At 42.8% G+C, this 72,089-nt stretch overlaps 3 protein-coding genes and 1 long non-coding RNA gene across 4 annotated transcripts in view; all 4 read right to left on the reverse strand.

Moving 5' to 3' along the window:
- Positions 1-5,126: 5,126 nt before the first annotated feature.
- LOC112069646 (leucine-rich repeat-containing protein 17) lies at positions 5,127-38,085 on the reverse strand. The gene is made up of 8 exons (XM_024136999.2): positions 37,865-38,085; positions 31,829-32,093; positions 31,538-31,674; positions 28,419-28,758; positions 28,010-28,236; positions 9,462-9,617; positions 8,144-8,285; positions 5,127-7,998 (listed from the first exon to the last, which is right to left on the reverse strand). Exons 2-8 carry the CDS (start codon positions 31,954-31,956, stop codon positions 7,722-7,724), a joined length of 1,407 nt encoding a protein of 468 aa, XP_023992767.1. The 5' UTR covers positions 31,957-32,093; positions 37,865-38,085; the 3' UTR covers positions 5,127-7,721.
- A 3,209-nt stretch (positions 38,086-41,294) lies between these two features.
- On the reverse strand, positions 41,295-52,196 carry fam185a (family with sequence similarity 185 member A). The gene is made up of 8 exons (XM_024137000.2): positions 51,515-52,196; positions 51,117-51,226; positions 46,037-46,129; positions 45,764-45,902; positions 42,727-42,768; positions 42,512-42,610; positions 42,187-42,321; positions 41,295-42,036 (listed from the first exon to the last, which is right to left on the reverse strand). Exons 1-8 carry the CDS (start codon positions 51,936-51,938, stop codon positions 41,924-41,926), a joined length of 1,155 nt encoding a protein of 384 aa, XP_023992768.1. The 5' UTR covers positions 51,939-52,196; the 3' UTR covers positions 41,295-41,923.
- Positions 52,197-61,420: 9,224 nt separating this feature from the next.
- LOC112069654 (uncharacterized) lies at positions 61,421-67,604 on the reverse strand. Its single transcript, XR_002893772.2, has 3 exons — positions 67,564-67,604; positions 62,656-62,786; positions 61,421-62,543 (listed from the first exon to the last, which is right to left on the reverse strand). It is a non-coding gene; the product is annotated as an uncharacterized lncRNA (long non-coding RNA).
- A 2,984-nt stretch (positions 67,605-70,588) lies between these two features.
- Positions 70,589-72,089, reverse strand: part of LOC112069648 (mucin-2-like) — a 10,179-nt gene continuing 8,678 nt past the window's right edge. The window contains exon 2 of the mRNA XM_024137001.2: positions 70,589-71,997. Within this exon, the coding sequence (XP_023992769.1) occupies positions 71,288-71,997 (710 nt within the window). The 3' untranslated portion in view covers positions 70,589-71,287. The remainder of the gene's footprint in view (positions 71,998-72,089) is intronic.

The following is a 72,089-nucleotide window of genomic DNA, read 5'->3' on the forward strand; positions in this document are numbered from 1 at the left end:
AAGGATTATTACCACCGCAAGCAAGGTACTTGGAGTCAAACAGACAGGCCTGGATGAGATTTTTAGGTCAGGGCCCTCCGTAAGGCTCAAAAAATCATTTTAGACCCAAGTCACCCCCTGTACCTGGACTTTGAATTACTCCCCTCTGGGCGCAGGTATAGGGCACCCTCAGCAGGAAAAATAGAACGAGACAATCATTTGTGCCAGGTGTGATATCCCTCTTAAATAGCTCGGGCAAATGTTCCCATTGACCCCGTAAGGTCAGCAGGCTAGTCTTTTTTAAATTTTAAATTGTATTTTATTTATTGGTGCGTGACTGTTATTGAAAGTTGTATTGTCAATCTTGTTTTGTATTTAACGCCACTTTAAATGTGTACATGACACTGCAACAAAATTTCCCCATGGGGACAATAAAGTAAGTAAGTAAGTAAGTTATTGCTTAAATAAATAAACCACCATAATTCTCACATAGGTATTCCTCTTGTCCAGATGGGTTAGGGTAGTGTGCAGTGTGGTTGCGATTGCGTCGTCTGTGGACCTATTGGGTCGGTAAGCAAATTGGAGTGGGTCTAGGATGTCCGGTAGGGTGGAGGTGATATGGTCCTTGACTAGTCTCTCAAAGCACTTCATGATGACGGAAGTGAGTGCTACGGGGCGGTAGTCGTTTAGCTCAGTTACCTTAGCTTTCTTGGGAACAGGAACAATGGTGGCCCTCTTGAAGCATGTGGGAACAGCAGACTGGGATAAGGGTTGATTGAATATGTCCTTAAACACACCAGCCAGCTGGTCTGTGCATGCTCTGAGGACGCGGCTGGGAATGCGGTCTGGGCCTACAGCCTTGCGAGGGTTAACACGTTTAAACGTTTTACTCACCTCGGCTGCAGTGAAGGAGAGCCCGCAGGTTGGTAGCGCAATTTGAATGCACAGAGATACCGTGACGAGATCCAGTCATCCTCTGCCATCACCTCATGTTTCAGCATGATAATGCATGGCCCCATGTCGCAAGGATCTGTACACAATTCCTGGAAGCTGAAAATGTCCCAGTTCTCCCATGTCCTGCATACTCACCAGACATGTCACCCATTGAGCATGTTTGGGATGCTCTGTATCGACGTGTATGACAGCGTGTTCCAGTTTCCGACAATATCCAGAAACTTTGCACAGCCTTTTAAGAGGAGTGGGACAACATTCCACGTGTGACAATCAACAGCCTGATCAACACTATCTGAAGGAGATGTGTCTCACTGCATGGGTTGGCTTAAAGTTATTAGCTAATACAATTATTTATCTAGGCTAGTTTCTGCTGTTTAGTATTGCTGATTATGCTGTGACTATTTACTTATTCTCTGTATCATGTTTATTGAGTTAGTGTTTGGCAAAAATACAGTTGCAACATCCATGTTTCTACAAAAACTTTTCCCACAAACATATATTTTTTTCTACAGTATATTTACTTTTTCATGTGTACACGATGGAATTAGACTGCATGGTAAATTAGTGAATGAGAGAACAGACGGGCTGTGGGCATCACGCGCTTCAAATTCGAAATCAAGTCTATTTGTCTTTTGTCTACATCAGGGGTGTCAAACTCAAATACCCAGTGGGCCAAAATGTAAAACCTGAACAAAGTCGCGGGCCAACATTGAACAAATGAACCTTTTAATATGGACCCAAACAAGTTTTGCTTTAACATTGAATATGGAACAAGCATCGCTTATTACCATACAATATATAATTTAATAGTGGAGACATGCAAAATCGAATTTCAAATGAAAAAACACATCAATGGCATTCATTTATTAAATAAATAAAATTTAAATAAAAATCGTATGCCTCTTTTCTATTTGCAGCCTTCTGATTTAAATACCAAAATAAACTTTTTCCAGATGCGTCGCAGCTCTCATCCACAGCGAGGAGAACGCAACGAAATATTTCCCTTTTCCATCAGCTGGTCATACAGATTGGTGGCAAGATCACATGTGCGATCAGCTACTGTGTTCCTGCTCAGGCTCACGTTTGAAAATGCTTGCTTTTCTCTGGGCATACGAGTCACAAACTTTCATCATGCACTTTTTCACGAACTCTCCCTCATTAAAGGGCCGGGCTGATTTTGCGATCTCTGCTGCCACTATATAACTAGCCTTTACAGCAGCCTCACTTTGTGATGTGGCTTTTTTGAACATAATCTGTGTTGAAACCAAACTTCTTTTCATCTCCTCTACTTTCTGGCTCCTTTGAGTCATGTCCATGTCCTTGTATTTGTCATGGTGTTTCGTTTCATAGTGTCGTCTAATGTTGTACCTCCTTACTTACAGCCACGTTGACTCTACAAACAAGACAAACAGGTTTGTCTTTTACATATGTAAACAGATATTCTGCCTCCCACTTGTCCAGAAAGCTCCTGTTTTCTGCCTTTCTTTTCGCCATTTTTGGGAAGGGATAGCGCGCTGACAGTTGTAGCGTCTATGTTGCTATGACTACTGTCACAGAGGAGAGGGCGTTTCTGAGTCCTGTCCTGATTGGCGCGCGAAAACAACAGCAGAGCATTATGGGATTCGTAGTATTAGCGGTGAATGCGCTGTATAATACCGGCGGGCCAGCTCTAGTAGTAATTTGGTATTGTCTCGCGGGCCAAATATAATTACCCCACGGGCCAAATTTGGCCCGCGGGCCAGAGTTTGACACCCATGGCTTAGATCATCGATGAGTCAAACAAGGCTAAATAATGTGGCCATGTGTCACATGCACCTGGAGAAACTGGACAGACTGGACCTTGAAGGAATATGCCAGTCTTTTATCGGTGTCAACGATAAGCGCAAAAAGGCCTTTGGATCCTTTGCTTGAAGAATGGCAAGTCAAAACACATGTCATTGCCTGGAGAGGAGATGAGAGGAAAGGAGAGCAGAGGAAAGGAGATGACTGGAGAGAGCAGGGGAGAGGATAGGAGAAGAGATGACTGGAGAGCAGGGGAGAGGATAGGAGAAGAGATGACTGGAGAGGAGAATATAGGAGAGGGCTCAAGAGCAGAGCAGAGCAAATGCCCCTGCTGCCCACCCAAGTTTACTTGTAAGTAAAAACAACAGATTGCTTAACCTTGGCCACAATATCTGAACTTGTCTTCATATAACAATGCATAGATTTCTGTTTATATGATTACGGTTATGGTTGTACTTTATTAATCCCTAATCTCTGCCATTACATACAAGAAAAGGTAAAAAAGAAAAAACAGAGCAATGTAATACAATACACTATTAGAAATTATTGTAAAAAAATATATAAAAAAAATAAATGTTCATCCCATGTGTTAGTGAATTTCTAAATATTTTAGAATGGCAGGAAATTAGTTTTCAAATGTTGAGTTATTTCCTGGGGGGCCAGAGCCCCCCGTATAAGGTGAGTCAAAAGGAACACATAACAATAATTCACAAGGGCTATATAGAGAACATAACAAATACAACTGTTTATTATGGATTCTCATAAATATTAAGTTGACATACACTGCGTAGCGTATGTGAATTGACACTACTCTCGCACGCAATTTTGACCCCGTTGATGATGTGGTTTCGGCTTAATTCCCATTGTACAAATGACCCAAGCAATGTATCTGTTTATTTTACCAGCATTGCTCCGTGTAGACTGGAGAAAAATAGACTACTAATTTTACGTGCGATTACACCGTTGACGCTAGCGGACAGATTTGTTATAAGAGATATTATACTTTAGTAATCCACAATTACCTGGTGATGTAAAAATCTAATAATGACATTATCTTCCATATTCCTACAGATACCTTGTAACTGGAGATTCTTTCAAAACAATGACCTACAGTTACCGTGTAGGGCACTGCAAGGTTGGGTGACCAGGGCCATCTGGGACTGCCTCCTGGAGGAATTCAGGCGTGTGAAGGCTACCTATGTCCATAACTTCTTGAGGATGGACACGAGGTCCAGAAGAGGATCTGTAGCTCACCGCCATGTGCCAGAGGAGAAGTCTGCTGCTCTGCAGGATGTTTCAAGGATGGTGTCCAACAACTCAGCAAGAGAGGCAATCCGTGTGCGGGAGATCTTCACCTCCTACTTCTTCGAGGAGGGTGCTGTTCCCTGGCAACACCATAGAATACACTATGCACAACCAAAGGCTCTTTTAAGAGCCATCCACATTGCAATAAGAGTACTTAGCTATGTCAACTGCAGTTTCAATTCCCATTTTCTCTCCCTTTGATTTCTACTTCTCAGGTGAGGGTGCTGTGTAGGTAAGGGTGTGATGTATGTACAAAAACAAAACAGGGTATTTTAAGTCACCCATATTGATTTTTTTTTAGAACAATTAGACACCCTATAACCCACACCTACACACTCATGTATCAATCTGATTGTGTTGTGCAGGCTCAGGTGTATAACTGTGACTCCTTCCACCTTCAAAGAATAGGCAAGAGGGCCAACCATGGAGAAAAGTAAGACACTTCATTATTTACATGTTATATTGTTTGTCCTCGTGTCTGCATGTTTTTCAGTATAAAGTACTCTGCAGCCACTTAGTGTAGACACCAGGTGAGGCCACAAGCACATATTCCTGTTGAACACTGTCTCTTTAACTACCTTATTTTCTCAAAAACAGTCTCTCTCCTTCACTTCATCCCTCTCTCCCCTTCTCCCTAGATCCTCTAGGTTATATCAGCTGTGTCGGTGAACCCCTCCCACATCTGAACTGGCTACATAGAGGGCACAGCATGATCAGAGGTGAGAGGTCACTTGGTCAGGTCAACAGGAAGTATTATTAAAGAGATGCTTTACATTGAAATACAGATAGAGATGTAGTAGTCCCAGAGTTAATGATCCAAGGTCAGTTTTGCATTTCACCTCCTGATGATTGATGACTGACAGTGTTAGAATAAAAAAAATAGGCTTAAACATGATATCTCTCTCATCTGTCTCTCGTCTGCAGGTATGTTTTGATGTGAGAGAGGATGCCAAACCCCAGTCCCATCATCGCCACCTCACCCGCTCTTAAGATAACCTTCGGGTCGACTGGGAGCCCAAGGTTCATAGCTAGGTTCTGAACTAATATGTATACTAAACGTTTTAGGGTCCATACACAGATCAGCTACATAGCTAGCTACACATCCATAGGCATACAGGTTTTTTTATTCTCCACTGCACAATAAGCAAGAAAATAGTTAGCTAGCTACGTTATTTAATCTATCTGCATTGCATGGCAAATATCAGCAAGGCAAGCTTACACAATTGTACATTAAATGTGCAGAAAATGCTTTAGCTAGCTAGATTCTTTACATTCACTGTTTCACAAGACAACAGCCTGGTTTGCTGGTTGTTTCAGGAGTCCATACAATATTAAACAACCAGAATTACAATGTCATACTCATGTCACAACATCCATAAAGCTAGCCAGCTAGCTGGCTAATGTTAGCCAGTCAGGTGGTCTTGTTAAATCGCGATTTTCGTAAATAAACTTTGACAAAAAAATATGCATAATCGTTTGTCTCTACATTAACTGACATATTCCTGTCAACTGTAAATTTTTTGCATGATTCGTTATGCCGTTATAATCACTTACATTTGCTTCCATCCTAGTATTTTTGTCAGCCATATTTGCTAAAGAAAGTCTCCAGCCTTCGGTCGCATATTGCCAGCAGCATACCACCCTGCATACCACTGCTGGCTTGCTTCTGAAGCTAAGCAGGGTTGGTCCTGGTCAGTCCCTGGATGGGAGACCAGGTGCTGCTGGAAGTGGTATTGGAGGGCCAGTAGGAGGCACTCTTTCCTCTGGTCTAAACAAAGATCCCAATGCCCCAGGGCAGTGATTGGGGACACTGCTCTGTGTAGGGTGCCGTCTTTCGGATGGGACGTTAAAAACGGGTGTCCTGACTCTCTGAGGTCATTAAAGATCCCATGGCACTTATCGTAAGAGTAGGGGTGTTAACCCCGGTGTCCTGGCTAAATTCCCAATCTGGCCCTCAACCATCACGGTCACCTAATAATCCCCAGTTTACAATTGGCTCATTCATCCCCCTCCTCTCCCCTGTAACTATTCCCCAGGTCGTTGCTGCAAATGAGAACGTGTTCTCAGTCAACTTACCTGGTAAAATAACGGTAAAATAAAAAAATAAAAAAAATACAAATTAAAAAAAATTGTGTCAAATTCATCATGGGAACCACTCGATATGATTGGTCATCGCCCAGCGGTCGCCGCTGGTGATTTTCCATAAAGTTGGGAAAAGTTTATCTTTTTCACAGCCTCCCACGCCACCTTCGCACCGCCCAAAGGACCCACGCCCTCTCCGGTTCTCACCGCTTTCCTCCCATTGAAATGAATGGGAAGTGGTGTTTCACCGCGCAGCATCTTGTGCTAATTGTACATGGGCTGTCATCACACACTATATGCATTCTATTTCCAGCGTTCGCGCACTTAAAAAAAAACTTTTAGTTTGAATTGGGTTTATGTGGATGGAATGGCTCTCTTTCTCTGGATGATAGTGTCATTGGACCCTTTTCTTAAAGCAGTTACCCCATAATAACAAGTTCCCCTGTGTGTTTTATGTCTGCTAGCAAAGCACATTTTTAGTGACTTGTTTTTGATTTCTAGGGCCAGGGGTGTTGTAACCGCAGGGAAACTAATCAGCAGTGGTTCATGTTTAGTGTGGGGATATGCTAGGAAATGGGTCACATAAAATAAATGTTTACCTATAGTAATATTATACAGGACTGTTTTGTCTGGGACCATTCTGTAGGAATCTAGCAGTTACAGAGTAGCTATGGTACCAAGGCTTATTTCTTGGCAGAGATTACTATGCTTTTAAAAAAAATCTAACATCTTGCCAAATAAATATTCCTGGGCCATGACTATGTTTGGGAAAGGAGCAGGGCTCCTAAATGCTTTGTTGACAGTTTAGACAGTATTTTTAGTATTTGTGTTATGGCAAAATCTTAATATAATTGTGGGAAAATAGCATGAGGAATGGAGGCAGAGCGATTGTTCTGCTGTGTGCTCTCTAAATGAAATGGATTCAGATTGACTCACAATGGGAGTGCAAATGGCATAAACAGTATGGGTGAAAATTTTGAGTAGAACTGCAGTAAATCAAGGCCTACAGACTAATGCCCCATTTATGTAGAGCCATTTTTATTTATTTATTTTTATTTAACTAGGCAAGTCAGTTAAGAACAAATTCTTATTTACAATGACGGCCTACCGAGGAACAGTGGGTTAACTGCCTTGTTCAGGGGCAGAACGACAGATTTTTACCTTGTCAATTCGATCCAGCAACCTTTCGGTTACTGGCCCAACGCTCTAACCACTAGGCTACCTGCCGCCCCAAAAAAATCTATTGAATGCTGGTCACCTCATATTCTGTTTATATACTGTTGTTTACTCACTGTGTATGTATATATTGTATTCTAGATATAGCTCATCCTAATATACCTAATACTGTACATACCATTTTCTCTTCCAAATTATATACTGTCTATACACACCACATGTATATTCTGGATTCTCACACATGCTCAATCCAATATATCTACTTGGATTGTTATTTCTTGATTTCTTGTTTTTTGATTTTTTTGGGACAAAGCAGGAACAACAATATTGAACAAAGTTCAAGTTTACCATCTGATACATAATTCATTTGAATGCTCTATAAAAGGAAGACAAAGTATTTAAAGGTGTTCAAGATGTCAGTCATTCCATCCTGGGCTAGTTTGTTAATTCAACCTGGTGACGTGGTATTTCTGCGGTCCTCTCAGATGTGCCGGTTCCATCTCCTCTAGCTCCTCCTGCAGTTCCATAGATGTGACCCACAATTCCGGATCTGTCTGGCCGTATTCTGTCTGACTGTGCTCTGTCTGGCTGCAGGCTCTGTTGTAGGAGTGAACATAGTCCTCCACACTCTTTCCTCTGAGCTCAGGAGGGGAGTGGCACAGCAGGCCAGAGTGGGTCACCCCTGGGTGCAGACGTAGCCAGTACACCAGGTAGTGGATGCTGGAATATTAATTTATCTATTTATTTCATGGTTTATTTATGAGGGACAGGCCCATTTGAAACATTGACACATTGAATGATTCATGGTCAAATGCATTGTACCTGTAATTAGTTGTTAGGTAACTCTAAAAGTAGTGCTACCCACCTGTAGTCACAGACCCAGGGGTTTCCCCCCAACCTTAGCAGGGACAGGAAATAGAGGTCTTCTAGAACACCATAGTGGAAGAAGTGCAGGTTGTTGTTGGAAAGGTCCAACTCATGGAGGTGGAGAAGGCCAGACAGGGAGGCTGAGAAGCAGAGAAGTGTGATTATCATCATTAGTACGGTCAAACTACACTTAAGAAAAATATAAACGCAACATGTAAAGTGTTGGTCTGATGTTTCATGAGCTGAAATAAAAAGATCCCAGAAATGTTCCATACACACAAAAAGCTTATTTCTCTAATTTTCTGCACAAATGTGTTACATCCCTGTTAGTTAGCATTTCTCTTTTGCCAAGATAATCCATCCACCTGACAGGTGTGGCATATCAAGAAGCTGATTAAACAGCATGATCATTACACAGGAGCACCTTGTGCTTTGGACAATAAAAGGCCACTCTAAAATGTGCAGTTTTGTCACACCACCCAATTCTACAGATATCTCCCAATGCTACAGATTTGAGGGAGCGTGCAATTGGCATGCTGACAGCAGGAATGTCCACCAGAGCTGTTGCCAGAGAATTGAATGTTCATTCGTTTTAGAGAAGTTGGCAGTACGTCAAACTGGCCTCAACGCTACACACGTGGTCTGCGGTTGTGTGTTTGCGAGCGGATTGCTGATGTCAACTTTGTGAACCGAGTGCCCAATGGTGGCGGTGGGGTTATGGTATGGGCCGGCATGTGCTACGGACAATGAACAAAATTGCATTTTATCGATGGCAATTTGCACAGAAATACTGTGACGAGATCATGAGGCCTATTTTTTTAAGGTATCTGTGACCAACCGATGCACATCTGTATTCCCAGTCATGTGAAATTTGTAAATTAAGGCCTAATCAATTTATTTAAATTGACTGATTTCCTTATATGAACTGTAACTCAGTAAAATCTTAAAAATTGTTATATGTTGCGATTTATATTTTAGTTCAATATAATATTTTCTTCCCTTTTTTTAAGTACTTCCAAGACTGTCCTGTGAATTCAAAACAGAATTAGTTCTCTGGCAATGCAAATGCTTCAAACCTCCCATATGTTAGGCATCTGCTGATGGGATACACAACTGTGTTTATAGGTTTCTCCTGGATATCACAGTGAATAGTAAACATATGGTTTTCATTTATCCATGATCTGGTTATGGAATATTCTACCTGTCTGACTCCCACTCATAACAGGTTGATATGATAATCAGGCTTTCTGTCTCTCCGCCTCGTTCTCACTATCTCTCTCTCTCTCTCTCACTTACACACTCACTTACACACACACCTGTGTCCATGTCCTCCAAGTTGTTGTCGCTGAGATTGAGTGACCTTAGGCTTCTGGCCTCCACAAAGTCTCTGGCCTTCAGGCGCCGGAGGGAATTTTGGGACAGGTCCATGTGAACCATGTCCCCTGGGATGTCTGCAGGAACCTCCGCCAGATCTAGAGACCGAGAGGGGAATGGGGGAGATAACGGAGAGAGTTGATGGGTGATAGTCATTCTCTGTCACAATTGTTTTTCCAAAGTTTCCTCTCTAACAGATCGGCATGGAACAAGATGGCTGTAGTTAAAGGGGCAATCTGCAATTGCTACATACATTTTTGGACTTGTGAATTAATGATATGTATCCATTGATTCTTGAAGAATATAACTTCTAAATGCCTCATGAGCTTAGTTCAACTGTCGAACCCCATCAGAACCCCAAATATAGGCTTGTTTTATTCCAATGTTTGTAAATAAAGTAAATGTAAATCAGACACGATATAACCTAAAACATGTTAGAAACTATCATTTTTATATCATGGATAGTCAGTCTTTTCATCCATAGCTCAGTCTGAATTTGAGAGTAGTTCAATTTCTCCAGCCCCATCCCTCAGTTTTTTACCAAAACAGGGGCAGGGAGTTTGCTTTGTTATTGTTTCAACTTCTGATTGCCACTTTAGGGCAATCAGAACTTTTGGCCACTTTTGGGGAAAACTCGAATTTTACAGCTTAGTATCGATAATATTCAAGGAATTCCTGAAGGAATGGTTTTCCAGTTATCGTGGGTTAATTACTATACAGGCAGGACTGGGACTCGCAAAGGTAAACCCTGGAGGAGGGACAGATGGAAAACTGGTAGGGGGACAGTTTGAAACTCTCCTCTGATTGCCCTGTGCAAAGCATCCCCTGGTGCCCTGACAATGGCTCAGTCCTGGATTTATAGTGGTTTACTTTATTCCCAAATAAAATTAAGATGTTATTGTTTCAGAGGGAATGTAGTCTGTTAGATATGGCTTGTTAGATATTACTGCACTGTTGGAGCTAGAAACACAAGTATTTCGCTACACCCGCAACAACATCTGCTAAACATGTGTATGTTACCAATAACATGTGATTTGATTTTAATCTGATTTGGCAAATAGATCGCTGATCCCTTATAAAGAGAGAGAGGAAAATATGCAGAGCGAGATAGGGGGAAGAGGGACAGGGATACTGTACAGTCGTGGCCAAAAGTTTTGAGAATGACACAAATATAAATTTTCACAAAGTCTGCTGCCTCAGTTTGTATGATGGCAATTTGCCTGTACTCCAGAATGTTATGAAGAATGATCAGATGAATTGCAATTAATTTCAAAGTCCCTCTTTGCCATGCAAATTAACTGAATCCCCAAAAAACATTTCCACTGCATTTCAGCCCACCCACAGAAGGACCAGCTGACATCATGTCAGTGATTCTCTCGTTAACACAGGTGTGAGTGTTGACGAGGACAAGGCTGGAGATCACTCTGTCATGCTGATTGAGTTCGAATAACAGACAGGAAGCTTCAAAAGGAGGGTGGTGCTTGGAATCATTGTTCTTCCTCTGTCATCCATGGTTACCTGCAAGGAAACACGTGCCGTCATCATTGCTTTGCACAAAAAGGGCTTCACAGGCAAGGATATTGCTGCCAGTAAGATTGCACCTCAATCAACCTTTTATCGGATCATCAAGAACTTCAAGGAGAGCGGTTCAATTGTTGTGAAGAAGGCTTCAGGGCGCCCAAGAAAGTCCAGCAAGCGCCAGAACAGTCTCCTAAAGTTGATTCAGCTGCGGGATCGGGGCACCACCAGTACAGAGCTTGCTCAGGAATGGCAGCAGGCAGGTGTGAGTGCATCTGCACACACAGTGAGGTGAAGATTTTTGGAGGATGGCCTGGTGTCAAGAAGGGCAGCAAAGAAGCCACTTCTCTCCAGGAAAAACATCAGGGACAGACTGATATTCTGCAAAAGGTACAGGGATTGGACTGCTGAGGACTGGGGTAAAGTAATTTCCTCTGATGAACCCCCTTTCCGATTGTTTGGGGCATCCGGAAAAAAGATTGTCCGGAGAAGACAAGGTGAGCGCTACCATCAGTCCTGTGTCATGCCAACAGTAAAGCATCCTGAGACCATTCATGTGTGGGGTTGCTTCTCAGCCAAGGGAGTTGGCTCACTCACAATTTTGCCTAAGAACACAGCCATGAATAAAGAATGGTACCAACACATCCTCTGAGAGCAACTTCTCCCAACCATCCAGGAACAGTTTGGTGACAAACAATGCCTTTTCCAGCATGATGGAGCACCTTGCCATAAGGCAAAAGTGATAACTAAGTGGCCCGGGGAACAAAACATCAATATTTTGGGTCCATGGCCAGGAAACTCCCCAGACCTTAATCCCATTGAGGCGGGTGGACAAACAAAAACCCACAAATTCTGACAAACTCCAAGCATTTATTATGCAAGAATGGGCTGCCATCAGTCAGGATGTGGCCCAGAAGTTAATTGACAGCATGCCAGGGCGGATTGCAGAGGTCTTGAAAAATAAGGGTCAACACTGCAAATATTGACTCTTTGCATCAACTTCATGTAATTGTCAATAAAAGCCTTTGACACTCATGAAATGCTTGTAATTATACTTCAGTATTCCATAGTAACATCTGACAAAAATATCTAAAGACACTAAGGCAGCAGACTGTGAAAATTAATATTTGTGTCATTCTCAAAACTTTTGGCCACGACTGTATATAAAACCGTGGGATTGAGTCGTAGAGAGTGATAGAGACTGAAAAATAGGACACCTGCCAGCCGTGATCTCCCTCTCTCCAGCTCTGTCTCTAATTGTATGAATCCTCAGAGGAATGGGGGTTTGTCATTCCTGTGGTGTGACGTGGTCTAGTAAGATTTTCACAAACATACGTGTTCTCTGACATACAAAATGGAGTGATTTCTTTCATCTGTCCTGTTGTGTTCGTAGCACGGGTTCTAAGTACTAAACATACACATGCAGATACACATGTACCAGGCATGGCCATAGTGTCTAACCATGAACCCACGTCAAGACATACATCTCTTTTCGTCACTTCCTGTTAAATGCGGAATGAGGGAGAGCTCGGTTTTTTGTTTTGGAAAGTTTGTTGTTTTAAAAGTGTATTGGAAAGTTTATTAGTAGCTTGCTAACTTTTTAGTTTGGATCCAGCGAAGCAGTTGGCATCAGTTGCTGGGACTGCTACTCTCTGTCCAGTCATCCTGCCGACCAAGGCCAGGTCTGAGGAGCTAATTGACAAAGCAGCTAGCCTAGCTGCTAGCTAGCTGCCTATCATGCTAGCGGGGCTTCTTGAGGGCTTGAACGCAGCCCGCTACGAGGTTAGCCATTGTGGCTGGGACCGCGGATTGTCCCGGGTTTGTGGCTGTCTAGATCCCTGCTGTTTGTTGTTTTCAGTCTTTCCTGTGACCTGCCCTGTCTGGAACTGCGATGAGTAACAGCGTAACCTACATTGCTAGCTACCATGACAAAAACCAAAGCCAACGGGAGTACTGTTGAGGACAGTGCTGTCTCTCTATCACAGGTGAAGGATCTTTTAAACGATCAGAAAGAGTTCTACAAGCAGTTGTCACAACACCAAGAAAATAGCTTCATGTGTTTTGTCCAAATACTGGTGGATTCAACTAATAAAATAATGGACGACCTGAGCAGAGAGGTCCAGGACCTAAAGAACAGAATTTGTATTTATTTTTTATTTCACCTTTATTTAACCAGGTAGGCCAGTTGAGAACAAGTTCTCATTTACAACTGCGACCTGGCCAAGATAAAGCAAAGCAATGCGACAAAAACAACATCACAGAGTTTACATAAACAAATGTACAGTCAATAACACAATAGAAAAATATATGTACAGTGTGTGCAAATGTAGAAGAGTAGGGAGGTAAGGCAATAAATAGGACATAGAAGTGAAATAATTCAAATTTAGCATTAACACTGGAGTGATAGATACTGGGGTGCAAAAGAGCAAGAGGATAAATAACAATATGGGGATGAGGTAGTTGGGTGTGCTATTTACAGATTGGCTGTGTACAGGTACAGTGATCGGTAAGCTGCTCTGACAGCTGATGCTTAAAGTTAGAGAGGGAGATATAAGACTCCAGCTTCAGTGATCTTTGCAATTCGTTCCAGTCATTGGCAGCAGAAAACTGGAAGGAAGTGTTGGCTTGGGGATGGCCAGTGAAATATACCTGCTGGAGCGCGTGCTACGGGTAGTATATGGGGCTTTGGTAACAAAACGGATGGCACTGTGATAGACTACGTCCAGTTTGCTGAGTAGAGTGTTGGAGGCTATTTTGTAAATTACATCACCGAAGTCAAGGATTGGTAGGATGGAGAGCACGTGATGCCGCGGAGCTGAGCAGACGTTGACAAACCGAGCTCTTCAAAGTTATTCTATTATTACCTAAATAACAACGTTGAAACAATATTCTAACATCGGCTGATAAATTGTCAAGTACTTACCTTCCCAAAGAGCCATGGACCMCCGACCGAGAGGCAAGAAGYACGACCAAAACGTCGTTGATTCCCAAGATAARGATAACGCTAGCAAGATTAGCATTAGCCCTCATAACTCAGACGACAGTTCCAGACTGTTGCTCTCGGCCTCTTGCGAGCCTGCCGACATGCTGGCTACTCTCCTCCGGGAAATTCAGGARGGTAACAAAGGTCTTTCTATGAAAATTGATAAGAYAACGGCTGAACTCCATTCTTCCATTGACGACCTGAAATCCTCCATGAATGATCTCCTTTTGAGAACGACTGAGGCAGAGTTGCGCATTAGCACAGTTGAAGATASCATCGCTCGACATGACCAGGTCTTGATACAACTGCAAAAGYACAATGCCTACCTCAAAAACAAGGTAGATCAGATGGAGAACCAGAGCAGACGTAGTAATATCCGTGTGGTGGGATTGAAAGAGGACAGCGAGGGCCGTGACCCGGTCCGTTTCTTCACTCAATGGATCCCGGATGTCCTATGGCATAATCAACTTCACCAAGCCACTGGAAATCGAATGCGCCCACAGAACATCAGCGCCGAAACCCCGGCCAGATGAGCCCCCACGGGCCGTCCTGATCAGGTTCCTCCGTTTCCAAGACAGAGAGAAGATACTGCAACTCGCAAGAGCCAAAGGGGACATCACCATCGATGGCAAGAGGGTCAGCCTTTTCCCGGATATGAGCGCGGATCTCGCCAGACGTCGCAAGCAGTTCAGACCTGCCCGCCAAAGCACTGAAGGAGAAGAACATCACCGGCTACCTCATCCACCCTGCGCGGATGAAAGTTCAGTACAAAGGCCGAAGCCATCTTTTCAACACACCGGGAGAAGTGTACACTTTTCTCAAAGAACTGAACAACGTCTGAGCCAGGACGGTCTCTCTGGGGGATAAGATGCAGTTTGTTTGTTTTCTCTTATCCGGACTGAACCGCTGATATCCTCCGGTCGCTATAATTGATTTGTACATTTTCAACTAACCGTATCTTTCCGGGGTGAGTTCTATTACATTTACAGGAGAGTCTATTTTGGTTTAGTCCACATCCACTGGGCAAAGCAAATAAGTGGGTTTAGGCCCACTGCTTTCCCCCTCATTTATGTTAATCTTTCGAAAAGAGACTCAAGCAGCCCTTACCGTGGGCAGTAAATATTCAACCATAAATGTCTATTCACAACGTTTGTTTTCAARTTAGAGAGCTCGCAGGTTTTAGTTTACGCCAAGGTTTAGCTAGTAAGAGCAAGATGGAAAGCGAGCAGCAACGTATCTCTACAAGTGTATTCATGTTTGATTGTTGGGATTGTGGTTTTAGTCTGACAATCGGGGTGGGTGGGATTCTTTATTTTTTCCCCCTTTTTTCTATGTTTATTGTTTCCTTCCTAAAGAGACACATAGGTCACTTCTGTGTTCAAACCAAAGTTGAAACATTTCCTAACTATCTACATATGATAGATTTCCATTCAGTTACATATTTGAAACCCAACCTATGCTTAATCRACTAAAATATGTCACATTCAACMTAAAAGGTTTTAACAGCCCGATTAAAAGGAAAAGAGTCTATACATACCTTAAGAAATTAAAGGCTGACATTGTGTTTTTACAAGAAACACATCTTACAGCCAGTGAACACAAGAAATTGAAGAGGGAATGGGTAGGACAACTTTTTGCGTCCTCTTTTAACACCAAAGCAAGAGGAACTGCAATTTTGATAAGTAGACACATCCCCTTCTGCGTCAACAACACCATCTCTGATCCCTCTGGCAGGTTTGTTTTGGTGCAGGGGCATATGTTTTCAGAGTCTTGGACCCTATTGAATATTTATGCTCCTAACTTCGATGACCATATGTTTATTCAGAATGTCTTCCTTCAGGTTGCTCAAGCACCACCAGGATGGCTACTGGTTGGAGGAGATTTTAATTTTTGTTTAGATACAGTTCTTGATCGGTCCTCTGATAAACCCTCACTTCTTACTAAAGCCAGCAAGCTCACCATGTCATTCATGAAAGATCTCAATTTACTCAACATCTGGAGACAGTTGCACCCACAGGATAGGGACTACTCTTTTTATTCACACCCACACAAGACACACACACGCATAGATAACTTTTTACTATCGACACAACTGTTTCATAGAGTGTTAGATGTCGAGTATCTCCCCAGATTACTTAGTGACCATTCTCCTCTGGTATTATCAATCTCCATTCCTACCAAGGTAAATGGAGCATATAGATGGTGACTAAATTCTACACTCCTAAAGCAACCTGAATTTTGTGCATTCATCAAAGAGCAGATCAATATTTTTACTTTGACAAACAAACCCTCCGCTCCTGACAGTTTCATTCTTTGGGACACATTGAAGGCCTACCTGAGGYGACAGATCATTTCCTATACTAAAGGGCTGAAGWGAAAACACGGTGCYGAACTGAYTGCCCTTGAATCTGAAATCTCAGAGCTAGAGAAAACCTACCAAAGAGGCCCGACTAAAGATCTATACAGGCTTTTGGTAAATAAAAAACTGAAATATAATATTCTGAACACATATCAAGCTGAGAGGGCCATCACTAAATCAAAACAGCATTATTACGAGCTTGGAGAGAAAGCTCACAAAGTATTGGCATGGCAACTGAAAGCAGAGGAAAGTAAGAGGACAATTAATGCTATAGAAACTCTTACTAATGAGATATCTTTCGAACCCTACTGAAATTAATAATACTTTTAAGAAATACTATGAAGACCTCTACACTTCCCAATCAAGCGATGATCTATCAGAGATCGACTCCTTTCTCTCCTCTCTCAACCTCCCACGCCTGTCAGGGGAAGACAGCGAGCGCCTGAGTGAACACTTCTCAGTTCCTGAATTGTTGGAGGCCATTAAATCCTTACCTTCTAATAAATCTCCCGGATCGCTTCCCTCCAGAGTTCTACCTTATGGAGGTACTTAAAAAAGCCAGGGAAGACAACTGCTTTCCAGAGTCTTTCTCTCAAGCAGTGATTACTGTAATCKACAAGAAAGGGAAAAACCCACTAAAGTGCGCCTCCTATAGACCAATCTCTCTCCTTAACACAGATTGTAAACTGGTCACCAAGATGCTATCTAAGAGACTGGAGTCATGTCTTCCCCTGTTGGTCAACCCAGATCAGACTGGCTTCATAATTAATAGATTGTCCTCCAATAATCTCAGAAYGTTKTTTGATATAATTCACCTTGCTAACAAAAACAAAATACCTAGTGTCGCAGTCTCCCTCGACGCTGAAAAGGCCTTTGATAGGGTTGAATGGCCATACCTCTTTCGCGTCTTGGAAAAGTTTGGTTTAGGTACCGTGTTTGTAAATTTGATAAAATCACTCTACAAATCTCCTAACGCTAGGATTGCTACCAATGGGATTACTTCCTCTTCTTTCCCTCTCTATAGGGGGAACAGACAAGGTTGCCCAATTAGCCCCCACCTCTTTGCCCTCGCCATCGAACCGTTGGCTGAGGCTATTAGAACGTGCCCTGACATACATGGCTTTGAGGTGGGCCCCCATACCCATAAATTATCACTCTTTGCAGACGACCTTATCTTATTTCTAACAAACCCAGAACACTCCCTCTCTCACTTGCAGATCCTACTACAGTGTTATAGTTCTTTCTCTGGATATAAGGTCAATTTTGATAAAAGCGAAATCTTACCGTTGTCTGTCTTTGACCATCATACCATCAAGCTCAAGTTTCCTTTTAGATGGTCGCCTATGGGCTTCACATATTTGGGCATAATGGTGGATGGTAATCTGAACAACCTCTATAAACTCAATCTGGCCAGTTTGTTGCAAAAGGTGGAGGGTGACCTTTGTAAATGGATGGACTTACCTCTCACTCTACTGGGTAGAATCAATGTAATTAAAATGAATGTCCTGCCCAGATTTCTATATCTGTTTCAATCTCTCCCTATCCCTGTTCCCGCAGCATTCTTTTCCTCTCTCGACAAGCTGACCAGACGGTTTATCTGGCACGGTAAAACCCCTAGGGTTGGCCTGGATAAACTGACCCTTGATTACAGTCAAGGGGGCTTAAACCTCCCCAATTTTAGAATGTACTACTGGGCAGCACAGTCTAGGTATCTGGCTCAGAGGTTTGACAAGGGTCCCTCTCCCTCATGGTTGAACATTGAAAAGCTTGAGGTAAATGATGACACTGGGGCAGAATTGTTTTACAAATGGGACAGAAAATCTATAAAAACCATCACAGACAACCCTTTAATCATACATTCTGTCCTGGCATGGTGCAAACTGCATGAGCTGTTCGGACGAGGGGAATTCCTTTCCCCTAAAACCCCTTTATGGAACAATAGATTGATTCCTATGTTTTTCCAGAATAGTAACTTTAGACCATGGTCTGATAAGGGGATCACTCTTCTGGAACATTGTTACGAGGAGGGAGTTCTTATGTCTTTTGATCAGCCGAAACAGAAATACCACTTGCCTAACAGGGACTTCTTTAGCTACCTACAACTACGAAACTTTATTAGGGTGTCTCTCAAGGGACAATGGAACCTACCTAAGATGTCACCTATTGAACAACTCTGCCACGCAGACCAACCACTGTTCAAGACCATTTCCCGTGTTTACGATGCTCTTATGTCAGGACTAACACTGCCTGGGCTAGATAAACGGCGACTTAGATGGGGAAAAGATCTGGGTATTGATCTTGATGAGGGTCTATGGAGTGACCTATGCAGGGATGGTGTTACATCCACATTGAACTCCAGATACAGACTGARCCAGTTTAATTTCCTCCATCAGCTCTATATCACCCCATCTAGACTGCACATGTTCAACCCTGATATCTCCTCCCTATGTTTTAGATGTGGCTCAGATGAAGCAACATTCCTCCATTCCACTTGGCAGTGTTCAAAACTACACGGTTTCTGGCAGGGGGTATGCGATACCATATCCTCAATTCACGGGGTTGCATTCCCTTTAGACCCGGAGGTCTGTCTACTGGGCAACTTTACTAACACCAATCTTAGGCAAAGCCATACTATAAAGCTAACAGAAATATTGCTAGCGATTGCCAAGAAATGTATTGCCTTGAAATGGAAATTGGATTCCTCCCTGCCAGTTGCAATGTGACTATCAGAAGTTGATAGTTGTATCCCACTGGAGAAAATTACTTACTGCTTGAGGAATAAGTTAAAGAGATTTTACAGAATTTGGCAACCTTTTATTGACTATATGGAGAATCTCCCCCCACATCACATTGAATGAATCTCTATATTATCCTTATATAATGTTTCACACGTAATGTATAATATGTAGCCTACGGCAGGTGACCATATGATCCAATGTCTCATTTTTTATATTTTTTATTGCATGTTTGTATATATAATTATAATTTGTTTTATTTTTTCTTTCTTTGTTACGCTCGTCTGTTACTGTCACTTTGTCCTATTGTTGTCTAATATCTTTTCACTTTTGTCTTGAATGTTGTTAATTGGAAAATGCAAAAAATAAAAATTTATTTAAAAAAAGGATCGGTAGGATAGTCAGTTTTACGAGGGTATGTTTGGCAGCATGAGTGAAGGAGGCTTTGTTGCAAAATAGGAAGCCGATTCTAGATTTAATTTTGGATTGGAGATGCTTAATGTGAGTCTGGAAGAAGAGTTTACAGTCTGACCAGATACCTAGGTAGTTGTCCACATATTCTAAGTCAGAACCGTCCAAAGTAGTGATGCTAGTCGGGCGGGCGGGTGTGGGCAACAATCGGTTGAAGAGCATGCATTTAGTTTTTGCAGCATTTAAAAGCAGTTGGAAGCCACGGAAGGAGTGTTGTATGGCATTGATGCTCTTTTGGAGGTTTGTTAACACAGTGTCCAAAGAAGGGCCAGATGTATACAGAATGGTGTCGTCTGTGTAGAGGTGGATCAGAGAATCACCAGCAGCAAGAGCGGCATCATTGATATGTACAGAGAAAAGAGTCGGTCCGAGAATTGAACCCTGTGGCACCCCCATAGAGACTGCCAGAGGTCCGGACAACAGGCCTTCCGATTTGACACACTGAACTCTGTCTGAGAAGTAGTTGGTGAACCAGGCAAGGCAGTAATTTGAGAAACCAATGCTATTGAGTCTGCCGATAAGAATGTAGTGATTGACAGAGTCGAAAGCCTTGCCCAGGTCGATGAAGACGGCTGCACAGTACTGTCTTTTATCGATGGCGGTTATGATATCGTTTAGGACCTTGAGCATGGCTGAGGTGCACCCATGACCAGCTCGGAAACCAGATTCCATAGTGGAGAAGGTATGGTGGGATTCGAAATGGTCGGTGATCTGTTTGTTAACTTGGCTTTCGAAGATTTTAGAAAGGCAGGGCAGGATGGATATAGGTCTATAACAGTTTGGGTCTAGAGTGTCTCCCCCTTTGAAGAGGGGGATGACCGCGGCAGCTTTCCAATCTTTGGGGATCTCAGACAATACGAAAGAGAGGTTGAACAGTTTAGTAATAGGGGTTGCAACAATTGCGGCAGATCATTTTAGAAAGAGAGGGTCCAGATTGTCTAGCCCAGCTGATTTGTAGGGATCCAGATTTTGCAGCTCTTTCAGAACATCAGCTGTCTGGATTTGGGTGAAGGAGAAGCAGGGGGGGCCTGTGAATGGTGCTGCAGGGGGTGCTGAGCTGTTGGCCGGGTAGTGGTAGCCAGGTGAAAAGCATGGCTAGCCATAGAAAAATGCTTATTGAAATTCTTGATTATCGTAGATTTATCGGTGGTGACAGTGTTTCCTAGCCTCAGTGCAGTGAGCAGCTGGGAGGAGGTGCTCTTATTCTCCATGGACTTTACAGTGTCCCAAAACTTTTTGGAATTAGTGCTACAGGAAGCAAATTTCTGTTTGAAAAAGCTAGCCTTAGCTTTCCGAACTGACTGAGTATATTGGTTCCTGACTCCCTGAAACGTTGAATATCGTGGGGGCTGTTTGATGCTAATGCAGAACGCCACAGGATATTTTTGTGCTGGTCAAGGGCAGTCAAGTCTGGGGTGAACCAAGGGCTATAACTGTTCTTAGTTCTACATTTTTTGAATGGGGCATACTTATTTAAGATGGCGAGGAAAGCACTTTTAAAAAGCAACCAAGCATCCTCTACTGACGGGATGAGGTCAATATCCTTCCAGGATAGCCGGGCCGGGTCGATTAGAATGGCCTGCTCGCTGAAGTGTTTTAGGCAGCGTTTGACAGTGATGAGGGGTGGTCGTTTGACCGCGGACCCATCACGCACGCAGGCAATGAGGCAGTGATCGCTGAGATCCTGGTTGAAAACAGCAGAGGTGTATTTAGAGGGCAAGTTGGTCAGGATGATATCTAAGAGGGTGCCCATGGTAACGGATTTAGGGTTGTACCTGGTAGGTTCCTTCATAATTTGTGTGAGATTGAGGGCGTCTAGTTTAGATTGTAGGACAGCCGGGGTGTTAAGCATATCCCAGTTTAGGTCACCTAACAGTACGAACTCTGAAGATAGATGGGGGGCAATCAATTCACATATGGTGTCCAGGGCACAGCTGGGGGCTGAAGGGTGTCTATAACAAGCGGCAATGGTGAGAGACTTGTTACTGGAAAGGTGGATTTTTAAAGGTAGAAGCTCGAATTGTTTGGGCACAGACCTGGATAGTATGACAGAACTCTGCAGGCTATTTCTGTAGTAGATTGCAACTCCGCCCCCTTAGGCAGTTTTATCTGTCACGCCCTGATCTGTTTCACCTGTCCTTGTGATTGTCTCTACCCCCTCTAAGTGTCGCTTATTTTCCCTGGTGTATTTATCCCTGTGTTTCCTGTCTCTCTGTGTCAGTTCGTCTTGTATGTTCAAGTCAACCAGCGTCTTTTTCCTGTGCGCCTGCTTTTCTATTCTCTTTACTAGTCTTCCCAGTTTGGACCTTTGCCTGTTTTTCTGGACTCCATACCCGCCTGCCTGACCATTCTGCCTGCCCTGACATCGAGCCTGCCTGCCATTCTGTACCTCTTGAACTCTGAACTGGTTTTGACCTTTTGCCTGTCCACGACCATTCTGTTGCCTATCCCTTATGGATTGTTAATAAACATCTTGGACTCTAATCATCTGCCTCCTATGTCTGCATCTGGGTCTCGCCTTGTGCCCTTATACTATCTTGTCGGAAGATGTTATAGTTAGGGATGGAAATTTCAGGAATTTTGGTGGCCTTCCTAAGCCATGATTCCTCTAACCTCTTAACCTCTACATCACCAGAGGAACAGAGTAGGATAAGGGTACGGCTAAAGGCTATAAGAACTGGTCGTCTAGTGCGTTCGGAACAGAGAGTAAAAGGAGCCGATTTCTGGGCGCGGAAGAATAGATTCAAGGCATAATGTACAGACAAGGGTATGGTAGGATGTGAGTACAGTGGAGGTAAACCTAGGCATTGAGTGACGATGAGAGAGATTTTGTCTAGAGGCACCAGTTAAGCCAGGTGAGGTCACTGCATGTGTGGGTGTGGAACAAAACGGCTATCTAAGGCATATTGGGCAGGGCTAGGGGCTCTACAGTGAAATAAGACAATAATCACTAACCAAAACAGCAATGGACAAGGCATATTGACATTAGGGAGAGGCATGTGTAGCCGAGTGATCATAGGGTCCAATGAGTAGCACGGATGAGTCCGTAGTTGCTGCTATGCTAGGCGAGCTGGAGACACAGTGATTCAGACAGCTAGCGGGACGGGGCTAGCAGACCGGCATCCGGCAACATCGCAACGAAAGAGCCTGTTGAGACCACCTCGGACGGTTACGTCGGCAGACTAGTCGTGATGGATCGGCGGGGCTCTGTGTCAGCAGTAAAGGGTCCAGGCCAATTGGCAAAAGAGGTATTGTAGCCCAAGAAATGGCTGGTGGACCTCTTTGGCTAGCCGGGAGATGGGCCTAGCTCCAGGCTAACTGGTGCTTGCTTCGGGACAGAGACCTTAGCCAGGAGTAGCCACTCGGAGAGCAGCTAGCTAGCTGCGATGATCCGGTGTAAAGGTTCAGAGTTTGAGGTAGGAATTCGGAGATGTGGTAGAGAAAAAGCAGTCCGATATGCTCTGGGCTGATATCGCGCTGTGCAGACTGGCAGGAATTGACTGGGTTGAGGCTGGCTGATGTCCGAGTTAATGGTGAGGACCGCTAGCAGTGGCAAACTGACTACTAGCTAGTAGCTAGTTAGCTGGCTAGCTCCTGAAGGGGGTTCCGGTTCTAAACTATAAAAATAGCAGATCCGTACCACATTGGGTGAGGCGGGTTGCAGGAGAGTATATTCAGTCCGTAGATGGAAAATGAGATTAAAATATATACAAAATATATTTGAAGAAAAATATATATACACGGGACAGGACAAGACAAAGACACACGTCCGACTGCTACGCCATCTTGGATTGAGATCCAAGCTTGCAGTTCTCCCAGGGTCAGCTCGATGAGGTGAAACAGGAGAACGACAAGATGACGTCAATCTGTAAGTCATTGAGAGAGGACATCAGTTCTGTCTGTGAATCCATGATAACAATGATGGATAAATCAGACTTGAGGGACAATCAAGGCGGAATAACATGCTTGTGGACGGAATTGCAGATTCTCCACATGAGACCAGGACGGAGTCTGAGGACAAACTGAGGGAAATGATCACTGAGAATTTGAAGATGGACCACAGGAAGATTGAGGAGGAGCGTTCCCACAGGACTGGAAAACCCACCACCGGCCCAGGTGACATGCCCAGGCCGATAGTGGTCAAGTTCCTGAGGTTCTTGAGGTACAAGGACAAGATAGCTGTTCTGGAAAGAGCCAACAAGGACCATCCTGAAGCTGTGCGCCAGAAGAGGAAAGAACTTATCTCAGCCATGAAAGCTGCCAGAGCATGTGGGGACATTGCTTATATCCGCTATGACAGGCTCATTGTTCACCCTCCCTCTCAGAAGTCTGGAAAGGATGAGAGAGCCAAGCATATGGGTTCGTAGCTTCAATCCCGCAGCACGCACACACACACACACACACACACACACACACACACACACACACACACACACACACACACACACACACACACACACACACACACACACACACACACACACACACACACACACACACACACACACACAACACACACACACACACACACACACACGCACACACACCAATTGATTAATGGACTGCTGAATTAATATATTTTTCTCTTGCTTTGTTTGCTCTTTTCCATATTATTTCTATCTCTGATAAGCTACCCTGGAAAAGGCTGAACATAGCCCATATTAATATATGTAGCCTTGGAAATAAGGTTCATGATATCAATATCTTGCTAACATCAGATAACATTCATATATTAGCCGTTTCTGAGACTCACTTAGATATTTCATTTGATGACACAGCAGTAGCAATACAAGGATATAACAAATATAGAAGAGACAGAAATTCTTATGGGGGAGGTGTTGCTCCATATATTCAGAGCCATATCCCTGTAATGCTTAGAGAAGATCTTATGTCAAGTGTTATTGAAGTGTTGTGGTTACAGGTTCACTTGGCACATCTGAAGGCTTTTCTAACAGTCAGTATCTAAATAATATATGTGAAATGCTTGATAGTGTATGTTATGTAAACAGAGAGGTCTACTTTCTTGGGGACCTGAATATTGACTGGTTTTCATCAAGCTGTCTGCTCAAGAGGAAGCTTCTCACAGTAACCAGCGCCTGTAATCTGGTTCAGGTTATTAATAAACCTACCAGGGTGTTAACAAACACTACAGGAACAAGATCATCCACATGTGTCAATAGCATTTTTTCTAATATTGTAGAACTTTGTTCTAAAGCTGTATCTGTACCCATTGGATGCAGTGATCACAATCTAGTGATTGTGGAAAGCCAAAGTTCCAAAAGCTGGCCCTAAAATAGTGTATAAGAGATCATACAAAATATTTTGCTGTGACTCTTATGTGGATAATGTTAAAAATATTTGTTGGTCTGATGTGATAAATAAGAAGCATCCAGACGCTGCACTTGATGAATTTATGAAATTGCTTCTTCCAATTATTGATAAACATGCACCTGTTAAGAAACTGACTGTTAGAACTGTTAAGGCTCAATGGATTGACGAGGAATTGAAAAACTGTATGGTTGAAAGAGATGGGGCAAAAGCAGTGGCTAATAAGTCTGCCTGCACATCTGACTGGCTGACTTACTGCAAATCGAGAAATTATGGTACTAAACTCAACAAAAAGAAGAAGAAACTGTATTATGAAGCCAAGATCAATAATATAAAGAGAYATGGAAAAAAAACTTTGGAGTATTTTAAATGAAATTATGGGCAGAAATACAAATTCAACTCAATCTTTCATCGAATCAGATGGCTTATTTATCACAAAACCATCAGCCAATTATTTTAATGATTACTTCATTGGAAAAGTGGGCAAACTTAGGCAGGAAATGCCAATAATGAACAGTGAGCCATCATATTCATACATAAAAAAACTAATAATGAAAGAAAAGCATTGCAAGTTTGAATTTTATAAAGTTAGTGTGGGAGAGGTGGGGAAATGATTGTTATCGATCAATAATGACAAAAATATAATTGACAACTTAGATGGAAAGCTACTGAGGATGGTAGCTGACTCTATAACCACTCCAACCTGTCATATCTTTAATCTGAGCCTAGAGGAAAGTCTTTGTCATCAGGCCTGGAGGGAAGCCAAAGTCATTTCGCTACCCAAGAGTGGTAAAGTGGCCTTTACTGGTTCTAACGGCAGACCTATAAGCTTGCTGCCAGCTCTTAGCAAACTGTTCGAAAAATGGTGTTTGACCAAATACAATGCTATTTCTCTGTAAACAAATTAACAACAGACTTTCAGCATGCTTATTGAGAAGGGCACTAAACATGTACTGAACTGACACAAATGACTGATGACTGGTTGAAAGAAATTGATAATAAGAAGATTGTGGGAGCTGTACTGTTAGATTCCAGTCAAGCATTTGATATTATTGACCATAACCTGTTGTTGAAAAAACAGGCCTTATTGCTTAATCAACCTCTGCCATTCAGAGCTATCTATCTAATAGAACTCAAAGGGTTTTCTTAAATGGAAGCTTCTCTAATGTCAAACATGTAAAGTGTGGTGTACCGCAGGGCAGCTCTCTAGGCCCTCTACTCTTTTCTATTTTTACCAATGACCTGCCAATGGCATTAAACAAAGCATGTGTGTCCATGTATGCTGATGATTTAACCATACACGCATCAGCAACCACGGCTAATAAAGTCACTGAAAGCATTAACAAAGAGTTGGCGTTACCTTGGATTGTAAACTGTCATTGTTAGAACGTATAGATTCAATGGTTGAAAAGATAGAGGTCTGTCCGTAATAAAGCAGACACCACACTCCACAAAGCAAGTCCTGCAGGTTCTAGTTTTATCTTATCTTGGTTATTGTCCAGTCATATGGTCAAGTGCTGCAAAGAAAGACCTAGTTAAGCTGCAGCTGGCCAAGAACAGAGCGCTACGTATTGCTCTTCATTGTAATCAGAGGGCTGATATAAATACTATGCATGCCAGTCTTTCTTCGCTAAGAGTTGAGGAGAGACTGACTGCATCACTTCTTCTTTTTATAAAAAACATTAATGTGTTGAAAATCCCAAATAGTCAACTTACACACAACTCTTACACACACACTTACCCCACCAGACATGCCACCAGGGGTCTTTTCACAGTCCCCAAATCCAGAACAAATTCATAAAAGTGTACAGTATTATATAGAGCCATTATTGCATGGAACTCTGTTCCATCTCATATTGTTCAAGTTAACAGGAAACCTGGTTTAAAAAAACAGATAAAGCAACACCTTTTTATTTTTATTTATTTTACCTTTATTTAACTAGGCAAGTCAGTTAAGAACGAATTGAACTGCCTTGTTCAGGGACAGAACGACCTCACGGCACAAAGCCTCTCCCCTATTTGACCTAGATAGTTTGTGTGTATGTATTGACATGTAGGCTACGTGTGCCTTTTATAATGATAATTTATTAATTCTTTATGTATTTATGTAGTTCTGTCCTTGAGCTGTTGTCTATTAATGTTCTGCATTATGTCATGTTTCATGTTTTGTGTGGACCCCTGGAAGAGTAGCTGCTGCTTTTGCAAAAGCTAATGGGGATCCTAATAAAATACCAATAAAATACCAAATACCAATCTCTACACACAAACTCACATGTACACATGCTCTTGTTTTCATTCTAACCGGCCCTCTGACGAAGTAAATTGATGTAATTATGGTAATCCACATCTGTAGTGAATTTCCAGAGAAACACAAACATACGTTTGGATAAAACAAGCTGAAAGACTAAAACATGTTGATTTGGTTAAGATATTCACAACCTACAGCTGCCAACTGTTAATGCTCCTGCTGCTTCGCTTCCTAGCGTAAAAGCAACCAGTCTGTAAACAGGTCTGCCTACACATAGATAGGTAAAATGGTACAATGAAACCAATGGAATAGTTCCAAAAGTGCAAATACCACCCACCCTACATGCTGGTCAAGCAAGCTACACTGAACAAAAAAGATCCAGAGGCCTATTGTTGTGCCATTCATCAGCCGCAATCKCCTCATGATTCAGCATGATAATGCATGGCCCCATGTCACAAGGATCTGTACACAATTCCTGGAAGCTGAAAATGTCCCAGTTCTTCCATGGCCTATATGCTCACCAGACATGTCACCCATTGAGGACAACAGCGTGTTCCAGTTCCCGCCAATATCCAGCAACTTCGCACAGCCATTGAATTGGAATTGGACAACATTCCACAGGCCACAAGCTGCATGAGGCAAATGATGGTAACACCAGATACTGACTGGTTTTCTGACCCACGCCCCTACATTTTTTAAGGTATCTGTGACCAACACATGCATATCTGTATTTTCAGACTGTTAAAATCTTTGAAATTGTTGCATGTTGTGTTTATATTATTGTTCAGTGTAAATAAAGTGCACCTCAAGTATTTGAACCAGGTGGGTCTGATAGTTTGTGACCTCACCTCTGCTTCTGCAGTCCAGTCGGGATGTGGGGAACAGGTAAGTATGGCAGGAGGTGGTGGCGTCAGGCTTGCCCCTGATGGGGATGGGCTGCAGAGGGTATGTGGAGTTTCTCTGGTCCTCCCCCTGCGGGTCTGGGGGGTCGCTGGGAGGCTCCAGCTCCAGACACAGCAGCTCTGGGTCCACCTGTCTCAGCTTCCTGCCCCTCAGCCCAACTGGCTCCGCACACCTAGGTTGTGTTCAGTAGAGCTTTTCTTTTAAAACAGGGAGGTGCTATAGCAACATGAAGATGAGAACACAGATTTCTGTTGTCCATTATATAAAGTATAGTACACTTATTTAGACCAATGCCCACAGATGTAATTTGGGACACCTCTGTTGAGCCCTGTGTCACATTCTATTCCCACCCACCTGGCATGGTTCCCCAGGTTACGGTTGCTGGGCACCTGCAGGGTGCGAACCAGACTGTCGAGTGTGCAGCGGCAGCTCCAGGGGTTGTCATGGAGACGCAGGTAGCGCAGGGCTGGCATGGGGATGAGAGCCTCCTCGCTGAGCGTGCCCAGACGGTTGTGCTGCAGCAGAAGGGTGGTGAGGTGTATCAGGCCCAGGAACACCCCCTCCTCCAACACTGAGATCCGGTTCTGCTGCAGGTCCAGGCTCCTCAGGCCCTCGAAGCCAGAGAAGGCCCCGTCGTGGAGGGCCTGGATACGGTTACGGGCCAGCAGGAGGTGGTCTGGAGCCCGTGACCAGGCTGACAATAAGAATGATCATGATATTATGTTTCATTTCCATAAAACTTTTCAAGCAAAGCACAAACGCAACGTGTTATATTTTGTTACAGTGAAGGTTGCAGCAGAAGTAGACTCCTTTATCGACGACTCAATATTAGGAAGGTGTTCACTTACGCCAAAAAATAAATTTGTTCATATTGGCAGAAAATGTTATAAAATAAATAAATACAAATGCGCTGCATTCGTTGCCTTCCTTTTAGATGGAATAAATAAAACAGGGTTGGATGAATAACTTGAAAAATGTAATCCATAAGCCTACTAATACATTGATCGGCATCAATAACCTATGTAAAGTTTGTCAAAGTTAGCAATGAGGAATCGACCCGGGGGACCGGAACTGATTCCGGGGGACCGGAACTGATTGAATTAGCCCAGAATCGGGTGTCGGACTCGGACCGGAATCAAAATGAATGACTGCCCAGAATCGMCCCAAGAACATCAGGCCGTTTCCATCTTCCGGAATTCAGCCGACTTTGCCGGTATTTTACCAGAATKCCCCCAGAAGCGGCCCAATGCAATTTTAAATAYATGRATACAAAATTACCTGATTTAGTCATTTTAAAAATGACTATTATACATACAAATTATACCCATCCACATATTTTTTAAATAATTGTATTTATTTARTTTTTACCCCCTTTTCGTCATATCCAATTGTCTTGTCCCATCTCTGCAACTCCCYTACGGCCTAGGGAGAGGCGAAGGTCGAGAGCCGTGAGTCCTCCGAAACAACCCCGCCAAGCCGCACCGCTTCTTGACACAATGCACGCTTAACCCGGAAGCCAGCCGCACCCATGTGTCGGAGGAAGCGTACATGTGCTTGGCCCACAGGACATCCCGGCCGGCCTAACCCAATTGTGCGTTGCCTCATGGGTCTCCCGGTCGCAGCCGGCATGGGTAGCAAACCAGCATCAGTAGCAAACCAGCATACATAGTTTGCACTGCGATGCAGTGTCTTAGACCGCTGCACCACTCGGGAGGCCCCATCCACAAAGGTTTTAATGCTTATCAACTGCCTTGCACAAAGTATCCAAATACAAAAATCCTTCTTAAACAGGACTCTTAAAGAATTTAATTTAAATGTTAATTTTATTTTCTGATGACAGAAAATATGGGAAAATAAATAAATAATGAAATGTTAATTATATAAAGCAGCCTGTGTAATCATCTGCCAGAGAGTAGCCACAATCGCCCGAGCCCCAAGTAATACATTTGGGCAGATAACTCACACCGGAATCGGCCTGAGCCCCGAGTAATACATTTGGGCCAGATAACTCACACTGGAATCTGCTAGAGCTCAATCCCCGCATTCTAGTCATAAGTAATACTGCCAAAGGCGGCCCAAACTCGGACCACATGACATATGCCGAGTCTGACTCTCAGCCGAGTGCGCTGACTCTCAGCCGGAATCGGCCCAGATCCACTGTGCTAGCTGGGGTATCAACAGGCTACCAGTTGCAATTTGTTTTATKTGAAAAGGAGACTGAATTAAATCTTGACTGCCCTGCAGATAGGAACGTGTCCAGACCAATAGACTAGAGGTGTGAAATGTTCCGAAACCTACCCCTTATGGGCCATCAGCGGGACAAAYGTATTGCTGAYTCTAAAAGATGTTGCGCTATTAACGGCAGCACCACTTTATCAATTCATATTAGTACTTTAGACTACGCCATAAAAACTGTTTTTATGGGCACACAAATCCAAAATGATGTATGAGATTTGCAAAATCMAATGCTTCCAACCGAAAGTCACCTAACTTGTGTSGTTCTTCAATAGGCTATGCAAGGCTAATAMACCTACTTGTTGGATGTGTGTTATATCCAGCTGTTTAGTTAGGCCTAGTGATATTGTCGACCATCATCAGCTGATCCAGGAGATATTTTTCTGAATGACAGTCAAGTGACAAGCAGCTGTTGTGTTATAGCACCTMATGCAAAAACAGTCAGTGCAGGAAAATGGTGTTCTAAGAATGTCCAGAATATGTTGATGTTTTGTTCATTGCGCCAGTGAAGACCTTTGATCCACGTTGGATCCAATCCAATATGCCTACATTTGTTTTCTGCTTTTTTTTGTTGCTTGATTTACAGCAGGGTCTAAAATATTTAACAGAGAAAGTATCAAGGTAATGAGTGAATGTTTTCACATGTTTCTGTGCGTCAGATTGGACACAGAGTTAGGCTTCTGTGTGCAATTGTGTAGGATAACCTAGGCCAGTGATTCCCAACCTTTTTCGGTTACTGTACCACTAACTGAATGTTGCTCTTCCCAGAGTATCCCTGAAGTAGCCCCTCATGTGCATTTTACCAGTAGGCATATGGTCTCAAGAGTCTTCTCAAGTGCCCTCTGTGGATATAAAAGGAAACTCAATGTATCTCCATAACGTTGAGTGCGCGGTGGTTCTGTACGCAGCGTGGTGGTTCTGTACGCAGCGTGGTGGTTCTGTACGCAGCGTGGTGGTTCTGTACGCAGCGTGGTGGTTCTGTACGCAGCGCAGTACCATCCACAAAACGTTTTGCGCGCCAAAAAGACAGATACTGTAAGCACTTTTCAAGACACTCGGCCCTTGCCAGTGACCTGATACTAGATGAATCCAGTCCTGGACTAAAAAGCGTGTTCAGTGAAGAATCCCCATTGAAAGTGATGCTTTGTCCAGGAGTAGGCTAAATCTGGCCCTATTTGATCTTTATAGACAGTAAAACCATAAAGTAAATAAGCTAGAATCCATCGCATTATAATTACATAAGGCAGTGGGGATGGAGGAAAGTTTTCTCCCTTGGCAGTCCACYAAGAGGTCTTCGGAGTCGCTGTACTCTGAGCATTCAGGGACCTGATGCCTGATGTCTCCTGACCTGCCCTGGCGCCCCCGACCTCTCACCCTAATGATGAGAACAATACATTTCAGCATAATTAATGTAGATAATATTTGCAGCTAAATAGACTTACTTATAACACCTAATAAAGTCAATAAAACATAGTGGTATAAACGAGTAAGATATAAAATGAGAGAAACAACCTAGAATCCATCCATACCTGTCCCGTCTGAGGAGGCGTCTGCCTACTTTGAGCCGCCTACCCTGGCCTGCCTTCCTCAGCTGGGAGGGTGGTGGGAGCAGCAGGAGTACTAGGAGAGCCAGGAGGAGAGGGGAGGTCACACGCATCCTGAGCCCAGCTGGGGCTGCCTCTCGCTCGGGATAGCTGGAGCGAAGCAGTGGGTGGAGTGGAGGTTTTACTGGAAAATGGGAGTGGAGGATTGCATGTTGACAGTGTCTAATATAATGTGATTCAGCTGCTGTTCCTGCAGGAGAGAGAGGGAGGGAGGCGAGAACGAGAGGGGGAGGGTGGAGGGGTAGGGAGAGAGAGAGAAAAAAACAGACCGTGTGAGCGACTGGGACAGAGAGAAAACAGACAGTGTGAGCGACTGGGACAGAGAGAAAACAGACAGTGTGAGCGACTTGACAGAGAGAAAACAGACAGTGTGAGCGACTGGGACAGAGAGAAAACAGACAGTGTGAGCGACTGGGACAGAAGAAAACAGACAGTGTGAGCGACTGGGACAGAGAGAAAACAGACAGTTGAGCGACTGGACAGAGTGAAGAAAACAGACAGTGTGAGCGACTGGGACAGAGAGAAAACAGACAGTGTGAGCGACTGGGACAGAGAGAAAACAGACAGTGTGAGCGACTGGGACAGAGAGAAAACAGACAGTGTGAACGACTGGGACAGAGAGAAAACAGACAGTGTGAGCGACTGGGACAGAGAGAAAGTTGACGGATGGCATTAAAGCAACACAATGGTTAAATTTCAACATTTCAAATATTGTTTGATTTACACATTCTTTCTGCATTTAGCAGTTGCTTATTTTACTTACATGTGACAGTAAATTCAGCTGAAACCATGAAGTCAATGTGTGCGAGATTACCCAGATAAAAACAGCTTTGTAAAACTTGATGAGACAAGTTATGGCAGAAACCAGTCCCTCCCTGTAACATTCCTCACAGTCAGCGATTTGTTTGTTGGTGTGTGTTTATATATATTTGCTCCTGAGTATAGTATTTCAAATAAAGCACACACATCTGGAAACATTCTAATGTTCCTTCTGCTGCTTTTCTCTCACCTCTCTCTCTTTCTGTATCCCCCTCTTTCAGAGGTGAATGCAGAAACCTACAGGAGCTGAACCTGCCATTGTTCCAACATTAACATGAGTAACGGCAACATCTTGTCACGGGTACAAACTACCCTCTTATCTTATCTTCCAGGGGTGGAATTAACGGTAGAACAGAAAGAACATCTTTAGTTTATGCTTTTCATTCATTCCCTTTTGATAATGGGTGCAAACTTTGCACAGGTACAAACACCTAGTAAACCAAGTGCTTAGCCTTGATGGAATGCCACTGTTCTGAAGCTCATCACCACTCAGACTGYCAGTTGAAGTCAGATTATTAAAACTAGACATTGCTTGATTATACAGCACCCCTACTATTATCTACAACATTACATTAAGAGGACTACAGGGAATCATTCCTTTTCCCTTTATTCCATATGTTGTATACTTCCCAATACTGTTTAGGTGTAAAGCTACAGTGAAATCAGGACCACATGGGGACTCGGGTGGAGGAGGGAACTGCTTGTCGTATAATGTGATTTACAGTCACCATTCATCTTTACCGATAACACTACATTCTTTAAATAACATGTCATTACTATGAAAAATAGGGACACATTTTCTACATTAAAGGCCTGATTGGTGGAGTGCTGCAGAGATGGTTGTCCTTCTGGAAGGTTCTCCCATCTCCACAGAGGAACTCTAGAGGTTTACCGGAGTGACCATTGGGTTCTTGGTTACCTCCCTGACCAAGACCCTTCTCCCCCGATTACTTAGTTTGGCCYGGCTGCCAGCTCTAGGAAGAGTCTTGGTGGTTCCCATTTAAGAATGATGGAGGCCACTGTGTTTTTGAGGACCTTCAATGCTGCATACATTTTTTGGTACCCTTCCCCAGATCTGTGCCTTGACAAAATCCTGTCTCGGAGCTCTACGGACAATTCATTAGAACTCATGGCTTGGTTTTTACTCTGACATGTACTGTCAACTGTGGGACCTGATATAGACAAGTGTGTGCCTTTCTAAATCATGTCCAATCAACTGAATTTAATCATGTTGTAGAAACATCTCAAGGATGATCAATGGAAACAGGATGTACCAGAGCTCAATGTTCAGTCCCATGGCAAAGGGTCTGAATACTTATGTAAATAAGTTATTTATGTTTTTAATTTTTAATACATTTGAAAAAAATTCTAAAACCTGTTTTCACTTTGTCATTATGGGGTACTGTCTGTAGATTGCTGAAAAAAATAAAATATTTTATACATTTTTGAATAAGGCTGTAACGTAACAAAATGTGGAGAAAGTCAAGGGGTCTGAATACTTTCCAAAGGCACTGTACATATTGTTGTTTGTTAAGTGGCCCTGTTTGATTTTTTATGAACCATCTAATGAACTCTGAGGGCCTGTTTGTTATAAGGGGCTACAGTGCCTTGCAAAAGTATTCACCCTCCTTGCCATTTTTCCTATTTTGTTGCATTACAACCTGTAATTTAAATTMATTTTTATTTGGATTTCATGTAATGGACAAACACAAAATAGTCCAAATTGGTGAAGTGAAATGAAAAAKAAATACTTGTTTCAAAATAAAAAAATAAAAWTTTAAAAAACAGAAAAGTGGTGCATGCATATGTATTCACCCCCTTTGCTATGAAGCCCCTAAATAAGATCTGGTGCAATCAATTACCTTCAGAAGTCACATAATTCTTTAAATAAAGTCCACCTGTGTGCAATCTAAGTGTCACATGATRTGTCACATGATCTCAGTATATATACACCTGTTCTGAAAGGCACCAGAGTCTGCAACACCAATAAGCAAGGGGCACCACCAAGCAAGCGGCACCATGAAGACCAAGAAGCTCTCCAAACAGGTCAGGGACAAAGTTGTGGAGAAGTACAGATCAGGGTTGGGTTCTAAAAAAAAATATCTGAAACTTTGAACATCCCACAGAGCACCATTAAATCCATTATTAAAAAATGGAAAGAATATGGCACCACAACAAACCTGCCAAGAGAGGGCCGGCCACCAAATCCCACGGACCAGGCAAGGAGGGCATTAATCAGAGAGGCAACAAAGAGACCAAAGATAACCCTGAAGGAGCTGAAACGTCCATAGGACCACTGAAGCCATACACTCCACAAAGCTGGGCTTTACAGAAGTGGCCAGAAAAAAAACATTGCTTAAAGAAAAAAATAAGCAAACACGTTTGGTGTTCGCCAAAAGGCATGTGGGAGACTCCCCAAACATATGGAAGAAGGTACTCTGGTCAGATGAGACTAAAATTGAGCTTTTTGGCCATCAAGGAAAATGCTATGTCTGGCACAAACCCAACACCTCTCATCACCCCGAGAAGACCATCCCCACAGTGAAGCATGGTGGTGGCAGCATCATTCTGTGGGGATGTTTTTCATCGGCAGGGACTGGGAAACTGGTCAGAATTGAAGGAATGATGGATGGCGCTAAATACAGGGAAATTCTTGAGGGAAACCGGTTTCAGTCTTCCAGAGATTTGAGACTGGGATGGAGGTTCACCTTCCAGCAGGACAATGACCCTAAGCATACTGCTAAAACAACACTCGAGTGGTTTAAGGGCAAACATTTAAATGCCTTGGAATGGCCTAGTCAAAGCCCAGACCTATATCCAATTGAGAATCTGTGGTATGACTTAAAGATTGCTGTACACCAGCTTTAGAAGATTGCTGTACACCAGCTTTAGAAGCCAGTCTAATTGACATAATTTGAGTCAATTGGAGGTGTACCTGTGGATGTATTTCAAGGCCTACCTTCAAACGCAGTGCCTCTTTGCTTGACATCATGGGAAAATCCCKAAAAATCGGCCAAGACCTCAGGAAAATAATTGTAGACCTCCACAAGTCTGGTTCATCCTTGGGAGCAATTTCCTAATGCCTGAAGGTACCATGTTCATCTGTACAAACAATAGTACACAAGTATAAACACCATGGGACCATGCAGCCGTCATACTGCTCAGGAAGGAGACATGTTCTGTCTCAGAGATGAACATACTTTGGTGCAAAAAGTTCAAATCAATCCCAGAACAACAGCAAAGGACCRTGTGAAGATGCTGGAGGAAACAGGTACAAAAGTATCTGCATCCATAGTAAAAACGAATCCTATATTGACATAACCTGAAAGGCCGCTTAGCAAGGTAGATGCCGCTCCTCCAAAACCTCCGTAAAAAAAGCCAGACTATGGTTTGCGCATGGGGACAAAGATTGTACTTTTTGGAGAAATGTCCTCTGGTCTGATGAAACAAAAACAGAACTGTATGGCTATAATGACCATCGTTGGAGGAAAAAGGATGAGGCTTGCAAGCCGAAGAACACCATCCCAAACGTGAAGCACGGGGGTGGCAGCATCATGTTGTGGGGGTGCTTTGCTGCAGGAGGGACTGGTGCACTTCACAAAATAGATGGCATCATGAGGCAGGAAAATTATGTGGATATATTGAAGCAACATCTCAAGACATCAGTCAGGAAGTTAAAGCTTGGTCGCAAATGTGTCTTCCAAATGGACAATGACCCAAAGCATACTACCAAAGTTGTGGCAAAATGGCTTAATGACAACAAAGTCAAGGTATTGGAGTGGCCATCACAAAGCCCTGAAAAAGCCTGTGCGAGCAAGGAGGCCTACAAACCTGACACCAGCTCTGTCAGGAGGAATGGGCCAAAATTCACCCAACTTATTGTGGGAGGCTTGTGGAAGGCTCCCCGAAATGTTTGACACAAGTTAAACAATTTAAAGGCAATGCTACCCATGCTCTACTATAATTCTGACATTTCACATTCTTAAAATAAAGTGGTGATCCTAACTGACCTAAGACAGGGAATTTTTACTCGGATTAAATGTCAGGAATTGTGAAAAACTGAGTTTAAATGTATTTGGCTAAGGTGTATGTAAACTTCCGACTTCAATCGTACGCCAGTTATGATTGCCCAATACTGTTATCCCAGTTATGTAGTGAGATAATGTGGCAAGCTGAAACAATGAATGAGAGCAACAGAGAGAGAYAAAAAACAGGCTTTGTGTGTCAACCCCAAAAGGCATGGAAGCCCGTACAGGTCTTTGTGTCAAAATTAAGACGTTAAATAACGAGCTGTCTACTGACCCGAACAGCCTTCGATAAACAGGGACCTTGACCATGTGTCTTTGTATCCTCTCCATAAGTGTTTATATTCCAACATTATTTACACCTGAAAGCAATTCCATAGGCTCTGTTTTCTGTTAAACCCTATGAGCTCATAGAGAAGAAATCTGTGGAAAATGCTTCACAGAGCTGGCTAAGAATGAACCTGCAGAAATAAAGTCTCATTTCAGTTCATTTCCAAAGACTTTTAACCATCTGACTGTCAGTGCTGCTGTCAACACATACCTACACTCCCCTCTTTCTCTGGTAGTCCCTCCTCTCCCTGTCCATCCTTCCTCTGCTGTTCTTATGGGATTCCTCCTGATTATCAAGGTCTAAACTCAGGTTAAAAATCTTCTCCCAATCAAATGCCACAGTCAATTTACAACTGCCTACCTCACATCCCTCCACCAACCCGCTCGCCCCTTTCTTGCCATCCTACGTTGGTCGTTCACCTGGGGCAACCCTACCAGAAGTCAAATAATCAGTCATATATTGTCATAACCCCAACACCCATACCTACACAAATTGAAGAAAGTGAGAAGACTTGAATTAGTGAAATCAGGCTGATAACAGGCTGCAGGTGCAGAGCTGTAATAAAAGAACACATTGTCTTTATAAATACTATGGAGTATTACTTGTCCAATTACTTGTTACAAATCATAGATCTTTAGAGGTGCCTTCAGAACATCCCGTATGAATACGAGGCTAACACACAACCAGTTGTGGCCCAGCACTGTTCACATATTGATCTTAAACCCCCTCTGTCTGTCTGTCCAGGACCTGTCGGAAGGTAGATTCACTGTTAAAGGCTTACAGTACCTGGCCAAAAGGAAGGGTTGCCACAAGCTCATCCACCTCAATCTCTCCGGCTGCACTCAGGTCAGTTTCTGCGGTCCTCTCTGATCCATATGTCTCCTCTTCTATCTGCTTTAACTATATCCAGATCAGTTTTCCAACACATCTGTGTCCTCTGCCCCCTGGCTGCACTAGAGTCAGTTTGTGTGCTCCTCACCAAGTCTGTATGTTGACCCTGGGGAATGAGAAAGGTTCTCTCTCTGGCTCTGAAAGGAAGAGAGAGAGAGAGAGAGAGAGAGAGAGAGAGAGAGAGAGAGAGAGAGAGAGAGAGAGAGGGAGGGGGCTACAACTTATGCACTGGTTTTAAATTACAACACACACACACCCACATGCACATGTACTCCAGCATGAACATGGACTCTCACCAGGGCCAGCATTTTCCCAGCTGGTTAAGTGGTTGTACTTTGCTGCGAGAGAGAGACAGAAAGGCTGCAGCTAACTTGTTTGTTGAAAATTACAACATGTCCATATTCAACCTCTCCCTCTCTCTCACCCCACTGCTCTCTAATGTTCTAATGTAGTGTGTGTGTGTGTGTGTGCGTGTGTCTCTCTCTCTTGTCCCTAAAGATCTCAGTGGATGGTTTCAGGTACATAGCAGCGGGCTGCCCACTGCTGCAGCAGAAGTTGTCAATGACATGCCCACTCTGTCAGACAACTGTGGGCTGGTACATATGGAGCTACCAGACAACTAATTTAGGCTCTGGCCAATAGTTGTTCTCTTTCTAGGGAGTAGTACCATCTTTTTTAACCACCATTGGCTACCTGTGTATTTTGTGAGTGAATGAGTTAATGGACCTCTGCCTGTCACTGTCTGGTTTCCTCCAGTTGGAGCTAGCCTCTAAGTATCACTCTCTGTCTGCCATCTCACTATGGAACACGGCACATCTCTCAGACTTTGTCCATCTCTGACATGGACAACCTCACCAAGTTCAGAGTGGATGGTGAGTGTCTGTGAGTGCGTGTGCTACGACTCATGTTCCATATCTGTGTATAAGTGTTCGTTGATTGTCTTGGCAACCCACGTTGTGGTGAGTCTCGTTGCCGGTGTGATGTTTACAGGGAATCTGATTGGGTGACTAAGTGACGTGCTACACACCTTATTTCATGTGATTGGTCTGTGACATCAAACCATGATGCAGCATCCAGAGAAACATCTTGTGGGCCATGTTGTGGGTCAACCCTGGAACTTTGGAAATCCACACATTTTTGGCCTTATACAGTGCTGTATCTGGCACAGGTCACTGTTAAGTGATCAGTCAATGATTATAGCTCTTCAGCCAAAGGAGATGGTCAGATTGTTTCTGAAGATGTGATTAGTCAAGACAGATGGTTCAGGGGCATTATCAACACACACATAGTTTGTTATGGTGTGTGTTGTTCTGACAGTATATCTGTGTGTTCCTGTAGGTAGCAGTCAGAGCTCTGTGTCGTAGCTCTCCAGGCCTCGCTACACTCCATGCTGCTGACTGCCCCAGAATGACTGACGCCAGTCAAGTCTATGGGCGCCCTCCAAAACCTGGTCTACCTCAACATCTCACACTGCAGTAGGTGTTTGTGTGTGTGTGTACTGTCTCTCTACCTTAGATGACATCCGGTTGCGTCACCTGACAGTGTGTGTGTGTATGAGTGCATGCTTGTTGCAGGGTGAATAATAGGGGCAGTGATACCTGACTTAAGGGCTCTCTGCCTCTAAACTGAGCTGAATCTGAGCAACTGCAGCCACATCAACTGATCTATCATGAGGGTGGCTCAAAGTAAGGTCATACAAACAAAATAAACACACATATTACACACACATGTACTGTACACGCATTGACTGACTGGCGTGATGTGTTTGTACTAGTTGCAGTGACCTGAACCACCTGAGTGTGTCTTAAAGCCAACTTATGCTTGCTCTGAAAATGTAATCCGGAGGCTCCTCGTGGAGGGTTTGACGCAATTGCGGAGCCTCTGGAGGCTTGCAGAAGCCAAATTGAGCTCCGTACTGCATTGCCATGCGCCTCCCAAATCTTGTAATAATGCGTAGGATCCATATAGCTCCGCATTGATTGGTTGACGGTAGGTGGGGGCGGGAGGTCCTGTATAAACAAACTCACTTCCTTGACAACTTCCTTCACAACAGCTCTGCGAAGTGCAAAAAGTGTGTTTGCTCTGACTTCTGCGGAGGCCGCATCGCAGTAAATGCTGCATGTCCAATGCAGAAGTTGGATTGACCATGCAGAGCCTTTTACTGTGATAACATGTCTGATTCTGGTCTGGTCTGGCTCAGTAGCAGTTCCTCTCTCCTCCCTCTGGACATCAGTTGATGCAACATCATGGACTAGGTAATGCTTCCATAGCTTGCTGTCCATCATGGACTAGGTAATGCTTCCATAGCTTGCTGTATATGTGTGTAGAATTACAGTTAGCCATGTCAAACACCCCAACAACCTTACTCGTGTTTCCAGGCCATGAGACTGCAGTCCTGAGCAGTGGGACCACAGTAACAATGTAGCCCCCTACTAGTTTGGCTATGACTACTGTATCCAATCAGATGATCCGACTAGAACCAGGACACCTAGGAGGAAGACGAGCCAGCACCAGGTAAAAATAACAAAAATAGGAATTTGATAAAGGCCTGTGGAGAGGACTACAATTACACAACATGAGTACACAGTCCATGCAGACAAACACACGAGGACTGAGTTTATATATACATTCCAACTACCAATTTAAGGTAAACCAAATCCCTACCATTCACTGCACCTTTAACTCTAGCTCAATGTCAAGCACCTGACTCAAATGACCACAGATGAATAACCACAACAGATTATTTTTAGGCTAGGAAATATTGTTGAATTTATATCAGAACATCAATGCAGTATATACATTTATGTAAAGCTTTTACATCAAAACATTTCAACTGAGTGGGAGAAAGGATCTAGATTTTTATATGCATTACAACACAGATTGAATTTCATTTACATCATACAGCAAATTATTTTTGCATTTAAATKATATAAAAAAACTAAATTGCCTCAATGATTTCATTGTCAGTGTTGGTGTCAACACTTTTCCCAGTATTTTTTATTCCCAGTAAATTGAACCCCCCATGAATAGTTTAAAATAAAGGCAACAACAACAAACAGTGGTCACATCCTTTACGAAGCATCCAAAAACATTTAGTACATTTTGCAGTTTCAACCCTACGATCAGAAAGTCTTAAGAGTGAGGTTCTCCTGGTTTGTCATAACAAACAAGGCAATTATCTTCCTCAATAGTGTGCAATGAATTCTACTAGATGAAAAGTCAAAGCGAATATACATCCTGCCATTAAAAGAAAGKTAAAACATTTACATTTCACATACTATCAAACTTTCTATTTTCACATAGTATTTAAAACGCAAGCGCGGGTATTCAGAAACAGCCAATGACTGAACTAGCCTGGCTGCCACTAGATTTATGCTTGAGCCATTTCATGACAACAGTTGGCTAAAGCAGAAACATTATGACTGAGGTGCCTCTACTAACCGTGATCATGTTTTGCAACTGCATTTAGACACGTAATAAAGCCTAGTAGGCGTTGTCAATGCTACAGATGTGATTTTAACTTCATGATATTCACCAAAAACTATTGATTGAGAACAGAAATCAATTAGATTTTATTTTGTTTAAATCTGCTCTCATGGGGTTCTCCGTCTGCATGTGTCAAGACTCCCAGAGGGCGATTCCTTTCATCCTATCACTGATCTGTCTCCCAGTTCCACATTGGCAACTTTCTCTTCTTTTTTCTCTCCTATGTCAGCTTAGCAGTAGAAAGACAACAGAGAAAGACAACTGAGACAACAGAGGAAGACAACTGAGACAACAGAGGAAGACAACTGTGGTTGAGAAAGACAACTGTGGTTGGACTCTGCCCAACAGTCACAGTCAGTGAGATAGTTATGTCTACACTTCTTGTCCCTGAGGACTTAGTTCAGTAGGTAGACAGGAAGGAGGTAGGACATTTTTGGAAGTGTTGGAATGGAGCGTAGGAGTGAAGCCTCAGCTGCCCAGCTTCAGAGACTCAAACCAGCTCTGTGCCTTCAGGGTGATGGAGCCTCTGTCTGCCTGGGCCCTGATCCACTGGTCACCCTGGGGTTGCCCATTCATATGGCCTACAGGGAGAGCAGAATAAATGGAATCGGGTGGGTTTAGTAGTAACAGTAGCAGCTGTGTACTGTACTCACTGGGTGAGTAAACATAGTAGGAGTAAGTGTAACTCATTGGTGAGTTTAGTCCCAGTAGTATTTATAGGGATGACTGACCAGTGACAGTAGTCATGCTATCTTTAGAATCTCTCTCTGCTTGCTGAAGGACTATCTCTGGGCTGATCTCTACTGACATTCCACACAGCTGCACTCCTGCTCTTATAGAGGGGTGGACACGCACAGACACTGCACCTGAGAGAGGGGGGGAATAGAAAGCAAAAGAGAGAAAAGAGTGATGGGAAGACAGTGACAGGAAAAGACTGGGTCAGAGGTGCAACATTGGAGAGAGAGAGAGAGTCAATTCAGAGGGATGACCAGATATGGCTCATCCTATTGAGCATTCTATACCTAGTACATCCACCCAGAATGTTATTATGTTTACCTTGCTGAGAGTGGAATTCTGCACTGCCACTGTCTCCTACATATGCATCAATGTTTCCACTGTTTGACAACACCTTCAGGTAGCCATTATTAGAACCATCTGGCAAAACGTGTCAAAGGAAAAAAATATTACGCTTAAAATCTGGTTAAAATAGCCTCAAACAAAATTTGACACAATCGGTTTTCAAATATAGCACAGAGTATTGGCCCACTTACCTACAATTATATCTCCAGTCTCATTCCGCACTGTGGCATCACCTGTATGACAAAGAAACTAAACGTGAGATGCTGATGTACCCAGAGAGCTCACAGGCTAATGGTTTCCATGTCCTCTAGGAGAACAGAGAGGCTGTCTATCTCAGAGGAAATCTCCATTAATTATGGCTGACTCATCCTCTTCGCCTCACTTTCTCTCTGTTAATTGCTCTTCCTGGTTGTTTTCTTTGCCAGAGGTTCCTCTTCTTCTTTCACTCTACCTAACCTTGATTTATCTAAGCAGTGACTCACTCAGGCCATCCACAACTTAATCATCTTGTTTACACCAAGTTAGGGAAAGCATTTAAGTCTAGTCTGAATAATGGTAGTCACTAAACCAAAACAGTCCTGACCAGGAAAAACTCTGTACCTTAGATATAGCTGATAAATAGGGCCCAGGGTTTTTGCATGTCATGTCACATGTTCAATAAAAATTCAGGGCCCTACCTAAAAGTGCTGGCCAGTATTTGGCAGTATACAGTATACTCACAGATTACTGCACCTTTACATAGCCCATCCAACTACCTCATCCCCATACTGTATTTATTTACTCATCTTGCTCCTTTGCACCCCAGTATCTCTACTTGTACATTCATCTTCTGCACATCAATCACTCCAGTGTTTAATTGGTATATTGTAATTACTTCGCCACCATGGCCTATTTATTGCCTTACATCCCTTATCCTACCTCATTTGCACTCACTGTATATAGACTTTTTCTACTGTATTATTGACTGTATGTTTGTTTATTCCATGTGTAACTCTGTTGTATGTGTTGAACTGCTTTGCTTTATTCTTGGCCAGGTTGTAAATGAGAACTTGTTCTCAACTAGCCTACCTGGTTAAATAAAGTTGAAATAAAATAAATTAAAAATACAGTTGAAGTCAGAAGTTAACATACACTTAGGTTGGAGTCATTAAAACGTGATTTTCAACCACTCCACAAATGTCTTGTTAACAAACTATAGTTTTGGCAAGTTGTTTAGGACATCTACTTTGTGCATGACAAGTAATTTTGTCCAAAAATTGTTTGTTTACAGGCAGATTATTTCACTTATGATTCACTGTCACAATTCCAGTGGGTCAGAAGTTCACATATACTAAGTTGACTGTGCCTTTAAACAGCTTGGAATATTCCAGAAAATGATATCATGGCTTTAGAAGCTTCTGATAGGCTAATTGACATAATTTGAGTCAATTGGAGTTATACCTGTGGATGTATTTCAAAGCCTCCCTTCAAACTCAGTGCCTCTTTGCTTGACATCATGGGAACATCAAAGAAATCAGCCAAGACCTCAGGGAAAATTGTAGACCTCCACAAGTCTGGTTCATCCTTGGGAGCAATTTCCAAACGCATGAAGGTACCACGTTCATCTGTACAAACAATAGTACACAAGTATAAACACCATGGGACCACGCAGCCGTCATACTGCTCAGGAAGGAGACGCGTTCTGTCTCCTAGAGATGAACATACTTTGGTGCAAAAAGTGCAAATCAATCCCAGAACAGCAAAGGACCTTGTAAAGATGCTGGAGGAAACAGGTGTTCCACAGTAAAACGAGTCCTATATCGACATAACCTGAAAGGCCGCTTAGCAAGGATAAAGCCACTGCTCCAAAACCTCCATAAAAAAGCCAGACTACGGTTTGCAACTGCACATGGGGACAAAGATCGTACTTTTTGGAGAAATGTCCTCTGGTCTGATGAAACAAAAATAGAACTGTTTGAACATAATGACCATCGTTATGTTTGAAGGAAAAAGGGTGAGGCTTGCAAGCCGAAGAACACCATCCAAACCGTGAAGCACGGGGGTGGCATCATCATGTTGTGGGGGTGCTTTGCTGCAGGAGGGACTGGTGCACTTCACAAAATAGATGGCATCATGAGGCAGGAAAATGATGTGGATATATTGAAGCAACACCTCAAGACATCAGTCAGGAAGTTAAAGCTTGGTACCAAATGAGTTTTCCAAATGGACAATGACCCAAAGCATACTTCCAAAGTTGTGGCAAAATGGCTTAAGGACAACAAAGTCAAGGTAAATTTGTGGGCAGAACTAAAAAAGTGTGCGCGAGCAAGGAAGCCTACAAACCTGACTCAGTTACACCGGCTCTGTCAGGAGGAAGGGGATAAAATTCACCCAACTTATTGTGGGAAGCTTGTGGAAGGCTACCCAAAACGTTTGACTCAAGTTAAACAATTTAAAGGCAACGCTACCAAATACTAATTGAGTGTATGTATGTAAACTTCTGACCCACTGGGAATGTGATGCAAGAAATAAAAGCTGAAATAAATCCTTCTCTCTACTATTATTCTGACATTTCACATTCTTAAAATGTGACCTAAGACATGGAATTTTTACAAGGATTACATTTCAGAAATTGTGAAACTGAGTTTTAGGTGTATGTAAACTTCCGACTTCAACTGTATATGACTAGGTATACAGTATTATATTTTGGCCAACATATACAGTGCATTCGGAAAGTATCCAGACCATTTTACTTTTTCCAAATATTGTTACGTTACAGCTTTATTCTAAAATGTATTACATTCATTTTCCCCCTCAAATCTACACACAACACCCCATAATGACAGTGAAAACAGGTCTTTAGAAATGTTTGCAAATTATTTATTTTTTTAAATACAGAGAAATGCCTTATTTACATAAGTATTTAGACCCATTGCTATGAGACTCCAAATTGAGTGCAGGTGCATCCTGTTTCTATTGATCATCCTTAAGATGTTTCTACAACTTGGAGTCCACCTGWGGTAAATTTAAATGTATTTGGCTAAGGTGTATGGAAACTTCCGACTTCAACTGTATGTGTGAATTCAAACCGATATCGCAATAACAAAGTATTCCACAAACCACTGTCAATACCATTGACTCATAAAAGCCAAAGCTCTGGGGTGACCATGTTTCAAGTCTCATGAAGGCCATGTTACTATGCAATGCTAAATGTACTATCCACTATACACGCAGCACTCCCCTCCTCACCATGTATGTGTCCCAGCTGTATCCTCCCTGAAGAGGAAGATATGGTGGTGGACTCAGCGTAGATGGCTTTCACCTTCAGAGGGCCATGTTCTGTCGACACGTTCATAGTAGTACCCTGGATCTTCTTCACATTCACCGCCTACAGACAGAGCACAAAAAGAGCTTATATCTACTATTAACTGTAATACACATACCATTCAGCACAAATATACTTTTATAAAATAAACAGAATTGGGTAGGGTAGGTCTCAGAGTATAACAGCAGCTACTGTACACTGTGTCCAGAGGTGCTGATGTCCACATTGCCATGGATGGTTCCCACCCCAGTGACGTTGCCCCCCTGGGAGTGGACCTGCACCTGGTGACCCTGTAGAATAGAAGATTTTTTTACAATGGAAATATTTTTTGCTCTCCTCCCATTGCCCCCAAAACCCACACAAGAAGATGCATGCCCAAGCAATATCTAATCCCCCCCTAACCTTCTAGGCATAGCCACAGGAAGTAGGGGTGCTGAGGGTGAAGCACCCACTGACAAATCGAAATCAACCTTTTCACGTGCGAGTTCCAAATATCTCTAACGGTCACCCCAGCGTGAGTTGTTTTATGCACGTGATGTCAGAATGCACTCACTGTTACAAAATTTGATTGTTACGCAACAGGACAGTTAACCCGCACTGCCTGCTAATTATCTGTATATCATGTCGTTTCTACTGTATGTAGGTATATATTTATGATAATGTATTTACTGTATTATTCACATGTTTTCAAGTACTGTGACAAATAATGCATTCCGATTATTGCATAGATTGTAATGGACACCTATGATGTGCGTAAAATTCTTATGTAGCCTACATTTTCCGGTTTGCATGATTGTGTTATGCTGTCTCTACTTCTGTGAATGTCTGAACATTGCATACAAAAAGAAACTGGTCACATTCAGAACATAACTTTGTAGGGACTGTGTTTGTGCAAAATGTTTCTGTTAAAAAACATTGTGGCCAGCTCAAARGCTGACTTGCGTCAATTGAAACTGGACGCTCTAAATAAGCGTTCTAATCACACCGGTTTGAGCYTACGCTGCAGYGACCCCTATAGAATGATCACACCTGTTTTTTGGTATGTGTCAAAGGAAAAAATATTTAAGAAACAATCATGCAGTACAGTAAGCAGCAAGCAGTTACACTGGCGGGCCTCAGTGGCAATAAATTACCAAAAGCTTACCTTGACTTGGAAGAGTTCCAGTGTTCGATAGCCATAGCTAGRTAGCTAAAATAGCACCCCTCTGTTTGAGTAGGCTAAACTAGCTAGCTGGATTGACTAAGTGAAAAGAAAAACACTATGAAATATAGCTAGCGCTCTCTTTTGCTTCTCCTTCATTTWTGAAGAAATTAATTTGTTCAAAACTGTCTCTCTAGAGTCACCCAGAAGTGGCGCTCCTAGTGGCCAGGGACTTTAACGCAGGCAAACTTAAATCAGTTTTACCAAATTTTTACCAGCATGTCACATGTGCAACCAGAGAAAAAAAATCCTAGACCACCTTTACTCCACACACAGAGATGCAAACAAAGCTCTCCCCCCTCCATTTGGCAAATCTGACCATGATTCTATCCTCCTGATTCCTGCTTACAAGCGTGCATCAACAACGTAGTCCCCAGAGTGACAGTACGTACATATCCCAACCAGAAAGCTGCCCAGTAACGCAAGCCTACCAGACGAGCTACATGCCTTTTATGCTCGCTTTGAGGCAAGCAACACTGAAGCATGCATGAGAGCACCAGCTGTTCTGGATGACTTTGTAATAACGCGATAAAGGTTGCCAAAGTGAACAAAACCTAGAAACAGGTCAACATTCCACAAAGCCGCTGGGCCAGACGGATTACTAGGACGTGTACTCAAAGCATGCACGGACCAACTGTCAAGTATTTTCACTGACATMTTCAACCTCTGCCTGACCAAGTCTGTAATACCTACATGTTTCAAGCAGACCACCATAGGTTACCTTCGCTTCCTTGGGCACAGGGACTGACTAAATGATTACCGCCCTGTGGCACTCACGTCAGTAGCCATGGAGTGCTTTGAAAGGCTGGTCATGGCTCACATCAACAGCATCCTCCCGGACACCCTAGACCCACTCCAATTCGCATACCGCCCCAACAGATCCACAGATGACGCATTCTCAATCGCACTCCACACTGCCTTTTCTGACCTGGACAAAAGGAAGACCCATGTGAGAATGCTGTTCATTGACTACAGCTCAGCGTTCAACACCATAGTGCCCATGAAGCTCATCACTAAGCTAAGGACTCTGGGACTAAACACCTCCCTCTGCAACTGGATCCTTGACTTCCTGACGGGCCGCCCCCAGGTGGTAAGAGTAGGCAACAACACGTCTGCCACACTGATCCTTAACACTGGGGCCCCTCAGGGGTGTGTACTTAGTCCCCTCCTGTATTCCCTGTTCACCCACGACTGCGTGGCCAAACATGACTCCGACACCATCATTAAGTTTGCTGATGACACAACAGTGGTAGGCCTGATCACTGACAAGACAGCCTATAGGGAGGAGGTCAGAGAACCGGCAGTGTGGTGCCAGGACAACAACCTCTGTCTTGCTAACAGCGAGGGAAAGGAGCTGATCGTGGACTACAGGAAATGGCAGCCGAACAGGCCCCCATTTAACATCGACGGGGCTGTAGTGGAGCGGGTCGAGAGTTTCAAGTTCCTTGGTCTCCACATCACCAACGAACTATCATGGTCCAAACATACCAAGACAGTCATGAAGAGGGCACAACAAAACATTTCCCCCCTCAGGAGACTGAAAAGATTTGGCATGGGTCCCAAGATCCTCAAAAGGTTCTACAGCTGCACCATCGAGAGCATCCTGACCGGTTGCATCACCGCCTGGTATGGCAACTGCTCGGCATCTGACCGTAAGGAGCTACAGAGGGTAGTGCGAACGGCCCAGTACATCACTAGGGCCAAGATTCCTGCCATCCAGGACCTGTTTAATAGGCGGTGTCAGAGGAAAGCCCATAAAATTGTCAGAGACTCCAGTCACCCAAGTTAAAGACAGTTCTCTGCTACCGCACAGCAAGCGTACCGGAACGCCAAGTTTCGGARCAAAAGGCTCCTCAACAGCTTCTACCCCCAAGCCATAAGACTGCTGAACAATTAATAAAATCGCAACCGGATAATTTACATTGACACACACCACCACCCCCTTTTGTACACTGCTGCTACTCGCGGTTTATTATCTATGCATAGTCACGTCACCACCACCTACATGTACAAATTACCTCAACTAACCTGTACCCCCACACACTGACTCGGTACCGGTGCCCCCTGTATATAGACTCATGATTGTTATTCTTATTGTGATACTTTTTATTATTACTTTTTATTTTTGTCTACTTTTTGTCTCGTTGAACGGCACTGTTGGTTAAGGGCTTGTAAGTAAGCATTTCACGGTGAAGTCTACACTTGTTGTATTCYACGCATGTGACAAATACAGTTTGATTTGAACTACTCACCACACTTTATGCACTGCAGTGCTAGCTGTAGCTTATGCTTTCAGTACTAGATTAATTCTCTGACCCTTTGATTGGGTGGACAACATGTCAGTTCATGCTGCAAGAGCTCTGATTGGTTGGAGGGTGTCCTCCAGAAGATCTCATAATTACTGTGTAAGTCTATGGAAGGGTGAGAACTATGGGCCTCCTAGGTTTTGTAGTGAAGTCAATGTACCTAGAGGAGGACGGAAGCTAGCTGTCCTCCGGCTACACCATGGTGCTACCCTACAGAGTGCTGTTGAGGCTACTGTAGACCTTTATTGCAAAACAGTGTTTTAATCCATTATTTGGTGACATGTGAATCTATTTAGCATAACTTTAATGTTTCTCTATTTTTATGAAATTCAGAGGATGGTCCACCCCTTCCTCCTCAGAGGAGGTTCCACTGCTTTACATTTCAACCGATCGCTGCCCGCACCTGCCCGCCCGTCTAGCATCACTACTCTGGACGGTTCTGACTTAGAATATGTGGACAACTACAAATACCTAGGTGTCTGGTTAGAATGTAAACTCTCCTTCCAGACTCACATTAAGCATCTCCAATCCAAAATTAAATCTAGAATTGGCTTCCTATTTCGCAACAAAGCATCCTTCACTCATGCTGCCAAACATACCCTCGTAAAACTGACCATCCTACCGATCCTCGACTTCAGCGATGTCATTTACAAAATAGCCTCCAACACTCTACTCAACAAATTGGATGCAGTCTATCACACTGCCACCAGTTTTGTCACCAAAGCCCCATATACTACCCACCACTGCGACCTGTATGCTCTCGTTGGCTGGCCCTCGCTTCATACTCGTAGCCAAACCCATTGGCTCCAGGTCATCTACAATTCTCTGCTAGGTAAAGCCCCGCCTTATCTCAGCTCACTGGTCACCATAGCAGCACCCACCAGCACGCGCTCCAGCAGGTATCTCTCACTGGTCACCCCCAAAGCCAATTCTTCCTTTGGCCGCCTTTCCTTCCAGTTCTCTGCGGCCAATGACTGGAACGAACTGCAAAAATCACTGAAGCTGGATACTCATATCTCCCTCACTAGCTTTAAGCACCAGCTGTCAGAGCAGCTCACAGATCACTGCACCTGTACATAGCCCATCTGTAAATAGCCCATCAAACTACCTCATCCCTATACTGTATTTATCTTGCTCCTTTGCACCCCAGTATCTCTACTTGCACATTCATCTTCTGGACATCTACCATTCCAGTGTTTAATTGCTATATTGTAATTACTTCGCCACCATGGCCTATTTATTGCCTTAACTCCCTTATCCTACCTCATTTGCACACACTGTATATCGACTTTTTCTACTGTATTGTTGACTGTATGTTTGTTTATTCCATGTGTAACTCTGTTGTTGTATGTGTCGAACTGCTTTGCTTTATCTTGGCCAGGTCGCAGTTGTAAATGAGAACTTGCTCTCAACTAGCCTACCTGGTTAAATAAAGGTGAAATCAAATCAAATGAAAGTTGTGGATGTAAACGTGGTTAATGTAATGTTGGTGAACTGTTGTGTCCTCACCTTTTGGTTTAATAATTCTCATAATCTCCAAACTGTTCCTTTTCAATTGCTACGATGTTTATCTATATGCTTTATATATTTATTCTGTATTCACTTGCTTTGGCAATGTAAACATGTGTTTCCCATGCCAATAAAGCCCTTTGAATAAGAATTGAAGGGGCTGCTGGGTCATTATAACAGATGTGGCTGTAGTTTTAGTCAAACTATAACCTTATTCATATTTCACTGGACTGTACAGACTTTAATCATATTCATATTTACCTTGACTGAGTGCAGCACACAATTCCCCCTCTCTGTCTGCACCCTGCAGGTATCACACTCCATCTTCTGGACATGCACGTCGCCCTCTCCTTGAGTGGTGATGTAAAGGTCTGACACACACACACACACACACACACACACACACACACACACACACACACGTGATTTCACTCACCGTTTTGCTGTCATATCTAACTAATCACTGGTTTTATAAGAGGGAGGGGAAGTGCTTGGCTAGGGGGTCATCATATCAATAATGTAATCATGAGCATCAGCTGACAGTCTGATCCTAGTACAGTTAGTACACCTAGAGCCATTCTCTTAATGGACTTCTTTAATTCATGAAGCAGACAGTGGCTCTAAACTCATGATTCAACTTCACAAACCAAAACACTCACCACTTTTGATGGGAGCGGTCAGCTCCACTGACACGTTGCTGTTTTTGACCTCGGACAAGATGTACAGTTCCTTGTTTTGGTCATCATAGTGTACCTGGAAGTTGTCTAGTTGGACGGCTTGATCTGCGRTGGTGCCATGAATGGTGATGAAGGCCCGGTTCGCCTCGGGGAAAGCGTGCGGGTCCAGAGGTCGTACGGAGATGTGACATTGGAGCTGAACCCGTACTTTGCTGAAGGGGTTAACAACAAGAGTCCACTGCTTCAAGGGTTTGCTCGCCTCTTTCTTGGTTGAAGAGCAGGGAGAGGTCGAGAACGCCTTCAGAATCAACAAGGAAGAGTCTTGGAGGTTATTTGGACACGCTGCCAGAGACCACCAACGTAAAAGRCCGAGACGTATACGTTGGTTCGCGGAACAACAAAACATCACGGTCACAGATCATAAACAGTCTTGAAAAAACTTGCGGTTAAACATTTGCACCAGGGCTCCTTTATTGAGGCACGGAACTTCGTTGCGTTACGTTCCACGTCCTACGGATAGACAATACTTTTGGCCAAAGGATGATGAAACAAGTTCGAACTCCTTAGGTGATATTCTAACCAAAGACAGGAATGAAGCACTGTGTTCTAGCCCTGTCCTATAATAAACCAGCCTCTCGTCACCCACTATCGGCGTCTAAGTACTTCCGGGTGAGGGAATTTTTGTAACTGTCTAAATAAAAGTCCCCCACGTAATAGTAGAACACTGTAATTAACCTGTATTTATTCATAATATATGAAAGATAATTGTCTAAACATTAACAATGATTCATATTTGTTCATATTTAAGTGACATTTACATTTCCCCCCAAAGTTAAACAAATGTCCCCAATGCAATACACTGTAGGCCTATAAATTACACATGGGCTTGTAGAGAAAAAAGTATTATGTGCCACTGTAAAAGGAGGGTTGGGAATAGTCTGTAGAGTCTGTAGCACAGGTGGTTGGTGGAACCTTAATTGGGGAGGACGGGCTCGTGGTAATGACTGGAGCAGAGTCGGTGGAATGGTGTCAAACATATGGTTTCTACGTGTTTGATGCCATTCCATAAGCTCCGTTCCAGACATTWTGAGTCGTCCTCCCCTCAGCAGCCTCCACTGGTGTAAAATCTATATATGGTGTCATTTCATGGGGGACTCTGGTCTAAATACCCAGCAACACTTTCTACTCCACCCCCAATGCAATAATATACTGTAGGTCTATAAAATGATGTTTTAGCTTACCCTGTTTGCTTCCAGTGTGAAATAAAATGCCATTCCATACTAGACTTTCATGAACTCATGCTTTGCCCTAATGGAGGTGCCACATACCAATTATTAGCAGGTGACTAGTTACTTCAAAGACACAATGTAGGACTGACATACTAACCTAGATTAAGGATGAGCCAGTTGCACCTTCTACACATTTTAGTCATTTAGCAGATGCTCTTATCCAGAACCACTTACAGTAGTAGTGAGAGCATACATTTTCGTACTGGTCCCCCATGGAAATCAAGCCCACAACCCTGGCATTTCAAGCACCATGCTCTATTAACTGAGCCACACGGGACTACACATTAAAATCAACCCAAGGCCAGCCTTCACCTGTGCCAAAAATGTATCTTTGCCCAACAAGTAAAATTTTTGAGGCCATATCCTAGTAAAATCATATTGCTATAGTTATATATTATCCCAAATATTCATTGCCTTCCAACGATTCTGTTAAACCCACATTGGTCTCAATACAGTGTTTTGGTTGTTATTGGTACATTTTGTGTCACTATTACTGCTTGTGTATGGAGGTCTATGTGTTGTTAATTTAATAGGTCTACATGAGTTGGAGTCAAATTGAAGTCAATAAATTCTGGAAGTAATTTTAAATTAGAAAATGAAAATGAAAAATTGCTTCTTGACTTAAATAGCTTTTCCTTATCAGCTTATTTTGAAGAAAATGAAAATAAACAGCCTTCAATTCAAATTGACCCCAACCCTGAGGCCTAAATCCAGCACTCAAATGAGATGAGGATCGCACTACACTCAATGCATTACAGATCCATAGGCTATCCAATTCACATTCATTTACAGTTTAACTCCATTTTCAAGTAGGTATAGTTATCAATAGTGTGTTTCTTTGTTGTTATTGTTAGTCATTAAAAATGTACGGGCCTCTTGTGTTTTCTTGTGAGACATTAGTATCTGTGCATTGGACACTAATCAAAACCCTTACTTTAAGAATGGGCTGTTGGACACACTTTTCAAAAACATTGTCCCTGTAAAACCAACTTGGTCTGACCTTTGACAGGAAATGTACAGAGGTTTTCTGCATCATACAAGTCAAAACCAAGACAGAATAAGTACAGCAATTAGTGAGGTAATGTTCAAAATCATAGTTTTATTTCTTGATGATACAAAACATAGAATTGACGAGTGCATTGTCAAAATCTATACTCTGCATAAAGCTATCCAGAGAAACATGTGAGAGAACCTAACTTGGAAATCCCAAAAGGCAACGCATACTTCCGCAACCCGAGGAAAGCTGTGAGAAAAGGAAAAAAAGCACCAAAGCATCTCTATAGGTCTTTTCAAATGAATCCAGCTATAAGTTCTGAATCATTCAGTCTTAATGAAAAAGACAGGGATGAACAATGATCAGAATTTACAGTGTAATGTGCCAAATCCAGTCAATAGGTTGAAATTTCAGCAGGATTTCTTGAATGATACAAAGATAACAATATGTAGATTTGCAAACAGTGCTTCAAACTGTTAGTTCAACTCATCCTTGCATCATTGTTATATCTCAGGATAGTGAAAACTACCTTCAAACATTTTGACCCACAATCCATGACAAAATGTTCAGATATTAAAGAAGAACTTTGCTGCTCTCTTGTTGTCTGCAGTTCAGAGGCCTGGACACATCTAGATTTGACGTATCAATTACTCCTGGTTAAAAGAGTTGGGCATTAAAACAGTGATCAGTGCTATGCATACTGATAGCTGTGGAACTTGCAAAAACAGCATCTCACACAATGAGCATTACTTCAGCTACATTTTTCAGGTTAGTCTAAATACAGACACGTCATTGCTAGATATTCTATTCAGGCAATTAATCACTAAAGGCGGTGCACACACAAAATGCAGTCAATGRGATGGTGTATTGATTAGACAGACTGTTTGGACCACCACACCAGATATTCTTGTTATGTCTGTGCCCCGTGTAGCAGAAAATGGTAGAAAAAGACTAACGTCTACTCCAGCTCCACCACTTGACGTCGCCGGTCTACTAACCACCAGGCCTGGCAACCCATCACTGCGTACACCTGGCAACACTCATTACACACACCTGTGCCTCATCATTTGGCACACCTGGACCTGATCCCTTCCCTGATTACTCCCCCTATATATATATATATATATATATCACTCCATTGTCATTTCCCATCAGGCGTTATTGTCTCTGTTTATGTTCTCATGTCCAGATGCTTTGCTTGGATGTGTATCATTACGGAGAATTTTATAAAAATTAACACAACTGCTTCCTAACGCCCTGCATGTTCCTTACAGAACAACACCTCACCTCATGGAAGCAGCAGTTGATCAAGGCATCTCCCAGATGGTCAGCGAACAGGAAGACCTAATTCGCCAACACCATGACCAGCTGGCTCAACTGGTGACGACTATGGGCGAGGTGTATCATCGTTGCCCAAGAGGCTGGGATATTGTTGAGCCAGTATCCCAGCCCATCCAGCAGTCTGTCCAGGTCAGCTCTGTTCAGGGGGTCTTCGATCATCCACCAGAGATGGAGGTGAGTGCTTACTCCACCTACGGCAGGAAGGCCAGACCGCTGCGGATTACGCCCTCATCTTCAGGACAGTGGCAGCATCCAGCGGATGGACTGAGCCGGCACTCCGCACCCTATTCAAAAGGGTTGCGCGAGGAAATCCAGACGGTGTTGGCGTGCTGAGATCTCTACTTGGACGTACTTATCGTGCTGGCCATCCATCTAGATAACCTTCTGCGGGAGCATCGGTACCACCACCTCTCTCCCTCCTTCATTGACCAATCTGAGTCAGAGCCTGAACCCATGGAAGTAGGGGCCCCTCGCCTACTTGTGGCTGAGCGACACTGTCGGAGAAAGCTGGGGCTCTGTCCCTATTGCGGACAGGAGGGGCACCAGCTTCAGCAGTGTCTGATATGTCCCAACCCGGGGTCCACAAGAGTAGAGGGATGGTCCCGTGATCATCCGTCTCCTGGGTTTGGCGTGAGTATTCCACCATCCTAACTTTCCGCCAAACCCTTTCCAGAATCCATATCACTAGCTGGCTGTCCCTCAAATGTTGTCTACTGCTCTAGTGGGCCACGGGGAATTTCATTGAACAGGCCCTTGCAGCCTCACTGAACATCCCCTCATATCTGCTCTCAATTTCCGGTTCAAGTGTTGGCTGGATGACCACTGGGATCCAGAAATGTCACACACACACCACTCACCCTCACTGTGGGACCTATGCACCAGGATAACCTTCCCTTCCTCATCACTACACCCACGCACAGTCATCCTCGGCCTCCCGTGGCTTCAACGTCATAACCCCACCATCTCCTGGTCGAGGATGAGAATCACCGCCTGGGCACCAGGATGCCGGAGGACGTGCTTTCCCTCACCTTGTGGTTCCACTTCTGAGAGCCAGGTAGTGCCCACCAGCCTATCCCCCCCTTTACTGTTGGCCCCGTGTTTTGGGACGTGGATGTGGACATCCGCCAGGCTCTGGAGAGGGAAACCGCGACCTCTACCTGCCCTCCTGAAAGCATCTACATCCCCCTCGGAGGTAAGGGATAGGCTATTGACTTGGGCGCACACATCCCTCACTGGACACCCAGGTATCACTCACACCGGGCTTACTCCCTTCCAGTGTGTCCTGGGTTATCAGCCAGCCCTGGCTCCATTGACGCCGAGCCAGACTGAAGCCCCTGTGGTGGACGAATGGTTCCGGCGTGCAGAAGTTTGGCGTGAAGCTCCAGCGTGTCAGTCTCCAGAAGGAGCAGGTGGATCGCCACCACAGTGTGTCGCCCGTGTTCCATCCTGGTGATCGTGTCTGGCTCTCCACTAGGAACCTCCCACTCCGCCTGCCCTGCAAGAAGCTGAGCCCCTGGTTTGTGGGGCCGTTCAAGGTCCTTGAACGGCCCCTTGAACACCCGCCCCCAAAAAACATGTAACTTTTTAAAATTATTTTCCTTCAATTCTCAAGAGACAATGTATCTCACCAGAGAAAGAATCTGAGCGAGCGAAACACTGCCCAACTATCTCTGTGTAGCCCGTTTATCTGATGCTGTCTGGTCAAAAAGTATGATATTGTTGCCGTCCGTAGTATTGCATGCAAGGGAAGCCGGGGGGCATTTGGCCTTCCTTGATATTTTTTTGTTATACAATAATAGCCAATCAGCGTTGTGCTAAACTGAATTAACTCTGAATGGTCCTGGCCAAAAAAAAGTGTCAAGGGAAGCCAGTTTGGATTTGGCTTCACATCAATCACATCTCATCAAAAGCCGAAAGTCATTGACATAWWTTTTTTTTTTAATTGTTACATTTCGTTGTTGTCCTCTGGTGGCTAGCTAAAYTTGGCCTTTTCCTAAATTAGCCATGGATGGAGATAGGGATTTGGACTTGTGGTTTTACTTAATTCCTCATTCTGGACAATGATTATAACGGCGATTCTGATCCAACCATAAATTCATACATTGTACCTCTGGTAGGTTAATGTTAACTAGCTGGCTAATCGTTGCCCATGACAAGGAAGTTAAGCTAGTGAGCAAGCAATTTAGCCAGGTAACCTAGGACAACAACTAAAAGCTGTACTGTATGACAGTCAGACCGCTTCAGCAACATGAAAGACAGGAGGATGGCATTTGCGTTTCTCTACAAGTACTGTAGGTAGGGTGAGTCAACATGTTTTTTCTGCTTATTTATGTACGTACACACACACACAACAGTACCATGGACAGCCACATGATATTAAGCTTACGTTGATTGGACTAAATTGTTTTGGGAATATTTTAGTTGTCACAGTATTAGACTAAGCATAGGTGATTTGATGATGTTGAAATGTTGCTGAAATAATGGAGGCAGTTCCTGTTTTCTTTGCGACTTTCCGTAACTCTGGTGTTCGTGTATTCCAAAAATGTCAAATATTAACTTGATTGACCATGTTGATGGTCATGTAACTGTTTGTTACATTCAATATGCTTTGTTGACTCCATCGGACAGATGTTGCTCTCCGGTTTTGTGATGAAACAATGGTGTGGTTGAATTTATTCTGCCACCGTCTTATTGTCTAGGCATATATATATCACAGTGGCAAGGCATATGAACTAGCAGGTTATAGAGCAAACAACATTATCACAACACAGGTTGTAGTATGGCTGTAATATGGAAATGTAGCCTTTTTCAAACCCCTGAAACACATTTTACTGCAATTTAGAGCCATAATTGTTATGGTTCCTTCTATGTAAAAAAAAAAGAAAAAGTATATTTGTCTGCATYTCTAAGCATACCTCTTGAGCTGTCTTTATCCTCCTGACTGGTTATTTTATTAAATAAGCAAAATATGCTTCTCCACATCTCTGCTAAAATCTGGGTACAAGATTGAAAGGAATGTGAGTCTTATTGAGTACATTTAGTAATTGCTTGCTTTTCTAAAGTCTACCAACCTTGCCAGCAGGCATGCCAGCTAAGATAAGACACACTAGCTACTCTAACTTCATTGATAGCCTGAAATGGCTTCTTGGGAGCTAGTTATGAGTTTGAGAACCTATCTGGGCCAGCATCATAAAAGMGCTAGGTGGCTAGTATTACAGAGAAACATCAACATAAAAAAAWAAAAAAATACATGTTTTTAAATTGTACATTTTTAAACAGGATACATCTGAGGGGGCATATGCCTATGGGCATTACACCTTTGATTCACAGTCTAAACATTTCCAGTAAGTGTAATGCTCAGACAACAAAACAACTGATAGCAGAACCGAGGGGCATTTCTGGAAAAAGCATAGGCAAATACCTTGTAGGTTCTAATCAACAGAGCATGTAATATCTAAGAAATCAAAAGGCAATCAAAATTAAAGCTTTTCTGTAACCCATGCCCCACATACTTTGCTTGTTTGAAAAAAAAAAATGTAAAGGACGAGGCAGGATCAAATTAGATCCGAGAAGCTTTACCTTGCATATTTAGCAAACAAAGTACATACAGTACCAGTCAAAAGTTTGGACAAACCTACTCATTCAAGGGTTTTTCTTTTTTTCCTATTTTCTACATTTATATAATAGTGAAGACATCAAAACTATGAAATAACACACAGAATCATGTAGTAACCAAAAAAAGTCAAAATATTTAATATTTGAGACTCTTCAAAGTAGCCACCCTTTGCCTTGACAGCTTTGCACATTCTTTGCATTCTCTCAACCAGCTTCACCTGGAATGCTTTTCCAACAGTCTTGAAGGAGTTCCCACATATTGTTGGCTGCTTTTCCTTCACTCTGTGGTCCAACTCATCCCAAACCATCTCAATTGGGTTGAGGTCAGGTGATTGTGGAGGCCAGGTCATCCAATGCAGCACTTCATCACTCTCCTACTTGGTCAAATAGCCCTTACACAGCCTGGAGGTGTGTTAGGTCATTGTCCAATTGAAAATCAAATGATAGTCCCACGAAACACAAACCACATGGGATGGCGCATCGCTGCAAATTGTTGTGGTAGCCATGCTGGTTAAGTGTGCCTTGAATTCTAAATAAATCACTGACAGTGTCACCAGCAAAACACCCACACACCATCACACCTCCTCCATGCTTCACAGTGGGAACCACACATGCAGAGATCATCCGTTCACCTACTCTGCATCTCACAAAGACATGGAGGTTGGAACAAAAAATCTCAAATTTGGACTCATCAGGCCAAAGGACAGATTTCCACCGGTCTAATGTCCATTGCTTGTGTTTCTTGGCCCAAGAAAGTCTCTTGGTATCCTTTAGTAGTGGTTTCTTCACAGCAATTTGACCACGAAGTCCTGATTCACACAGTCTCCTCTGAACAGTTGATGTTGAGATGTGTCTGTTACTTGAACTGTGAAGCATTTATTTGGGCTGCAATTTCTGAGGCTGGTAACTCTAATGAACTTATCCTCTGCAGCAGAGGTAACTCTGGGTCTTTCTTTCCTGTGGCGGTGCTCATGATAGCCAGTTTCATCATAGCGCCTGCTGGTGTTTGCAACTTTTAACAAGACACACCTGTTAATTGAAATGCATTCCAGGTGACTACTATATGAAGCTGATTGAGAGAATGCCAAGAGTGTGCAAAGCTGCCATCAAGGCAAAGGGTGGCTACTTTGAAGAATCTCAAATATATTTGTATTTGTTTTACACTTTTTTGGTTACTACATGATTCCAAATGTGTAATTTCATAGTTGTGATGTCTTCACTATTATTATACAATGTAGAAAATAGTAAAAATAAAGTAAAACCCTTGAATGAGTAGGTGTCCAAACTTCGGACTATTTCCAGTATAGTCACATTTTCAGACGAAGACTCATTTGTGAAATGGTATACATGTCATGAAAAGCTTTGGCATGTAAACTGCACTGAGACATCAAAGTTGTCAGTGGGCTGTAGTTTAGAATTACTCAACAAATTGCTGCACAAAGACACATTTTGTCATGTTGCATATGACTGGATAAGTAGAGTAGAGGTTCTCCACTTTGGTCTCAAAAAGTAATTCACTAATGCACTGTCTAATGCAAGGAATGTGAATTTCTCTCAACATAAAGACATTCCTAAGCCAACTCAGAGAAAACTGTCTTCACTAGCCGCTGAGGATTTTGATTCAATAAGCAATGGAAAATGGTTCCGTGATAAGAATGTGTTGCTTGATCTTGTAAACTCTCATTTGGAGGATCACTTTGAGTTGATGTGCAACACTTATTTTGTTAGCCAGATGATAGATGTTCTGCCTAAGGTACCAAGAATAGCATGCAATTGGTGATGTTTGAGGCAGAGGTCCTCTGTCCAGTGTCTGTGTTCTTTTGCCCATCTTAATATTTTATTGGCCCGTCTGAGATATGGCTTTTCTTTGCAACTCTGCCTAGAACTCTGCCCAGCATCCCGGAGTCGCCTCTGTTGACGTTGAGACTGGTGTTTTGCGGGTACTATTTAATGAAGCTGCCAGTTGAGGACTTGTGAGGCGTCCGTTTCTCAAACTAGACAATCTATTGTACTTGTTCTCTTGCTCAGTTGTGCACTGGGGCCTCCCACTCCTCTTTCTATTCTGGTTAGAACCAGTTTGCGCTGTTCTGTGAAGGGAGTAGTACACAGCGTTGTACGAGATCTTCAGTTTCTTGGCAATTTCCCACATGGAATAGCCTTCATTTCTCAGAACAAGAATAGACTGACAAGTTTCAGAAGAGAGTGTTTTGTTTCTAGCCATTTTGAGCCTGTAATCGAACCCACAAATGCTGATGCTCCAGATACTCAACTAGTCTCAAGGCGGCCAATTTTATTGCTTCTTTAAATCAGCACTACAGTTTTCAGCTGTGCTAACATAATTGCAAAAGGGTTTTCTAATGATCAATTAGCTAATCCAAGTTTAGCATTTTAAAAGGCTAACACAACGTGCCATTGGAACACAGGAGTGATGGTTGCTGATAATGCGCCTCTGTACGCCTATGTAGATATTCCATTTAAAAAATCTGCCAATTCCAGCTACAATAGTCATTTACAACATTAACAATGTCTACACTGTATTTCGGATCAATTTAATGTTATTTTAAATGGACATTTAAAAAAAAAATGTTCTTTCAAAAACAAGGACATTTCTAAGTGACCCCAAACCTTTGAATGGTAGTGTACATTACCCAACAAAATTGACAGAAAATCTATCCTTTCCATATCTATCCAATATAGACATCCTCTACAATCATTCACGCACAATTGCAACATAAGTGTACTGCCTGTAATCAAATGTAAGAAATTCGATGAAACAAATTAAATTTTAAATAAAACATAACGTTTAGAACGCATTAATTTGCATCAAGACTGTGTTGAGCATTTGGCCATAAATTCTCATCCATATCACAGTGAATGTCATTGTTCATGCACCGTGGGAAAAACCTTCTGGTATGGCGAATCCAAGCCTGACATTGGTCTGCATTAATATCGTTGCATGTCTCATCCATGGCCAGGAGGGTGGCATGCTCATGGGGATGTCGATCGTACACCTTCCACCTCCATACTGAAACTAAATACTCAAAAGGTTTGAGGAAAGGAGAGTATGTGGGCTGGTATAGGGTCATGAATCGGGGATGGGCCCAAAACCATGCCTGAACCAATTCAGCATGGTGGAACCTGGCATTGTCCAGCACAATGGCATAGGTGACCCCTTCACCTTGCCTGCCTGCTCAATTTCATTGAGAAACAATGAGGTGTGCAGCATTGTATGGTCCAAGTAATGTCCTACCACAACATCTTCAGAGAAGGCTGCGCACATAGAGATGTTTCCCCCAGGTTTTACAGGCACTTGGACAGTCGCCCGTTGGCCGATGATGATCCGCCCAAGGTGCCTTGTTTTGGCCAGGTTGAAGCCCACTTCATCAACAAAGATATACTTGTGATGGTTCACAGCAGCATCAAGCACCATCATCCTCTACATTTTTGGGGGAGTTAGTTATTTTTACAGTATAGTTTCAATATATTGTGAAGTAGCATGCGCATCAAATAATAACAATAATACAGTATATAGTGCTGTACCTGAACAAACTTGACCCACAGTTGTTTTACCCGGTTGTTAATTCTTTCAACAGGCAACATGTTAATGTATTTCATGCTGGAACACACATTGGCAAAGGTGACATCGTTCTCCTCAATGGCCTGCTTTATTRCAGACAGCCGTATGTCATTCCTGGCCCTCACCATTTCCACCACTGCCCAGTCCTGCTGGTRGGTCAGCATACGGCCACCACCATGTGTTCTCCTGTCAATTCTGAGGGTAGTATAGAGTATACTGTAACATGTTTAGTGAATTTACATGCATTACAATATGTAATTTACTGTAAATGTAATGATAATGCATAATGTATATCCTGCAGACTTACCAGTTTCTTGGCGAAATGTTCTCATGATCGAATTGACAGTTGATCTTTTCAGATTAATTCACACCAATCTGTCAGCCTCTTACCACATGGTCAACGACGATGTCCCGGACTTCATTAGATACAACAGTTACCTGCCAGTGGTGGAAAAAGTACTCAATTGTCATACTTGAGTAAAAGTAAAGATACCTTTATAGAAAATGACTCAAGTGAAGTCACCCAGTAAAATACTTCTTGAGTAAAAGTATTTGGTTTTAAATATACTTAAGTATCAAAAGTAAATGTAATTGCTAAAATATACTTAAGTATCAAAAGTAAAAGTATAAACCATTTCAAATTCCTTATATTAAGCAACCCAGACGGCACAATTGTATATTTTTAATTTTAATGACGAATAGCCAGGGGCACACTCCAACACTCAGACATAATTTACAAACAAAGCATGTGTGTTTAGTGAGTCTGCCAGATCAGAGGCAATAGGGATGACCTGGGTAGTTGTCTTGATATGTTTGTGAATTGGACAATTTTCCTGTCAAAATGTAACATGTACTTTTGGGTGTCAGGGAAAATGGAGTAAAAAGTACATTATTTTCTTTAGGAAAGTAGTGAAGTAAAAGTTGTCAAGAAATATAAGTAGTAAAGTAAAGTACAGATACCCCCCAAAATGACTTCAGTAGTACTTTAAAGTATTTTTACTTAAGTACTTCACTCCACTGCGTCTGCCTCTCTCTCTCTCTGATGTTCACCTATTTGATGGGGCCCATGCCCACCTCTTCTTCCTCTTCCTATCCCAGTCTGCTGTCCCCACTTGCTTTAATAGATCCACAGACGATGCAATTGCCATCGCACTGCACACAGGTATTCCTCTTGTCCAGATGGGATAGGTCAATGTAAGAATGCTGTTCATTGACTACAGCTCAGCCTTCAACATCATAGTACCCTCCAAGCTCATCATTAAGCCCTGGGTCTGAACCCCACCCTGTGCAACTGGGTCCTGGACTTCCTGACGGGCCAACCCTAGGTGGTGAAGGTAGGCAATAACACCTCCCCTACACTGATCCTCAACACTGGGGCCCCACAAGGATGCGTGCTCAGCCCTCTCATGTACTCCCTGTTCAACCATGACTGCGTGGCCACGCACGCCTCCAACTCAATCATCAAGTTTGCAGATGACAACAGTAGTAGGCCTGATTACCAASAATGATGAGACAGCCTACAGGGAGGWGGTGAGGGCCCTGGCGGAGTGGTGCCAGGAAAATAACGTCTCCCTCAATGTCAACAAAACAAAGGAGATGATCGTGGACTTCAGGAAACAGCAGGGGGAGCACCCCCCTATCCACATCGACGGGACAGTAGTGGAGAAGGGAGAAAGTTAAGTTCCTCGGTGTACACATCACGGACAAACTGAATTGGCCACCCACATAGACAGCGTGGTGAAGAAGGCGCAACAGCATGTCACCTAAAACTCTCAAACTTTTACAGGTGCACAATCGAGAGCATCCTGTTAGACTGTATCACTGCCTGGTATGGCAAAGGCACCGCCCTCAACCGCAAGGCTGTCCAGAAAGTAGTGCYGTCTGCAAAACGCATCACAGGGGGCAAACTACCTGCCCTCCAGGACACCTTCAGCACCCGATGTCACAGGAAGGCCAGAAAGATCATTAAGGATCCCCGCTATCATCCAGAAGGCAAGGTCAGTACAGGTGCATCAAAGCTGAGACCGAGAGACTGAAAAACAGCTTCTATCTCAAGGCCCTCAGACTGTTAAAAACAGTCATCARTAACATAGAAAGGCTGCTGCCAACATACAGACTAAAATCATTGGCCATTTAATAAATGGATTTAATAAAGGTATCACTACTCACTTTAAATATTGTTTACATATCCTACATAACTCATCTCATATGTATATATTGTATTTTATACAAGATGCAATAGATCTACTGCATCTTGCCTATGCCTCATGGCCATCGCGCATCCATACATTTATATGTACATATTATTTTTCCATCCCCTTACATTGTGTGTATAAGGTAGTCGTTGTGAATTTGTTAGATTACTTGTTAGATATTACTGCACTGTTGGAACTAGAAGCACAAGCATTTCGCTACACTCACATTAACATCTGCTAACCATGTGTATGTGACCAATAACATTTGATTTGAGCGGAGTAACAGGATGGTCCTACTTAAATTCGCTTTCGAAYWTACTTTACTTAGGACAGCTTATCAGCCGTACCAGTGATTGTCCGGGAGGTGAGTTTGTTTCCACCTCGTGTTGAGATTCAAAGTTCAAACCACTTTAAAATGTYCAGCTGCAGCTTCACGCTTTTCTGGTCTCGTGTTTTTTTCTTAACTCATCGATAATAGAGTTTGGTCGAAAGGGGCGGTTCCGGCAGGCTGGCACACTCTCTGACCTCACTCCGGGCGGTAACTACTCACTGTGCAAAGTTAGGTAAAACAATTATCTCTAATAGCTTCTCATATCACATCCCTCTCTTAACAAAAAGACTCATCATTTTTCATATTACATGCACAACGCAGAGTATGGAAACTTTATATATAGTACTTTACAAATTACTGTATTTCTTTTAGATTTTTTTATGACATCCCAAAATAACATTAGTGTTCTATAGATCGCCTCTGACCGTTCCCCACATTCTATGTTAGAAATATTGTTCCAGTATTCACTTTTGAATGTGTTAGAGGTTCAGTGGGGAAAAGTACATTCCTTTGATGAATCTTGAGAGCGRAGGCCTGAATCTTCTCCCTTGATTTACAACAGGGTGTGAGTTGTTAACCCCTACTAGTTTTTTCCTTCCCTCTCTAGGGTGAGAGGGGTTCTGATTGAAGTTATTCATTGCAAACCTGATCTGACCTATTTGGATTCTCGTGGACAGTCATGACAGTTATCATACATGTAATTTAGATGTTTATTCTTTCCAAACACAAACCAGTTTAAAATCTATAGGTTTATCAAATGGTTAAGTGATTATCCATTAAGCGCAGTTGGATTAACTGATGGTCAAATGTATTTAAACAAATGAGAAGAGAATCATATGAAAATTGTGAGCATTGCATTGTGAAAAGCAATTACTTTATATGAAATGTATTTCTAGATGAAACACTGATTAGATTTTGTGAAAAAGTTACTGTGTAATTTTGAGTGATCATCAAAAACAGCCTTTTTGATGATCCGTTTGAGTGGTGAAGTTACCACATACTTGTGAAAATAGTACCAAAGCAATAAAAAAAAACTAATACCTGTGAATTTAGAAGCACATTGGATGGCCATCGCTATAAACATGAAAAATAAAGTACAGTGGGGAGAACAAGTATTTGATACACTGCTGATTTTGCAGATTTTCCTACTTACAAAGCATGTAGAGGTCTGTAATTTTTATCATAGGTACACTTCAACTGTGAGAGACGGAATCTAAAACAAAAATCCAGAAAATCACATTGTATGATTTTTATTAACATTGAGTGTTAAAAAATGTACTCCTTAAAGCAGTATGAGAAGGAACTGGAGGTCATTCTGCACTCACTACAGAAAAATCTGGCGCTACAGTATTTAGCATTACATGGGAAGATTTTCAATGAATTATCAATAAATTAACTCACAACACTGACCCTGCATTGTAAATGTGGCACTGGCACTGACCCTGTAAATGGCTTACTTTCTGTTTTTTTCTTATTTCGTATTTCTTGTGTGTTTAAAAAAAACTTGACTTTATACTATTTTATATACGATAGTATGGCATAAGTCACACAATCCAATAGAGAGATTGGGATAAGGCAGAGAGCTCTGTAAATATTTAATCATTGGACATATGGAAGTGTAGCGGGTCTTATATGCACCACAGGAGAACCAAGAAATGAAGAGCGACACCACGGCTGTCTTTTAGGCTTTTATGTTGATCTGCAATAGTATTGTGAAAAGACAGGACAGGAACACATCAGTCTCCAATGCACCATCTGACAGGTTGTTCTTTCTCAGTGTTCTCAGACTCACACAATCACACATAAAGCCATAATGTATACTATAAAAGAATAACCAGTCCTTAATACAAAGAATGTATCATCTTAATTCTTAGACAATAGAACCATACCTGCAATAGTATTGTGAAAAGACAGGACAGGAACACATCAGTCTCCAATGCACCATCTGACAAGTTGTTCTACACAGGAGCATGAAGAAAGATAAAACACATATCCTGTCTCACATCCCCAATACATTGCTAGGTGCTTTCAGTGTTGCCAGTACCAAAATACAACAACGCATGTACAAAAACACTGCAACACAGACAAGTTACAACGTGAAATCGCCCCCATCCCGTTCAACCTTAGAGGACCAAACTACATCTCCCGTAATGCAACGCCAGCACCAGTCGGCAGCTCAGCTAACCGTCTGCATCACAGAAAGGCATGCTAGCTAGCAACAGCAGCACTTTTAGCACTCTGTAAACTATATTAATAACAACAATAAAACTGAAAGTTACATGTTTCAATAGTCTCACACTCCCTTATAACAATATCTACATTTTTTACATTTTTTAGTCATTTAGCAGACGCTCTTATCCAGAGCGACTTACAGTAGAGTGCATACATTTTATTACATTTTTTTTTTTTTTTTACATAAGGATATCCCTACCGGCCAAACCCTCCCTAACCCGGACAACGCTATGCCAATTGTGCGTCGCCCCACGGATCTCCCGGTTGCGGGGCTGGGACAGAGCCTGGGCTCTGTCCCAGCCCAGCCTGGGCGCGAACCCAGAGACTCTGGTGGCGCAGCTAGCACTGCGATGCAGTGCCCTAGACCACTGCGCCACCCGGGAGATTTACAGCATTAATCTTGGGATGTTTTATTTATTTCACGTTATGGATTTATGGAGTAATCTGCAACACATACCTTTTTCTCTCAGTGTTTTCTCGGACTGAGGAGAACGGGAGGAGAACGGGAGCTACGGTACCAGGGGTTAGTAGGTGATGTTGGCAAGCACCCAGATGAAATAAAATACATTTAATGAAACAAAACCCGAAGATGTTAACATCATTCAGCTACTGACTCCCCCCTCCTGTCTGAACTTGGAATATCCCTGTTCGCGGGCTTTGGCCACTGACCCTCAACCTGGTTGTTCTGTTCTGCGTTGTGTACTATTCTAATAATTTGAAGTTTGATAACCATTTTAACTCTACTACAGAAGCACGACAGCACTGACTTCAAGAAATGGGTCAATGCACAACTTCCTTAGACGTTCTGATGTACCATACTGTACTATGACTAAGTGGATCTAAGTCTAGATGATGACTACACAACATGTAGTATTTTTTTTATTTAACTAGGCAAGCCAGTTAAGAACAAATTCTTATTTACAATGACGGCCTACCAAAAGGCAAATGTCGGTAATAGATTTGATCGAGGACACATTGCTTCTTTGGAACTGCATTGGATTCCTATTCCATGATGGATGCGTTGTTTGCTAAGCTTTCCACCAAAATGTTGTTGCAGTTTTATTTCATAGCATTTCTGCCATGTAAATAGAGCATCAAGTTCTATTCCGAGCTCTGGCTTTAGGAACCAAAGCTCACACTCTGCAAACACACACACACACACAGTAAACACTGCATCTCTTAAAAAGCCACAGGGAAATTCCTTTCCTCTCTTCTCCCTGAGATTGCAATAAAGTGTCAGCCACAGTTAGAAAGAAAGGGGAGAAGGAGGGGAAAAAACTTGCAAACTTGGACAGTGTTGCTTAAACAAGTGGCCTTGAATAATAATTCAGGGGAACAGATATGAGAGAAGACAGACAAATGAAAGCTAGATGGGAGCATATACTGTACTGTAGGTTAAGTAATGTGTTTAAGCTGTGGCACTCATTCATAGACACAGTACATGATAGTAACAGGTAAATACTGTACATAGAGGTACAGAATACTGGATAGAGCAAGACAACATAACTTAAGCCTCTTGGATCAAATAGATGGTGTTCATGTTGAGTCATGCTGACTATAAGCAGTGTACTGTAAAAGTCCTTACTATCAGCCTACTAACACTGCAGCAGTGGTGTAAAGTACAAAAGTAAAAATACTTGAAAGTACTGCTCAAGTAGTTTTTGTGGGGTATCTGTACTTTACTATTTATATTTTTGCCTACTTTTACTTCACTACATTCCTCAAAAACATTATGTACTTTTTACTCCATATATTTCCCTGACACCCAAAAGTACTCTTTACATTTTGAATGCTTAGCAGGACAGGAAAATTGCCTAATTCACACACTTATCAAGAGAACATCCCTAGTCATCCCTACTGCCCCTGATCTGGCGGACTCACTAAACACATGCTTCGTTTGTAAATGATGTCTGAGTGTTGGAGCATGCCCCTGGCTATCTGTAAATTTAAAAAACAAGAAAATGATGCTTTCTGGTTTGTTTATATTTGAAAATATTACATTTACTTTTGATATTTAAGTACGTTTAAAACCAAATACTTTTAGATTTACAGTGGCAAATACAGTGGCTTCCTCCTTGCTGAGCAGCCTTTCAGGTTATGTCAATATAGGACTCGTTTTACTGTGAATATAGATACTTTGTACCTGTTCCCTCCAGCATCTTCACAAGGTCCTTTGAAGTTGTTCTGGGATTGATTTGCACTTTTCGCACCAAAGTATGATCTCTAGGAGACAGAATGCGTCTCCTTCCTGAGCGGTATGACGGCTGCACGGTCCATTGGTGTTTATACTTGCGTACTATTGTTTGTACAGATGAACGTGGTACCTTCAGGCGTTTGGAAATTGCTCCCAAGGATGAACCAGACTTGTGGAGGTCTTGGCTGATTTCTTTTGATTTTCCCATGATGTCAAGCAAAGAGGGACTGCGTTTGAAGGTAGGCCTTGAAATGCATCCATAGGTACACCTCCAATTGACTCAAATTATGTCAATTAGCCTATCAGAAGCTTCTAAAGCCATGACATCATTTTCTGGACATTTCCAAGCTGTTTAAAGGCACAGTCAACTTAGTGTATGTAAACTTCTGACCSACTAGATTTGTGATTACTTGTGTCATGCACAAAGTAGATGTCTTAACCGACTAGCCAAAACTATAGTTTGTTAACAAGAAATTTGTGAAGTGGTTGAAAAACGATGTTTTAATGACTCCAACCTAAGTGTATGTAAACTTCCGACTTCAACTGAATACAATGTGCGACTTTATTTATTTATCTTTAATCAATTGCTCACTGACATTTAAATATAGTTGTAAAGATGAACAAATAATCTGCAAATCATGAACATGAATGCCTTATAAATTATGTATTAATCAATGGCTTTTGATTCAATTTATTATAAAGTGTTGCCTTCTGATTTAATAATATGGTAATTTAGCAGATGCTCTCTTGTTCTCTTTCACTTGAGTTACCTGTGTTCGTTTTTTCTTCTCTTTCAACTCTCTCTCTCTGTATCATCTCTCCTTCCTATAGCCTTTCTACACCCTTCCGGCAGTGATCAATCAAATGGTTCTTCTCTCACATGTTGATGGAAGTGTGAGATGCGCTAATCACGATGAGTTTGGGAGAAATGATCTCTACATGCTGTTTGTCATCACTCTAGTGGAAAGTTGCTTTGATCTGAATTGAATGTTGTTTTTAACTTTATTTTCTCCACAACTCTACTTCTGTACAGGTTCTTACTGGAGTTCAACTTTTGTGGGTTGTGGCGCTCGTATTACGTTGTAGACGGTAAATTATGCTCTTAATACTTTACGTGACAAAGGCCATTGCAAAGAGGATATTTGGATACATACCTGTGGAGGGAGAGTCTTTACGTGCTAGCTGAGAGGTTTGCATAGAAAGTCTACAAGTTATATATGTATAGTCAACACCATGGTGAGACTGAACACATCAACAAAGGAATTAAGTTCTGTTTTATTGACCTCGTTTAATTTTTCCCGTAAAAAATACTGAGAATAAAAAAACATTACAACAATCAATCGTCAGTCAATCATTCCAGTACAATTTAAGAGATTTTGTCCATCTCTTCATTACCCTCCTCAAAGAGTATTTCTCTTTCTCGTCACAGGAGAAAGACTTCTATGAAACCGTTTTCCAACAATTCTTTCACACTGTAACCTTACATAGATAATAAGAAGACATCTTATAAATTACTTCAGGAACTCTGAACATCTTTTCCACAGTTTGAGTGTTCCATTTGAAACCATAAACCATGGTGTTTCGTTTCAGACCACTAAGTGGCAGTATTTTACCAACAGAGCAGGCTTTTCCGAGGCCCACTAATACTAGGTGTTAAGATTTAGGTGTTGTTGACCCGCCTGAATCAGAGATTTAATATTTGAAAGAGTAAATAAAATGATGGAATATATTAAAATTGCTTGTTAAACAAAAGGCATTATAAACCCCCAAAATATGAAACAGCAGTACAATCCGAATGTTTCCATTTGCGTATCAAACAGTGCTCCTCCCTAAAGAAATCTTATTTTTAACATTGAGCATTTCATCTGCTTTTTCCTGCTTTTGTCATGGACCCATTGAAAAATCTCGGAGGCCTCATAGGGGTCCCCGGCCCCCCTATTTGAGAATTGCAACAACTGAGAACTCCAACCGAGGAGCCAGCCGTAGATCACTTTGCATAGCCCCTTGGCCTGATCATCATTCTGACAGTCTTGAAAGATTGTCTGTCATTAGTCGGGTAGTACTCTGTGGATATGTTATGCCACGTCCCCCAGTAGATCCCGTTCCGCACCCCTTTGTATTTTCCCACATAATATCTCCCGTTGAGGTTGGAAGCCATGCAGGCGTCAAACCACCAACCTGAGCTGTAGTAGGCCCCACAGTTCCCTGAAGGGTAGCGGTCATAGTCCCTGTCAGGAGTCGTAAAGAACCGGTTGTTGTGGTCGTAACTCTTGCTAAATTGAAGTGCATCTCCTGCCGTGCCCGAGTACCCACCCACAGACAGGCGGTAGCGTAGCCGCTCGCCAGCCACACGGAAGAGCCTGTACTCTGCGTACTCCATCATGCCGTTAAAGTCCTCCAGCTCCACCCTAAGGACCATCACCCTGTTTCGGGTCAGCAGGTGGATGTGGTCGTTGCCCAGCCAGAACTCCCCAACCATCAGGTCACCGAAGCCCGTCCGGTATTCAGCCCAGGTCCGGTTGAAGTCCACACTGCCATCCTGACGGAGCTGAATGACGGTCCACCCTCCGCCATGAGACTCCATGTCACAGAACACTGCAATGGTTCCGTTCTTAGGGTCAGGGGTCACTTGGTAGACTCTGCTCTTCCTCTCCCCCCTGGCCATGTGGTCAGAGCAGTCTCTGGGTGCCATGGTAACTGTTGAGTGGAAGGATAGTGGAATGAGAAAATTAGATTGGAGTAGTCTGTAATCCTTGTTGAAGAAAAGGTGCCTTGCAGCATAACACAAA

The sequence above is a fragment of the Salvelinus sp. IW2-2015 genome, unplaced genomic scaffold (genome assembly GCF_002910315.2).
Source record: "Salvelinus sp. IW2-2015 unplaced genomic scaffold, ASM291031v2 Un_scaffold1068, whole genome shotgun sequence".
Lineage (NCBI taxonomy): Eukaryota > Metazoa > Chordata > Actinopteri > Salmoniformes > Salmonidae > Salvelinus > Salvelinus sp. IW2-2015.